The 69,884-nt window shown below is 43.5% G+C and overlaps 6 protein-coding genes across 7 annotated transcripts; 2 read left to right on the forward strand and 4 right to left on the reverse strand.

Annotated features, from left to right (window-relative positions):
* Window positions 1–7,121: 7,121 nt before the first annotated feature.
* On the reverse strand, window positions 7,122–9,984 carry LOC137878910 (small cell adhesion glycoprotein homolog). 2 transcript variants are annotated; one of them, XM_068719418.1, is made up of 4 exons: window positions 9,879–9,984; window positions 9,233–9,341; window positions 8,056–8,097; window positions 7,122–7,945 (listed from the first exon to the last, which is right to left on the reverse strand). In XM_068719418.1, exons 2-4 carry the CDS (start codon window positions 9,327–9,329, stop codon window positions 7,764–7,766), a joined length of 321 nt encoding a protein of 106 aa, XP_068575519.1. In that variant the 5' UTR covers window positions 9,330–9,341; window positions 9,879–9,984; the 3' UTR covers window positions 7,122–7,763. The 2 variants fall into 2 exon arrangements, with proteins under 2 accessions (XP_068575519.1, XP_068575518.1); XM_068719417.1 differs by having other exon boundaries at window positions 9,233–9,368; window positions 9,879–9,974.
* A 1,077-nt stretch (window positions 9,985–11,061) lies between these two features.
* Window positions 11,062–14,310, reverse strand: s100b (S100 calcium binding protein, beta (neural)). Its single transcript, XM_068719420.1, has 3 exons — window positions 14,242–14,310; window positions 13,067–13,220; window positions 11,062–12,753 (listed from the first exon to the last, which is right to left on the reverse strand). Exons 2-3 carry the CDS (start codon window positions 13,202–13,204, stop codon window positions 12,607–12,609), a joined length of 285 nt encoding a protein of 94 aa, XP_068575521.1. The 5' UTR covers window positions 13,205–13,220; window positions 14,242–14,310; the 3' UTR covers window positions 11,062–12,606.
* Window positions 14,311–26,986: 12,676 nt separating this feature from the next.
* On the forward strand, window positions 26,987–43,175 carry LOC137879201 (SH3 domain-binding protein 4-A-like). The gene is made up of 6 exons (XM_068719861.1): window positions 26,987–27,214; window positions 32,916–33,082; window positions 33,716–36,069; window positions 41,667–41,855; window positions 41,938–42,184; window positions 42,363–43,175. The coding sequence occupies exons 2-5, from the start codon at window positions 32,959–32,961 to the stop codon at window positions 42,160–42,162; spliced, it is 2,892 nt and encodes a 963-aa protein (XP_068575962.1). The 5' UTR covers window positions 26,987–27,214; window positions 32,916–32,958; the 3' UTR covers window positions 42,163–42,184; window positions 42,363–43,175.
* A 1,968-nt stretch (window positions 43,176–45,143) lies between these two features.
* Window positions 45,144–47,742, forward strand: LOC137878932 (ADP-ribosylation factor-like protein 4C). The gene has a single exon (XM_068719452.1). It carries the CDS (start codon window positions 45,456–45,458, stop codon window positions 46,038–46,040), a length of 585 nt encoding a protein of 194 aa, XP_068575553.1. The 5' UTR covers window positions 45,144–45,455; the 3' UTR covers window positions 46,041–47,742.
* A 4,009-nt stretch (window positions 47,743–51,751) lies between these two features.
* LOC137879227 (alpha-tectorin-like) lies at window positions 51,752–57,206 on the reverse strand. Its single transcript, XM_068719905.1, has 14 exons — window positions 57,189–57,206; window positions 56,488–56,565; window positions 55,221–55,228; window positions 54,803–55,043; window positions 54,334–54,478; window positions 54,137–54,227; window positions 53,977–54,039; window positions 53,606–53,808; window positions 53,225–53,356; window positions 52,830–53,017; window positions 52,536–52,690; window positions 52,167–52,412; window positions 51,926–52,085; window positions 51,752–51,844 (listed from the first exon to the last, which is right to left on the reverse strand). The coding sequence occupies exons 1-14, from the start codon at window positions 57,204–57,206 to the stop codon at window positions 51,752–51,754; spliced, it is 1,821 nt and encodes a 606-aa protein (XP_068576006.1).
* Window positions 57,207–63,250: 6,044 nt separating this feature from the next.
* kynu (kynureninase) lies at window positions 63,251–68,708 on the reverse strand. Its single transcript, XM_068719400.1, has 14 exons — window positions 68,607–68,708; window positions 67,987–68,157; window positions 67,783–67,903; window positions 67,627–67,709; window positions 66,950–67,011; window positions 66,741–66,812; window positions 66,251–66,325; window positions 65,994–66,140; window positions 65,568–65,666; window positions 65,411–65,484; window positions 64,914–64,966; window positions 64,613–64,698; window positions 64,038–64,268; window positions 63,251–63,826 (listed from the first exon to the last, which is right to left on the reverse strand). Exons 2-14 carry the CDS (start codon window positions 68,153–68,155, stop codon window positions 63,707–63,709), a joined length of 1,392 nt encoding a protein of 463 aa, XP_068575501.1. The 5' UTR covers window positions 68,156–68,157; window positions 68,607–68,708; the 3' UTR covers window positions 63,251–63,706.
* Between the last annotated feature and the right edge of the window lie 1,176 nt (window positions 68,709–69,884).

Raw genomic sequence — 69,884 nt, forward strand, 5'->3', positions numbered from 1 at the left:
TCCGTTCGTCCTCGTCTCCAAAATATGAAACGGCACCAAACACGGGACGGAGATCAGATCGAAACTTCCAGGCCTCAAATTAGCATCGGGCGACCGACGGACGCGGGGATAAAGGATGTAGATCAAGATATGATTAAAGGTTGCAGCCACTCCAAATTACAGGCCTGCTGCAGTCATGTTACGTTCCACTGCCAGGTCCTCCAGGTCTGGAAGGACTCGGACCTGCGGCTCATCCTTCAGCCCTGGTTAGTGGTGAACGCAGCCGGGGGAGACACGGCAGGCTGCAGCTCTGGTTAATAGTCGCATCCGGGACAGGCGTGTTCTGGCAAATCGGTGGCAGATGTTGGTTTGTGTCAAGTGCTTTTACTGGAATTCAGATGATTGGCTGTTTCTACATGGAACCATCTGAGACCAAAACTGACCCTTTAAATAAAGCCTCTATCAGAAAAGGACGCCAAACGTCCAACGCAAAGGCTTCTTAAATGATGCTGTGAGGACGGTTAGTTTGTGGTGGCTTCATGAGACCATTACACCTCAGTCTGGCACCACGTGTCGTCAAAGTAAAATGTTAAATAGAGGCACGGTAGCGTTGAATCCGAGAGCGTTTTTCATGGCTGATTTCTGCATCTTCAAAACGTCCAGGAAGTAAGAAAAGCCGCCTTCGTTTTGACCCGATGCTCCAGCAGAAGCTACAAAGAGCTTCATCACTTTATTTGAAACGACAAACGAAACAATCTCTGCCTGCTGTGAAAGAGAATGAGTCTTGATTCAAGGAAACCTGTGAGCGCAGGAACAAGTGAATTTATATTGCTCTCCCGACAGACTTGTTTGCTTGTTCCAGACTAAATAAAGACGAGTTGTGTGTCGGCCCTCCCACGAGGCGACGGCTCGACTGTTGTGCTGCCAGTCGTTTCCCTCTCATGAAGCCGTCTGGACCTCTGACCTAACAGCCTCCAGCCCTGTACTTTAACCCAACAGCCTCCTATTTATACCGCACACTCACACAGCTGAACATCACCGCTCGTTAAAGCCGCTCTTGTGGCGCACAACCGGCTTGTTAGCAATTTGTTTTAAGGGGAAGAGTTATCAGGCAGCGAGCTGCGCATGACATCGGATGCGACTTGATTCTTGTTTACATGTGAATCATAATCAGAGAGATATTCAAGTCATCGGGAAATATCGTTATGATATAGAAAGTCCAGCGTTGAAGGCAGTGTGATCCGTCCAGTGGCCAGGAAACGGATACGCTGAAGGTTGAACGTTTCTGCGTTCATTCGGAGCGGATAACGTAGTATATCGACAATTATTGAACGTTACATAGCTTAATAACGTGAAACCAAAAGTAAACATTGACTTTACGATTGTAATGTAACGTTACATAAGAAAGTCTGCTATGGGTGGTTGCTATTTATTTACGTTGTTCAGTTACGTTGTGACATTAAACCATAAGTTGTTACGTTACGCTTTGTTATCATGTGGGGGTGCTTTGATACATTACGTCATGTTGTTAGGGTTACGTTTTAACGTTACGTTGTTTGGTGACATTGTTTGGTTACATTGTTACGTTTGTTACGCTACCTTGTTACGCTACCTTGTTACGCTACCTTGTTACGTTATTATTTTAACATAAACCATGATCTTTTTTCTAACCATAACCAAGTAGCTGTGTGGCTGAAACGCAACCAATCGTTTCACAACATTAACCACGTGGCCTTGTGTGATATTTTAGGTTCAGAAACTGCGACATTCAAAGTATCCCGTGGTTTGCAGAAACTTACCAAAGACTGGGTTGGTTTGTGTCAAAGTGAGACGTCCCGACAATGTTACCTTTCACCATCAACTGGTGAGTTGAACACTTTCCTTTACAGAATGTCTTCTTCTTTGGTAGAAGCAGGTGTTGCATTTGTCAACTGGTGGAATGAACCTGCTGATTAGTCGTCCGTCTCTTTGTCTCGAGCCTCGGCATCGGTCTGACTTTACGCCACGAGGTCAAAGCGATTCAGAAGAGAAATGATCGGCGCTGTTTGAAGTGGGAGCGTTTTTCTGAGCGTCCTGTCGGCAGCAACGTGCAGAGAGATCACCAATCAGGAGGAACGGTGAACAAAGCGTCCTCCTCCTGCGGTCCTCAGACGATTACAGTTCATTTGTTACACTGCAGGAATCTGAAGATGAAGATGAGCGTGTGGAAGTACATGTCACTGATATTTCTTTGACTTGTGTTGGATGTGCATGTGTGAAAAAAACAGAGACGGAAAACAAAACTCAGAGGACGAACGACACTTTTCATACTTGATGCACTTCCTGAATTTATGACTCCATGCTTGAGACACTGAAAACAACAACACACCTCTTTAAGAAAAGAGCTTAAAGCATCAAACGTGCAGAGGTTTATCTCAGCTCGGCTCCGTCACACACTGACGCCTGAGAGGTTAACTTCACCTCTGAGCTTCTGTTCCTCAGCCAGCAAAAGAAAAGAAGAAGGTACATTTATGAGGAATATGATGCATCCTCTCCTCCCACTTCATTCCTGGGATATCAAACATCCCACACACTTCACTGCCCATCGATAGATCAGAGCTGAGCGTTGCGTGGGAGTGACTCCAGAGCTTTGCCTCAATGCCAGAGAGAGAAGGTCACAAACTGGGCAGGAACAAAAGGAAACAAAGGATCCGCACGCCGGACTATAAAACGTATCGCTCTCACCACTTCGCTCTTTGTTAAGCAAACAACACTCAAGAAAAACACACTCAGGTGGTTACAATCAGCGAAATCAATCAATGTGATCCACACAAGAAAGGCTGCCTTCAAGTCAGATTAAACCGATTAAAGAAATACTGTCGAGCACAAGATGGTCAGATATTACTGTTGAATTAAATTGTATTTGCCACATCAAATATGTGGAAATACATGAGAAATTAGAAGAAATTTAAATCGTTAACTGACAAATGTAGAATATGCAAATCAGAGAAGAGTGTAGTCACAATAAAAAAGATAAACAACATTTTCCTGAAATATAAATGAGTAAAAGTGAGATTACATCGATGCACCTGATGATAAAATATAAAATATGTTTAATTCCCTCACAGAAAGGTCTTGGAAGAATGTCAAACACCTGTTTAACGACTTTCTAGGTTTTTAGAAATCTCTAATTTGGAGAAAAGATGCTTCATCTGCACGATGCTTCACTGGTGAACTGAGCCTTTAGCTGAAGCAGCTCCCAGAGGATGTGCAGCGTTCTCAACGTGAATCACTGTTGAGACATCGTTGGATAAATATCGGTTGACAGCACAGATTTGTTTTCACGTATTTGTTTGGCAGAGCTTTAAAATCCATCATCCTGCTGTGTGACTAACCGAGCATTCTGGGAAATGTGTTTTTTTGATGACTCACTTGCGCCAACATGAAAAGCAACACTGGTGTTTTTTGGTACGCGATGGAATGAAAGGAACATTCTTTTAATCCAATATAAAAGTAACCAAAAGCTCCATTTGGACCTTCAGGCACGTCAGGTTTTATAGTTTGGGATGTGAGAGATGTTGATGTGGTGGCTAACAAATATGAGTAATGCTGTACTCTGACACACCCAACATGAAAAACACAGTATTCTGGTACTTATTGTCATTGGTTCTTATAATTGAGAGGTGGGAATACTTCCTGAAACAGACGGACAGTAGTCAACAAATATTCTCTTGATCCCGACTGAATTGTCCCATTTAAAAGATTTATATAATATCACACGTTTTTATATGTAAAAAGTAACTCTGAGTCATGTCATGTAGCATAAAAATGAAAATACACAAGTAAAGTACAAGTACATGAGAAAATGTACTTACTGACACCAGTAGAAGTACTTCTTTACATTGAGTAAAAGTACCATCTAAAGTACAATACTTCCCTCTGACATGGTGGAGTAGAAGTAGCATGGAATGCAAATACTCAGGTGGAGTACAAGTACCTTGAAAAAGCAGTACTTGAGTAAATGTACACGCGCACACACACACACACACACACACACACACACACACACACACACACACACGCTGAGCTTCATTCGCACGCAAAGGTGCCGCTTCGGCCATCTTTGTCCCCACAGACGGTGACTTCACCGTGTGTGTGAGTGTGTGTGTGTGTGTGTGTGAGAGTGTGTGTGTGTGTGTGTGTGTGTGTGTGTGTGTGTGTGTGTGTGTGTGTGTGAGAGTGTGTGTGTGTGTGTGTGTGTGTGTGTGTGTGTGTGAGAGTGTGTGTGTGAGAGTGTGTGTGTGTGTGTGTGTGTGTGTGTGTGTGTGTGTGTGTGTGTGAGAGTGTGTGTGTGAGAGTGTGTGTGTGTGTGTCGGCCCCGGGATTTTGGGTAACCGGCCCTAAAGTCGGACCCCGCCAGCCCCAGACTGTTATTACTGCTACACACACACACACACACACACACACACACACACACACACACACACACTCTCACACACACACACACGCAGTGATTCGACTCGTCTGGCCTCTTTGCTCATCTGGGGTTGATTAGCGTTACCACTTCCCTACACACACACACACACACACACACACACACACACACACACACACACACACACACACTCACTTGTGTGAACTCAGTCACCCCTTCAAAATAAAATCTCTTCTTTGTTTTTCAAATAATTTCCTCGACTTTCCAGGAAGAATTTTAAAAGCCAGCGATGCTGAGATTCGTCTACATTCCCTCCCTGATGTGATTAGTTTGACGTCTTTAAACATCCTTATCTTCCTCCAGTTCTGCCTTAATTGCTTCTCAGGTGTTTGCGCCGGTGGCAGGTAACGACTCCGCTCAGGTAACAATTGTGTCGGGATCTACTGAATAGAAAGCCGACGTTTACATCTTCGTGGTTGGGAAACCCAGAGGATGACGAATGAGAAGTGTAGCACGGGCCACCCGAAGAGCCCTTGTTAGGAGGCAGCAGAAATGAAGTATATACACTCTCTATTTCACGAGAACAACTGTTTCACAAAATTCGGATTCACTCCAAAATTCGGCGAGTTCTTCCTTGACCCATGTTGCATTCTTCCACCAAGTTGCATAAAGATCTGGCTTGTAGTTTTTCTGTAATCCTGCTGAAAGTAACGTTTTTCTAATGGGACTCTAATGGGAAACACTACCCCTTTCGTCCACAGGGGCCGCCAAAATCAACACTTTAAAGTTCCTCGTGGTAGCTTTAAATGAACAGCGTCAATGTCTAAGTTATAATCATGACTGTGAAACTAAAAATGTCTTTTACGCTTTAGAGAACGAGGGAACATCTGTACAAAAAATAAAAGTGATGGAAAACAAGAGGAGGCTGCAGGAAATGAGCAGACGCTACAGCCAAGCTCGACTCGTCCGTTTAGACTCAATACCAGGTTAAATAAATCACATTTAAAATGGATATATTTTCATATTCCAGTAATGATCTTGTGGGATCTGCCGGGTGGGAAACTGGACTCTGCCAAAAAGCTCCAGCTCCGGCTCTCGGGGGGAATCCGCAGTGCATTCTACATCTTTGATTTCTTCCCTCAACAGAATTTGGGCTCATTCTTTCCTTGGCCGCCGCCGCAGCGCTGGTAACTCAAATTGATTTGACAACCGAGCGAGGATGTGAGTCACAGATGAAACTTCCCACCTTGGCGGAGCTCCGGGGCCCCTCGGCTCCCCGGCGGTTTGGGCTTTAATGGACCTGTTATGGCTGACGAGGTCCGAACCTTCCCTTTGAGCTGATTCTGGTTTCATGTCCTCACCTGCTCGACTCCCAAAGAAGAAGCTGCATGAAGAGTTAACCAACCATCACACTGTCAGCTGTGAGCTTCAGGTAAGACGAACATCTGCACCTCAGCAGCTGGAACTAGTACAGTTACTCAAGTACTAATTCAAGGTACTTGGATTCCCTCTTTCGTATACTCCACTACATGTACTACATACATGTTTGGATTCCTGTTGAGTATAAAACAGCCAAAACAAATGTATTAATACACGTTTTAGTTTTTAATTTGATTGAAATTCAATTTATTTTAGTTTACAGAAAGAGATGAATTTATTCTTATTAATTCAGGGGAGTTTATGAGTTTATGATGACACATTAATCAAATGTCCATTATTTCTTATTATTTCGGTCCAACAGCACCACCCTCAGGCCGCTGCTGGTATTACAGCCACACTGTAGCGGTGTTGTAGTTTTCTTGCTCTCAGGTTTTCTGAAAGCTAAAAATGAAACTGATAAATGTTTGAATTTATGTCCTAGAGGTTCCTGTTCCACGTGTATTTCATTTATGAACGTAGGAGGCAGAGAAGCAGGAGAACAAAGGTAAAATATGAAGAAGACAACAGCAGAAACATGATGAATATGATTCAATTTAAATCATTGAAACACTTCAGTACACATTTGAGGTACTTTACTTGAGTATTTAAAGCTATTTTATAGCTTCAATTACTTTTCAATTCAATATTTTACATAAAAAACTTAAAGAAGTTTGTAAAATAAAATCCTAGTTCCAGGTTAAACAACAATAAAGTAGTTAAAATAGCTCCACCTTCAGCTCAAACAACATTAAAGTAGAACGTTTACAGTAACACATCATTGCTAATGATACAATGATGAAATACACTGACATCAGCCACTTTGTTAGATGAGTACTTTTACTTTGTAAACATTTTGTTGCTCAAACTTCTGTACTTTGAAGAAACACAACAAAAACACAAGAACCCACTGAGAGTATGAAGTACAAACACACGTTCAAAGACGTCGTTTGTGAAAGTCAAGGTTTTGAACTAAACTTCAGAAGTCCAGAATGACTCAACCCTAGAGATGAAGTCCAGACGTATTGGCAAGACCTTCGTATCCAAACCGTCACGGAGGCCCAGAGGAGCGGTCCGGGTTTCATCAGGTACAATTTAAAATGTTTAAAATGTGTCTAATTGCTGTAATTAATGGTATTATCTCACCTATAAAAATAAACACATTATTTTTAAGTGTGTTTTATGTTCTATGAATGTTGGAAATGTTTCCCCAGATGAATCCCTCAAATACATAAAACATATATCATTTTCTAATAAGTGCAGTACTTGTTCTTGACCACTTGATGGAGTTTATGATAAAATCACACCAGAATAAAGTAAAAGAAGAGATTTTAATAAACAGATTCAAAACAGTTAAATTCAATTTATAGCTGTAAAAAAACAATTAGTTATTGCAACAAAATGTTGACTTTTTGGACTTTCTGTTTTATCTTTATTTATTAGAAAACTGAAAAAATACTCTGATAGTATAAAAAAAATGCATAAAAAGCATCAAAAGGGTTGAAATCAGGTTGAAAAATGAACAAAGAAAAGCAGCAAACAGTAAATGTTTACCGGCTGTAAAAAGATTTGTCTGCTCCGTTTTTAACATTTCATTCAAGACGTGAGACAAATAATAAACCACGAGGAGGAGATCTGATACCAACACTTAAATGTATGGATGGTATTCTGGAAAAGTTACTTTATTTAAAGCTGAAAAACTGCTGCAGATTCTCAATTTCTCCAAATTAAATTCTGCTGCAGATTCAAAATGCAGTGGTGCAGCTGGTGCATTCATCACTTTATCGGATAATCTCAAACTAAAATAGCCGAGAAGTGAAGTTCGTCTGTGTGTGAAGTTGCTTCATGCAGCTTTGTAGAATTGGCTACTTTTAAAAAAACCTCCTCAGTGTGAACAGCTCTTTATAATCCTCCACATCGCATCTCAAGTCTTGTTTTAAAGGTGTTCTGGTCTTCAATCGTCCTCTTTGGTCGTCAGAGACTTCCTGCTTTGGAGCGCCGCCTCAGACTCGTCTTCGTCTTCGTCGTCGTCTTCGTCCATCTCGTTGGTGTAGTACGCGCCTTTATGTCGGTAAAAGTCCCACAGCAGCACCACGATGATGCAGATCAGCAGCAGCAGCACGGAGCCCACGATCCCTTTAGAAGAGACAGGAGATCATGAAAAGATGAAACAATGTCCTGCAGGATGAAACTCAAACCCTGATCTGATGATAAGACGCAATCAGGAGGAAACGTTCAGCTCCCACCTCCAATTAAAGCTGCAAAAGCTCCATCGTCCACGTCGATGCCTGAAAAAGACATAAATTAAACTTTAAAGAAGACTCGTTTATTGTGAAAATGTTTCATACCTCTTATGTTGTGAAGCACCTTCATTGAGGGGATGATTTTTATATTTCAGGGTGAAATCCAGCCTCTTTTCTTGCATTAAAGCTTCAGATCTGTAACTGAGATTTCCAGTACTGAGCCGTCACTCCCATTATAAAGCTCACATGGCAGCAGAATCCAACCATGCGGGGCATTCAAACACCCTCAGCCTATTTTAAAGCCTCCGTGTGTGCAGAGACGAGGCGACAGAGGCCCTTCAGGGCCAAACACAGTGAGCCCTGCACACTCACTGTCAACACAACTACTTACATCTCATAGCAAGACAACTGGCACACCTCCAAGAACGCAGCTGCAACTCAAAGAGCGTCATGAAGACGACTTCAGATGTTGCTCTTAGGTGTTTCATCAGCGATGCAGTGAAAACGTTGCGGTTTAATTACATCGTGATGCTTCCTTCTCCTACACGTATCCAGCAACAGGAGCGATCGGTATGTAGGTGTAACGTCAAGTCAATGTGGACTTGGGTTCACACGGGACATGAACGGAGGATTTCAGGGTGAAAGTCCCGTGTTTGTTCCCGCTCGTTCTCAGAAGAAGACTCACTGATTGGCTGCAGGAACTCTCTTCACCGCTAAAAGTTAAACTCTCCCAAACTGTTAGTTTGGCTGCAGAGTCAAAGACTATCTGACCGTCTAGTATTGATGCAGACGGGTCAGTTATTAGTTCTAGTGTTCGTAGTAAAGTACTGCAACTTATTGTACAAGTATCTCATGTTCAAGTTCAATATTTCCCTGTGAGATGTGGAGGTAAGTAGCATTAAATAAAGTAAACACCAGTGGGTTTTTGAAGCCAGCTGGTTGGCCCCTCAGTGGAAACAAGGGCCAGTCGGTATCATCTCTTATCTTCATGGCGACAGACACTGGAGGCGTCACACACACTCCTTCACATGCTCCTCTCCTGACATCGGCCTGATAAGACCCTCCCTGCTAACACACACACACACACACACACTGACTGACTCACAGCGTGTGTGTGTGTGTGTGTGTGTGTGTGACTGAAAGTACAAGTAAAAGTATTATCAGCACAATGTACACGTACTCGTCGTCACTGTCTCGGTCACATGATCCAGAGGAGTAGGAGAAAAAGGAGACCGGGTGTGTGGAGCTGCAGTCGCAGGGCCGGGAGTCAGGTCCATGATGATGTCAAGCTGAGCAGAAAAACATCCTTCATACTCCTCAAACATTCATGAAAGTTAAGGAGGATGCAGTCATTTCTTTTGCAGCATCGTCTTCTTAAAATGATGAATAAACACATGTAATGTGACTTTCTCATCGCTGTCAAACGTAATAAAGCGTCTGCAAGACGCTTCCTCATAGAAATGAGCTAAAAGTCAAAAAGCTGTTCTAATGTGGAATGATAGTTTATGTTCATTCAACGTCCCTGCGGAGCGTTTAAGTCACGTTTTAATCATGTAAAACTTTAAGAAGTCCGTTTTTCACAGACTGAACTATGATGTGGAGAGAATGACTCTGTTTATCTCTGAGCTGCAGAGCATGAAGCTCATTTTAATCAGATTGGATTCTCTTCTAACCAGACGTGCCTCTCTGGTCCCAACAAGCTTTCCTTTATATTTATAAGAGCAGAAGTTATTAGCTGGTAGTTTGCAGCACAAACAGTCACAAATTAAAACAACACAAGACTTCAAACTGTGATTTAAAAGGTAGAAAACAAACGACAAACTCACCAGTTCTGAGAAGAAGAAGAAGAAATACAACAGAGCATATGCTGAACAACACACACACACACACACACACACACACACACACACACAGATGGGTGTGGTGTCAGTCCCCAGGGTCCAGATCTGTTCCCCCTCCGGCCAATCACGAGGCTGACTCCGCCCCTCTGATGCTACACAGCCTGCAGATGTCTGAAACTGTACAGCTGACATGACATCATCCTGTGTTTGAATAATCTCACCTTCATGCAGAGCTTCTCTCGCGTTTGTAGCTTGTTTGTTTGCAGGAGTTTGTGGTTTCCTGCATTTCCCAGAATGCCTCAAAACAACCAGAGAAGAGTGTGATGGATGTTTTAATATGTGTCTGTTTTTCTTTTCTCCCAGCTCTCAGAAGGACGTCTCCTCCTGGAGGACTGAAGGCCAACAGGAAACTCGAGGAAGTCGAGTACACAGTCAATAACTCACAAAATAGTTTGTAAAAACAGTAAACAGTGAGCCGTGAAATACATATTTTCCTGCTCCTGTTACCTTCACAAAGATGCTGAATTGAAGGAAAGACATTTGCGAGATTGTCAGCAGAACGTTTCCCCATGCAGCTACAAGATGTTCTACATTACTGAGGAATGATATTCATGTTGTCTTGTTTAATAGAATCTGTTGGATGCATAACTGATCCTTCAGGTAGGATCTTCCAGCAGGTGACTCTGATTGAGTTGAGTAGGTCAGTGGGGAGAGAGCTCAGCTCACACCTGGAGGCTGATGAGGCTGCACACAAAAGGTTTGAAAAAGATGATTTTACTGAATATTTGAGCTGTGAGCACGGACACAAAGCTCATCACAGCTCTGCAGTGAAGATGAAGTTCATTTAAATGACTAATGCTGAATTTATTTGTCTCTGTTGTCACTAAAGACTGCAGGAAAATGCTTCAGATTCACTCTATAGACTATGACAAAACACTGAAGAGGAGGAGAGAACATGTGACACACAGGTTTGAAATGAACAAACTAAAACTTGTTTCAGGTTAAAGATGGTCAGAAAACAAACATTCAAAATGACAACAAGAGAAGCATATTTAATGCCTGATGTTGTTTAGTCTCTGAACGTTCAGTTTGTGGTCTTATGCATGAGTCTTTATGAGAAATCAGGTTATTTAAGTCACTCAAAACAATATTCAACAACTGCACAACCTTTATGAATATTTTGCATTTATTACATTTTTAAAAAAGGCATGTTTGCACATTTTAGGAGAAAGACAAACAGCGGTAAAGTTTTTGTGTCAGTTTGTTTGATTTGATTTTCTGTCCCACAAAAAAAACTCAAGAGTCACACGTTGATAATTTAATTCATCTTCATTTCAAAAACATGCATCAGAAAAACTCTGTTCCAACTCTTGATAAACGTTTCTTTGTCTTCTTTGCTTGACGAGAAGAGTGTAAAACTACAATCTGACAGTTGGCCACTAAATCTGAATATTTTATGATTATTTTAGCAGCCAGCTAAACATGTTCAATGTGTTATGACTCAGATAAGTGTTGGTTACTTTTCTACTTTAATCTCTCCAAAAAGAGCTTCTAAACACGAAACAATCATTTCAATTTACAATTCATCTCCAAATCATTGTTGGTTTTCTAGCGAGCATGACAAAGCCATTTCAACATTTTAGTAGCCGTTACAAGTTTTTAACTTGAAGACTAAGTCACTTACAGTGTTTGATAGTCAACTAGGTGTTTTTATTTTGTCTGAAAAGTGACTTCTAGATTAGATAAAACTCACGAGCCATTTTAAACTTCTACTAGCCAACGACAAGTTGTTTGATAGTCATCAAAGTTTTTTAAACGCGGGTTCCTCTCAGTAGTTGTTTGACTCCCCAACTGAAGCTGATAATGGTAATTCCTTAATTTACTGACCTCTTAAAGAGAGAAGAATGATTGGATGAATCGACTAGCCACATCTGAAATATAACGGCCACAAACTCTATTGATTATTTGGCCTTGTCTCCTAAAAATTCCGTTATGAAACGTATTTTCTCGCTGATTACGTTTACGTTTTTTGATGCATCACAAATACGTTAATAATATTCCACGTCAAGAGAAGATCGGTGTAGATGGATCAATTCTCGTGACACCTTTTGAAACTAAGTAAATTGTTGACTTATTTAAATAAAGCAACAATCACATGTATTTAAAGCCAAATCTTGATTTTTTTTTTTTTTTTTTTTTTTTTTTTTTTTCAAACAAAACCAAGTAGTTTTGTTAAAATTTTACAACGTTAACGTAATTCAGGAGAAAATACATTTTCCTCAATTATAATCGTAATTTTTCCAACTTTTCTGGCCCTTTTCAACAGAAGTACCTTAAATTATTGATTGGTTGTTTGCAGAACTTGGTAGCCAAAGTTGGTAGCCACACCCAAAATGTTTCAGTTTGATTCATAAAATGGGATTGGGAATCATGCTGAATTTTAAAAAGTACAAAAACATTTGCAGCACAAACAATGTTGTTAAAGCGATTAGAAATCAATGGCTAGTTTTGTACCAAACATAAAAAATAAATCCCAAAGCCATTTTCAAGACTTTAGTCGCTTCTAGATACTTGGACTCAGATAGAAAAGAACATTTGAACTACTACTCTGGCCTGTTTGCCAGCCACCAGCCAAAGTACTGTTTTGGCTGCTTGTGCGTTGCTAGGCTTCTTCTTCTTCTTCTTCTTTATAATTTACTGTAGCTCCCCTCCTTCACTCGTCCTCGTGCTCGAAGAACTCGTGGCAACAGACGGTAACCACAGACACGAATGTCATGAACTCCTGGAAGTCGCACTCGGCGTCGCCGTCGGCGTCCAGGCTCTCCATCAGGCTGTCGAGGGCGGCCTGGTCCTTCACATGCTGCAGGAGGACGGACGGACGAACGGATGGACGGACACATCACAGCGGGACAGTTACACCACTCAGGACAGTATTTCAAACTTTATTATAGTGGGAAAAACTTTGAACTACTACTACGTCAGTGTTTCCATTCTTTGGTGGAATGTTGAATGAGTAGAAAGTACCTCAAAGCTCTAGTGAGTACTCAAGTAAATGTGTTTTTCCTTCGTTCCTCGACACTGCAGGACTTGTACTTGCAGTGAAGTATTAATTCCATTAATATTTAGTTTTGTATATTAGATATAAAGGATTTGAATGTTTCTTTCTGTCTCACCTCCATCAGATCCGGCAGCTCGTCGTGAAGCAGATCCTTGAGCTCGCTCTTCTTCAGTTTGTGTTTGTCTCCTTCTCTCTCTGAATACTTCTGAAACACGGCGATGATGGTCGCCATCGAGGTTTCCAGGTCGGTCATCGTGTTCTTCTTTCACCTCATCAGAAACAATACATGAGAATCACAAGTGTTCTTTTTTTACACTTATACAAACTTTTCCAATGACATGATATTTTTCTGAGAGATATTAATATAAACCGGTCTCGCATGATGTACTTTCTTTAATGATAATAAGACAAAGCATTGTTACAAAGTAACATTTGCTTTCATAACATGTCAGCCTGGTGGAAAGAAAACATCCAAAATACACATTTAGGTTTTTATTTTACTACTTTGTCTTTTTGCATCCTTCCGATTATGCCTAGTTTGCATATTTAAACATAACATTTCAGAAAACTTGTAGTACAAAAAAGATTTGTCTCAATGTAAGTAATCAACTGGTGAAGTTTCATGTTGATATCTATTAGTTCTTTTTTTTACCCTATTCACCAAAATGTATGTAATTTAACAAAACGAATCTTTAAAATTACTTTTTTCTCAGACTCTGATCCATAAATCTCCACTTCAGTAGCTCTTGCATACACCAAACTTTACAGCTATATTTCTCTCTATGTTCTGAAAGTGTGCACAGAGGGGGTTGTTCACACATCATTCAGAGCCTCATTTATACTACATTTCATTCATAAAAATATGACGAATTATTTTTTTATGGCTGTTGACAGCATTTCCTGATTTATGCAGTGATACAAACAGATATAAATCTCTGTAAAAACCTTTGACTCTAATATGACAACATAATAAAACAATAATTTTGAACCTGGTTTTATCCAATGTTCAGATTTATATTCTGGAAATGTATTAAAATTAGCACATATTTGATAATATTATGCCTAATTTGCATATTTAAACATAACATTTCAGAAAACGTGTAACACAAAAAATACTTGTCTTAATATCAGTAATCAATTGGGGAAGTTTCATGGTGATCTCTATTGGTTACATTTTTTACCCTATACCGAAACAAACTGCACTTGCCTTGAGACTATTTACGTGGTTGCATTCTGGGACTGCAGGTTATTTTGAGTCTTTTCTGCATTTTAAAAGAAAGACGATCTTACCTCAGAGGGAGTTCAGGCAGAAGCTGATGGAGGAGGATGGACAGCGGACTTTATAGTGCAGCAGGGTGGAGGGAGCTGGTGTGGAGGGAGCAGAGCTGAGGTCATTCAAACCGCCGACCAATCCCGAGTGTCCACCTCCCCTCACTCCACTGCAGCTCTGCTAACAAGCACAGATCACCTGACTAATGTCAGGCCCATGAGAATGTAATGCGTACAAATATTTGGTTTGATATGTGGATTCAAATCACACAAATAATGACTCTAAATGAACATTATTGTCTTAATGCAGCTTTAATGACGTTAAATACTCATAAGAGCCATTTTGAGTGACTTTTAAGAGAAAATAGTTCTGCTGAAAAACTTTTTAATGCTTTTACAGACAAAAACCTGGACTATATTATATATATATTTTGCTTTTATGAAAGATTTATGTGTTTTTATTGTATTTGAATCCATTGCAAAACCAAATCCTGCAGCTTTCTCTCTGGGTTGGAGGAGGGTAATTAGGTCTTCATGTACATCAAATTTGTACTGCAATATTACTTTAATTTGAGAGCTTTAGTTGCTTGTTGCGTGATGAGAATAAAATATAAGTAGTTCAAATAAGCTGTATTTTACAGGAAAATATATGTAATTTAGTATAAATGACAAGGTAGTTGTGTTGGGTTTATGAAGACTCATTGATTTATAAATAAACTTCCAACATCTTGTCATAAATCAGTGCTACGGACACTTCTTCACCTTCAGATGAATTAGTTACTTTCTATGAATTGCAGGATGAACTCGAGGTTCTTCTCCAGCTGAGATGTATTTAGGAAACCTTGCCAAGCACTTGTAGGATGCAGACGGCTCCGTCTGTATCTCTGTCCGCTCACCGTACACCGCCTATCTGATCCGGATCTGCTGCTCCGCGTTATGTTGCTGCTGGGAGACAAAGGCCCGTTTCAGAGGAAGCGGCTGGCCGTGCATGTTAATGAAGACCATCCTTTCACTGCTGGAGTTGGCCAGACGTGTGCTCCTCTGCAGCCGAAAGAGAGCTCACACAAACGCACACATCTGCACCGGCCAAACGGGCAGAAGAGGAGACGTCCCGATGCCAGGTTTCTACTCCTAACATGCTGTAAACAAACTTTAGAGAACAAGTATTCCCAGAATGCACAGGGTCCTCTCATAATTCCTTACAAAATATATATAGAAACAATACAGGTGATTATAACATGAAGTCCTGCCATTACAACAGGTATATCATTAATTGATATGAAAGATCTCCACAATGTGCTGCGTTCCCCAGATGACCTCCTCACGATGAACTGCGTCTTTGTCTCGGCGATAAATAAACTTCTCACGTGGACGACCACAAACCGTCTCATTGTTCTCTTTAAACACTGAAACTCTGTGAGGAGAAAACAAGCAAAGCTCCTGGAGAACATCCATCGTTTCTCTCTCTCTTTTCTTTCATCCGTCGCTCTGACTTCTGGTTTGTCTGCTCAAGACACGGCAGGAGTGACACCATTATTTTTGTGAAAAGAAATTCAAAAATGAGTAATCTTTTTTACTTATTTTCACATATTTTTAACTTACTATCTCAAAATGATGACTATACAAATTTAACTTGAGTCAGTATTTCACTGTTGTATCTCATATCTACAAAATATTACAGAAAATCTATATTTTAACTCCTAATTTTGGCTTTTTTTTTGCATGGAGGAAAGAAAAAAATAGAAATTACTGTCTTAATTTTATTTAATTTAGTGTTTTTTTCATGTTTTATGTCATGGTTGATCTGCTTACTAGCCCAAACATATACACATCTTTATTTTCATGTCATAATTCTAACTTACTATGCAAATAATGCGATTTATACAGCATATTTTTTTGTTATTATCTGATGATTTTGACTGACATTGTGAGATTGTGCAGTTAAAGTACATTTAAAAATATATTTTGTCTTTAATCTGGCAGAATACCTGTTAAGATATGTGGAAGATGAGGGTTTGTAAATAATAAAACAATATATAAAAATACAAAATAATTAATAATTATTATTAATAATACGGATGAATAAAAAATGTAAAAATACAATTAAAATAATAATACATATATAAATAAATAAATCAATTTTTAGATTTATTTTTGTATTTATTTTACAGCTTTGAAGTGATTGATTTGACTTTAATGTCGTGACATACATTCAAAATGAAAGAAAACACGACAACATTAAAAGCAGTAGTCAGACTTTCTTTCGTCTCCTCTGTTGTGTCTCTTCCAGCTTGTTCTTTGTCTCCTGGGAGACGGCGTCCTCAAATGACCGAGGCCTCCTCACAGCCGGGGCCCCCTCACAGCCGGGGGCCCCCGGGGACCCTGAGCTGAGCCGTCGCGGTGGCAACGTGTGAAAGGTTTTGCCAGGCCGCCGAGTCATCAACTGGCAGCCGGCGTGAACACATCAGATTTAGGGCCTTTTTATTTCTCTCTCCAAGGATTTTAACTACGTTTGTTGTTGTTTTTGTGTCTCTGTTTTTACAATCACAGAAGTTGCTGCATTTACCATCAACCTACTCTGACCTTTTGATATGCAACCTGTTCTTCTAGATGCAACGAGAGGAGGCGAGGAAAAGGAATCGAGGATGAGGAAACTAGGAAAAGAGTGAGTCTCATGATCCACCACGAGAGGGCAGCAGTTCACCATGCATCCTCGTCTCAGATCTATATCCACGTTAATGTCAATAATCAATAATCTCACAGTGAAGCAAAACACTTTTTTCTCTTAGACTTAATCAAAAAGTCACATCTTTAACAATGTTTCTAATGGAGACGTAGTTTATTGCACCTCTTATTGATCATTTACAGGTTTATTAAGTCTTTAAAATGACTTCTGACTGATTCAGTTATCTTCAACGAGCAGTTAAAAATGCGTTAAATTAATGTAAGGCACCATGAGACTCAGAAAAGCAATTTCATATTAAATGCCTTTTATTAGGATAAAGAAACGTGTGTTGTTGTTGTTGCGTGTTTCTACCTCTAGGGGGCAGTCTTGGAGCAATCAGTCAAATCTGTTCAATCTTCTCATCAATTGGCTGCATTGATCCCTTTAAGACCCTCATGAAGGAAGTATTCAGATGCTTTACTTCAGTCAAAGTACTAATACCACAATGTAAAAACAGTTACAAAATGAAACCTGCTGCAGGAAATAAAAACTACAAAGATGGTGGAACAAACATCTCCCAACAGTCTGCTGCTGATGGAAAAACACCCCGCCTGTCTCTTGGCGTTTCCCTCCGCTGGATTACTTCCTGGCGTTGCGTCCGCTCGCCTGGCGGACGATCACAGCGTAATCTGGACAGATCCTCAATCTGTCCAATCCCATCTGGCTCATTTTGGTTGATCACACGGCAGCGTCGCACCATGAAACCTGGATTATACGAGGGAGGAAAGTGCTTTTCTGGAGGGCCGGGGCCCCCGTGAGCGTCGGCGCCCTGAGTTATGGCGGCAATCAAGTTGCAAGGTCGGCGGTCTGCAGAAAAACATTCGTCCTCTCAAATCTGTTTTCACCAAACCAAGAAAAACACTCATCTGAGAGGTTTCAGTATTCAGTACTCCGGCATGTTTCCACCTCGATGCACATTATCGATAACATGGATGTCGGCTGACACCAGGAGCTTAAACAACTTCATCCAAAAGAGATTTAGCTTTTGCAGGAAGTTGAACCAGAGTTAAGAGAGAAGGTGCATCCAGCCTTGTAGTCATTAACGTGAAATTCTTCCACAAATCTGCAGTCATTTTACAAGCTTATTTTTGCATAATTGCAGTTCCATTTTGCTGCATAACAAAACCCAAAAAAACTATATCATGTGTTTTGTATTGCAGCAAAATGGGACTGCAATCTGCGTTTCTGCAATTGTTATACAAATGAATGGTGAAATCACAGAGAATTGTACTTTGAAACATGGAGTGAACACTGATGACTTGAGTTAATGCTGAGTTTTGATGTTAGTGTCACAAAATAAAACTACAGAAATGGTGGAAATTACAGACAACCGCAGTACATGTAGAAGTTAAGCTTCAGTAGAAACGCATCAACTGAATGTTGTTTTTTTTGGCGCCACTGTGACGGATTTGAACCGGCGCCCTCTCCGCTGCAGAGTGGCCATCTCATGTCGCATCTAATCCCATAATCCTCTTCTGCCACCACTCTCACCCCCCCCTCTCCGTTGGATTAGAGGCTCCTGGATCAGAGCGCCGTATCCCCGCCACACGGCCTACCTGATGGCCTACTTCCTCTTTTCCAGTATTCGGGCTAATTAGACTGACGGGAAACGAGACAATAAAGGGAGCGGATTGACTGGAGGTCAGCGATGAATCTCAACATCGTGAGCTGTTAAATCTAAAGCAGAGTGTCGGCCATGACTCCACCTCCTGCCTGTCACTGTCCGTCACACGCTGGCTGGGTCGTCAGAGACATTTTTAGCTCGTTAGTCAGTTAATGAATCAGAAGAAAGATGGACTCAGGTGACCACTCGTATATCATGCGTTTTTATAAAAGGCTCAAAATAGATGCAGCAGAACCAGAGAGAACATTTTGTTCCTCGCATCGTTCCTTTTTCCTCGTCATAAGATGCTGCCTACATTACCCACAATGCACAGTGTCTCTTAGTGGTGGTTTTGTGTCTTTCTGTAGTTGTTTGGTGTCTTAGTGGTGGTTTTGTGTCTCCTTGTAGTTGTTTGGTGTCTCTTAGTGGTGGTTTTGTGTCTTTCTGTAGTTGTTTGGTGTCTCTTAGTGGTGGTTTTGTGTCTCCTTGTAGTTGTTTGGTGTCTCTTAGTGGTGGTTTTGTGTCTTTCTGTAGTTGTTTGGTGTCTCTTAGTGGTGGTTTTGTGTCTCCTTGTAGTTGTTTGGTGTCTCTTAGTGGTGGTTTTGTGTCTCCTTGTAGTTGTTTGGTGTCTCTTAGTGGTGGTTTTGTGTCTCCTTGTAGTTGTTTGGTGTCTCTTAGTGGTGGTTTTGTGTCTCCCTGTTGTTTGGTGTCTCTTAGTGGTGGTTTTGTGTCTTTCTGTAGTTGTTTGGTGTCTCTTCGTGGTGGTTTTGTGTCTCCCTGTTGTTTGGTGTCTCTTAGTGGTGGTTTTGTGTCTTTCTGTAGTTGTTTGGTGTCTCTTAGTGGTGGTTTTGTGTCTTTCTGTAGTTGTTTGGTGTCTCTTAGTGGTGGTTTTGTGTCTTTCTGTAGTTGTTTGGTGTCTCTTAGTGGTGGTTTTGTGTCTTTCTGTAGTTGTTTGGTGTCTCTTAGTGGTGGTTTTGTGTCTCCCTGTTGTCTCTCTTTGAGAATTTGTTTTGTCTGTTGTTTTGAGTCTTTGTAGTCCTTTTGTTTCTCTGAGGTCAGTTTGTATCTCTTCCTGGTGTCTCTTTGAGGGCCCTGACCCTCACGTCTTTCTAACTCCACACCCCCAAAACTGAATTTCTCTGACTTCACAAATTTCCATAATTTGTCTTGTCATCCATCGTTGGTAAAGAAGTGGAACATCAGGGGCATCTGGAGCTGATTGAGGATCACTTTCTGATTTCCTGTCTCACGTTCAACAATCCGTCTCCATGAATCTCTGTTTCCGTTTGCATCCACCTAAAGTAACGTCAGTCCGTTGACGCAGCACTGAAGGCGTCTTCTCCTCCGTGTTTCCACAGTCTGGTGGCGAGCGCCCAGCGTGACGGCGACCACACAGAGCTAATCCCCCCCCCCCCCCCCCCCCGCACACACAAAAACCACAACACCATATGGTGAACGCTAAGCTGGTCATAACAGCAAGGCTTCAAACTCAGGCAGAGGCTGCCCCGACTCCACCGGAGCCTTCAGAGGGGATTACTGGTGTCGAACTGCTCTTCATCGAGCTCAATAAAATGAGTTACAGCAGCCCAAAGACGTAATCCTGTTTCTGAAAGAATCCCGGCTCAAATCAGGACACATTGGGCCCTTTTATACTTCATCCTTCAAGTTTCCCACGACTTTAAATACGACAAACGTTGGCAAAACACCAGTAAAGTAAAGATTTAGTCTGTGACGTGCCAGAAAACGTGGTCAGTAAACAATGAAAGTGATACGGCTACTTTATTTTGATTTCTGTTACTTATTCAGTCTCTTTCAAACATCAAACCAGAGTTGGTGATTTCTGGAATAGTGGAAAGACTAACAAAGACCTATTCCCTTTACGATGATGTACAACCGAGAGAAGCGTGTCGATAAGTGACTTTAACGATTAAAAAGTGATCTGAGGATCGTCTAATCACTTTTCCAGACTCTTGATATTAATAAAACATAAAATAAATCAAAGCACTTGAGCTAGAAATGAATGAATCTGCACGCAGACCAAATGACAAAAGGTTCTCACCTGCACATGCTTTTATTCTCTCATAACTTTCCCTGGATGCTAAATTAAGTGGAGGATTGATCACAACACTGGGAATTACAAGCTACTGAGGCACCTTCACTGATTTGAGGGTGGAATTAGATTGTGGCTGACACTCTGGTCTCCAGAGGACAGGAAGTGTTTCGTCGCCTCGCTTCAAGGACGCGTGGATGAATCGCTGACCGTTCAGCGACAGGAAGTGGCCTCCGTCCTCCTCTGATGTGAGCCATCAAACGTCTGCTTGAAACAGAAAGGAGAGAGCTCATTATGAAAATAGGAATCAGCCGGGGGGGGGGGGCTTTTCAACGAGATGAAAAACAACTTGATTAACCCGTCTGTCGGTCCCGCAGAGATCCGGAGAGTGAGATGAGAATGCTCAGATAGCAGCCTCACATGTCTGCGTCTTTGTTCTTCGGACCAGCGTCGGCCTCCCTCCCGTCCAGAACAAACTTCCAGACCTTTGGTCCACTTGTTGAGTGTCCCTTCAGCTCATGAGATCCTCATCTCCACATATCATCTGTCAGCGTCCACCGAGGTGAAACATCCATTTCACTTCTTTATGGAGCTTTAATGCTCATTTGGCCTTCCAGCGGGTTTTACACGACTCAGCAGCTCGCCCAGTGAAAGGAGATTTACACGACTTCAGACCCGACGGACTCTCTCGAGTTCGATGACTTCCGGTGGTGACGCTGAAAGCGACCGGCGGATGTCTTGTCGTCGATCGCCAAAGTCGACCGGACGGGGGCGGAGCTCGAGCAAATGAAGGCCGGAAAACATTTAGCCGAGCACAGCGAGGAGGCGTGAGATTAACGCCGACGAAGGTAGGCTGAAGGAGCACCGTGAAGCTTTTTAACATCAGCCAATCATCGGCGCATCAACACCGAGACGTCAGAGCGAGACACGAGACGCTGAGCAGCAAGCTTTGCATCATGGGAAACCTGCTGCATCGCTAGCAGGTGGAGGAAGTATTCAGATCCTTTATTGCAGTACAAGTACAACGTAAAAGTGTTGTCAGCTTAGAAAACTCAGATTGTAAATTCATATTTTTTCAAACTATTTGCAAAATTAAAGATTCAATTTCTCAGATATTTTCTGAGATAAACGTGTCAAATTTAAACAAATGTTTCCTCATACACGTAAGAATCTCGTCAAGTTTAATCTCAGAGAATATCCAAGTTTTGAATCGGGAGTTTTCTCTCGTGACGTTCCCCACGTCTCTGGAATCCTTATTGTTTAGGGTCGATCCTCGTACTTGTATTTCTATATAAATCGTATGTTCGTAGCGTCTCTGTCCTGTGAGGAGCACAGGATTCATTTCGCCGCTGTGCGCTACCCAACGACAGGAGGAGAGCGCTGTCTTCACAGAGAGAGCTGAAGGTTTCAGGCTGCTGCTGTGAGAAGGTTTGCTTTAAAGCAGGAGTCTGCAGCTCCTTTGAGTCTTCATCGGTGTGACTTCATGTGAAGTGGAGCTCCTTCTTTCTGGGCTGTAGTATCTTCATGTTGCTCCTATCCTGCCGCTCAGCGCCTGCTAAACCAGACAGAGAGAAAGGCTTCAGATGAAATCAATCATGTGTTTCTTGTCTTGATGCATTTCGACGTCTTGTTGTTAAAGGCTAAACGTGTAAATGTGTCTCCCTGTGATTCACGCCTTTCAATTAGACCGGACAATAACCGCGTGTTGATGAAGACGCTCTCGACCTTTTTAAAGTCTCCCAGGCGAGCCAGCCGGACGGCTTCCGTTGCCATGGGGACCCTGTGGACAGAGGGGTTTGTGGGTAATTGGTGTTGCGGTGAAGTGGGAGACTGCGAGGGGGTTCGGAGATAATGATTTGGCCGAAGGAGACCCTGCAGAGAGGAGTGAGGATTCAGAATGCCGTATCCGTCTCCGTATCGATCCGTCGGCCGGGATGAGATTCAGCCTCCGGCGAAGTGATCCGCTCCGACCGGAGAGGAGTCAAAGACACGCTTCAAAGCTGCAGAGACTCAAACTCTTTCACCTGAAGCTGAACCAGTTAGCTGCGTTCTGTCAGTTTGAAAGCAGGTTCACAGACTAGAGTCGGAGAGTTTTCATGTCAGTCATGAACTTAAAGCTGCACATAAAACCAGAGAGTCTCTCCATGCACTGAAGCACAAACTTTCATCTATTTGCTTTTTGTCATTTTTTAAAGTGTGCTCCTACGTAAGGAGAGTTTTGATCCTTTTCTATCAGAAAATGCAGCACAAAAGAAACACTGTTATATTCTGAGACATTCAGGACTTTAGTTTGAAGGAAATATGGATTTAAAAGAGACAAACAAGGATTATGTAAAGCTTCCCTCTGCTGCAGAAACAGTGAGTTATTAATAAACGCTGCATTTCTATGAAATACATTAAAACCAGTGCATCTAAATGGTCCGTTCACAAGGTCACTGTGTCTATTTTCAGAGCAGAGTTTGAATCGAGTGAGCTATAAATGACTCCACCTCGTCAGTGACAGACGTCCCTCATTTTCATCTTACAAGATGAATTTGCATCATCTGCCAAAACAAGGAACGACACCATGACCCTCCGCTGATCGTCCTCAGCTCTGTCCTCGAGCGAGACTCTGAACACTCGCTGTCTGTGTGTGGATGAGAGCAGCAGCAGAGGATGCAGAGGATGCAGAGGATGCAGGCGGTGAAGTGGTAATCAGTCAGTAACCAGGGATGCAGAGGATTGGAAGGCCGCCCTTCAGAGGGCAGCATCACTTGGTTTCATCGTCAAAGTTTCTCCAGCTGCATGATCGTGAAAACAAAGCTTTTTCCTGAAACTGACCAAATCCCTCACAGGATTTATGATTTGCACGAATGCACATTTCATGCGTTCATCATCAGGAATGAACACCAAACCCGTAAACAGGCTGCCTCAGGACCGACGAGGCTGCAGACTTCAGGTGTGTTTGCCTGAAGATACAGACGGCTAATCCGTGGCCTTTTCCCGCTGCTGCAACGGAGAAAAGGAGGAATCAGTCATTTTCCCGGTGGACAGGTTGGGGAGCCTCGAGTGTGGAGATGAAGTGAACGGACAGATGGAGGAGGAGGAGGAATGAGCTGGGGGAGAAGAGGGAGAAGAAGTCTCCTGTTCTCTCTGCAGAAGCTCCTGCAGCTTCATCCCGAACGTTCACGCTCTTCTAGACCTTTGTCTGAAAGCCGAGTACTGACGTTATCGTGCTTCAACGAGTATTTTGTAATGTCCCTAAAACGTTTATGCATATTGTGCATATTTGTTAGAGAGAAAAGGACATGAACGTTGGTCCAGATTCCAGGTTACATTTAACAAACTAAAACGTCACACTACGAAGAGGACTGAAACTACTCTTATTGTTAAGGAGCAGTATTCTACTTTGGAGTAAATAAATTAGTCGGACAAATTGGAAACTTTAAGTTCCTTTTTTCAAATGCTGACAATACATCTCAACTCACTACGTTTCCAGGAATTCCCGTATTTGCATTCTGGCCTCGTCTGAACTGAATTCCTGGCGTCTCTTCCCAACCTGGCTGACAAGAGAACGCTCCGTCATTCTGATGCAAAGCGAGCCGGGCTGATAGCGAGGCTCCTTGATAAAGCGCTGAATAGAAGGGCTCCTTTTCAGACCCCACAGTTCCCATTCAGGCCCCATGAATAGACGCGTGGAATCCAGTCTGAGCCTCCAACAAGAGCTGGACTTCAGGGCAGCAACGGCTCCGACGGAGTCGTGTTCACCGGAGAACGTGTTCCTCTTTATACAGAAGCGGCTGCTCCTTGTGTTCTCAGGAGGCGTCTGCATTCCACACCACAACTCTTTGTCTTATCTTCTTGAATTCTGATTAATGTGCAAAATATCATTAAACAGCTTCTCACGTTGCAAATATGAAGCTTCCTGCAGGAAGATGTTGATGAAACCAGTTCATCCTGCAGCTCTTCTTCTGTGGTGGTGTGATTAAAACAACATACGACAGGCTCGCCATTCCAACTCTTATCTCAACTACTGTTGCATGGATTGCTGTGAAAGTTGGTGCTCATACTCTCGGTCCTCAGAGGATAAATCCCTCAGACTTTGGTGATCCTCTGACTCTCCCTGCAGCGCCACCGTCAGCTGGAAGATTCTCCAAAAGTTCTCAAAGAAAGAAAAGCAGCAAATCCTCACATTTAAGAAGCTCCAGAGTTTCTTTTGATGAATACTCAACTGATTGTTTCCACACAATAAAACCCATCCAGAGAATTATGTTTTCAACAGCGTTCAGAGGACGTTTTGAAGTAAATATGTAAAACAAACCTTTGAATAAAGACGTAACTGATGCATTGTGCAGATACATGGTTGAGCTTCAGTCTGTTGAGCGTCAGGCTCTTCTTCATGTGGAATAAATGGAAGCTTCAGCCGGTGTGATTTATCCGGTGGTCTCTGAAGCCGGAGACGCTTTTCTGAAAGCTCATGTCCAAGGTGACTCCAGATCAGAGCCCTGATCTCCATCCAGTCAATAAGTCGCCTCGCGGATATCCATCATATCCCCTGACGGTGCAGAATGAAAGAGGGCGGTCGGATAAATCACCACCTGCTGCTGTAGCGTTCATCATGCAGGAAGAGGAAGGTGGAGAGCAGCCTGATGGTCTCTAGGAGCCCTCAGACTTTCCCCTTTGAAAAGCAAATATTAGAATACAAGTAAAATGCAGGAGACGCGATGAAGAGAACTTGAAGAAGAGGAGTTGACGAACTGAATCGATCACGATCTGAAGAGACGAAGCTGCAGCGGCTCCAGGTTCTTACGTGATTAAGTAGGACGATGCATAATTAGCTGTAAAAGGAGTCGCTCCTCTCCAGCTGTTACCGTCGGCTAATTAGAAACTTAGGCTGCTGCCTTTAAAAGCTCCCCGAGGCGTCGCTGAGAGGAAGAACACACCGGCGGCATGTGATGCACAGGTCTGGATCTTACAACTGGCCCGAGTAGAGCGGGACGCTTTCTGCCAGCCTCCTGATGTCTCTGAGGTCATTCAGACATGAACTCCAGTCTGACTTTTCAACTTCTCACTTTCATTTTAAATCTCAAGAGAACCAAAATGCACGCAGAGCTTCCGACTTCTGCAAATATCCAGGTCAGGATTCAGAGAGGGGAACTTTTCTGTGCAGAGTTTAACACATGCAGAGTACCAGAGGTTGTGACTCTGTGACGGCAGCGAAGCTTGAGCTCGGCCCGCTCTGCTGCCGTCACACACCTGGAAATAAGCCCTGGAAGTCAAGCAGCGGAGGACAGACACTTCACTGCTGTAAACGGTCTTTTCTGTGCTCGTCTCGAGACCTTTTGTCTTCCTCCTGTCGTCTTTTTTGCCGCGTCGTCGTCGACTCCCCCGCTCTGCTCTGACGGCGGCGTTACGGGAGGACGTGTTGTCAACGAGATGAAAGAGGAAGCTCTGTTAGACTGGAGAAAGCAGTTGGAAGAAAGAAATACTCTCTTTTGAAATATTCTCACTGTCATTTAAAGCCAACACATCTCCATCAGAGACCGGAGCGGTAAACACATCTCCTCATGCATTTAGAAAGCTCTCGGGACATTTTATTGTGAAATTCACATCCCTTTTGCACCACATCTTCAAACAAATCTCCTGTTATTCTTCTTCTTAATGTCCTGCTGTCTTTTCCTCTGCAGCTCCTCTCAGCTTTATTTACAGGCCACACTGTGTTCCTCTGTGTTTATTTGCTGCTTTCATGCTCCATTTGTGAAACTCATTTCTTTATTGATTGTGGAGCAATAAGAAGCAACAAAAGGTCGGTGAGCAACTTGACTTTACAGTCCGTGTTTCCTCTAACAGAACGGAGAGTAAAGCAGTGAATGGAAGGACTCGGTGCACTTTAAAGGGACGAGACATTGACGAGCAGAAGAAGAAGAGAGGACGCTCAGGGACAGGGAGGACCTTAAAGGACGGAGAGTCAGACAATCCAACATGGAGGCAGCTGTTGTAGTTGGTGGCTTAACCTATAATAATACATGTTATTAATAATGTAAAGCTGCAGAGTAATAACACATACATGCAGTAAAAAGTTTTGCATATGAGAGTAGCCCAAAATGTGAACCCTAAGTTCAGTATTTGACTTAATGAGCTGTACTACTCCATTATTGGAAGTACACACATGGAGGAGTACAAGTACAATGTGCAGAACAGTGTGTGTGTGTGTGTGTGTGTGTGTGTGTGTGTGTGTGTGTGTGTGTGTGTGTGTGTGTGTGTGTGTGTGTGTGTGTGTGTGTGTGTGTGTGTGTGTGTGTGTGTGTGTGTGTGTGTGTGTGTGTGTGTGTGTGTGTGTGTGTGTGGCCACGCCCCCTCCCAGTGACGCCACACGTCCATCAGAGCAGCCCTCCTCCGGCAGACCGGAGCAGAGACGGAGGTGAGCCGGCGTGTCTGCGCGTCTGTCCCCGTTAAAGGACACTTGTTGTGCTGAGGACCGATCGTCTCGTTTGAACCCTTTTATTACTTATTGTTATTGTTCCGAGCTTCAAGGCAAAAGGAGGAGGAGAAAAGAAAGAGAAACATCTCCATCAGCTCCTCACCTTTTCCTCTCAGAGCACCTCCTCAGAGCGTCCGGGCTCCCAGCCAGCAGGAGGTCAGTCCACATTACGATCTATTGTACTCTTCATTTATTCGAACAGTCTGTTAAACCACCAATTCACTCAGTTTGTTCGCTAATTCAGCAGAACATTGTGCGGGAAGGAATTCGGCTGCGCCAAATGAAACATCTGAGCTGTGTGTGTGTGTGTGTGTGTGTGTGTGTGTGTGTGTGTGTGTGTGTCTCTGGTGTGATTCTACACGGTGTGTATTAGTACTATTATTAGTACATGTACTGTACATCATTACTTTGAAAGTGTTTTTTTTTTACGTGCTGGTTTTCTATTGTTATATATATAGTCTTTCTATTGATCCGTTGTATCAATAACTGGTCATGTTTACTCAAATATGTTGCATAGAAAGGAAAGGCAATTAGCGCTATATTGTCACGTGTGCGCACGCCGGCCACGCGCGTGCACGCCTCCTCAGCCCTGCCAATAAGGTCATCTGATAAGCTGAAAATCCCCCCCCCCCCCCAATCAGGCAGCCTCGGGTTTGAAACACAAACTCCTCTTCCTCCTGTCCTTGTTCCTCTTCCTCACTTTTATTTACCCCTCTTTTCTTCCTCCTCCTGCTGTTATTCCCTCCTCTTCATCCCCCTTTCTGCTGCTTCCTCTTCTCTTCTTTGCTTCCCTTACTCCTCTTCCTCGTCACCTCGCCTGCCTCCTCTTCCTTCCTTTCCTTTCCCTTCTTCCTAATCCTTCCTCCTACTCTTCATCTTCTCTCCCTCTTTGTCTCTCCTCCTCACTTTTCTGTGTCCTCCTCATGTCCCTTCCCTCCTCCTCCTCTTCATCTCCTATCTGCTACCTCCTCGATGTCTCCTCCCTTCCTTGTTCCTCCTCTTCCTCTGCTTCCAATGCTTTTGTCACCTCTTCCTCCCTGCTTCCTCGTTTTGTGTTGTTTTCTTCCTCGTCCTCACAAACGCACACAAACCTGACAACTCATTCTGTATTGTACACACACACACACACACACACACACACACACACTCTGTTGTGTTCTATACCCCCCCCCCCCCCCCCCCCCCCCCCCAGAGGCTAAGCCTGAAAACTAGCATGTCATCGTTTTTCAGCACCGCGCAAAGGTGCGCTCCATTTTGTAATTAATGGCTTCTCAGCACACACACACACACACACACACACACACACACACACACACACACACACACACACATCAGCACTCTGTCCTTCACACAGCTGACTAACGTCTTGATCATATTATTAAAGCAGCAGCCATCAGGAGCATAACGATCCATTTCAAACTGAATTACTGGTGAACATCTCTGGAACGAGGCGTGTGCTCGTTTCATTCACCTGCTCAGCAGGACAGTGTGTGGAGACGCTGAACGACAGTAGTCATGTGATCTGATTTCTGGACATCCACTTCTTTGGCGTTCCAAAGCGATCAGGGACTGTTTAGATAATCGCCCTCAAGGATGCTTTCTGGGTTTGATATTCATCAGATCGATGCGCTCACCAGACATGAAAGCATCGTCTGCTCCATCTCCACTGTCTGATGTTGGTTTTCATATTTAACACGTCGACATGAACTACAAGCAGTGGAAACGTCACTTTAACACCCTGGAAACTTCAGTTTCAGGCGTAAATATTGGACATCATCAACCCACACTATCAGCTGAAAACCCTTTTTAAGGATGTTTCATCACATCATCCGTCTGTGAATTCTTCATCATTCTTTATGGAGATCACAGCATTCGGAGCAGCTAATGAGCCTCTCGCTGTGGATTCTTCCTCTTCTCTTCGCTCGAGGAATCTGGCAGGAAGAAGCGACACTAACACGACTGTGTTCGGCTCATTTGCCTGGAGAGGAGCGACTTTCTGCGGCGATGGACGGCGGCGGCGGCGGCGGTCGGGGTCTGATGTACTCGACCACGTGCCAAGAAGAGGATTTATTTCTTTATTTCTGCAGGTCTGCAGGCCGAAAGCTAAAAGCCAAGAGCTGAACGTGTCCCAGAGCTGCGACACGCGACGCAGTTCTATGAAATGAAAGGAAACATGTCAGATTCATAGAAGACGCTCACCATTCATTTTGATCATAGTTCAACATAAATGAACAACTGCTTGATTAATACGACATTTCATAACTCGACGGCACATCGGTGAGCGAGGCCTTCCTGAAAGAAACACAAAGCACCTCCTCCTCTCTGTCGTTTCACCACCAGAACACCAGACTGAGTGCGAGTTGCTGTTGGTTGCAGCATGACGTCACGAGGTTGTTCAGCTGCAGAGCTCTACTCCAACATCCAGTCGATGCATCTCGCGGTGAAAACACTGAGATTTGTTTGACTGCGTCCTAACCCAAACTTCTGAGGACGTTCTACATCACCGTTCTAAACACGCGGCCAGATGCATGCTGGGAGCAGAGCCGCATTGCCGCTGGCCACATCAGGGTTACTGCAGGAACCCGACTCCAGTAGAACCGAATGCTTTTCTGTCCCTGAGGTCGGGACTCAATTAAGGCTGAACTCCTGTCCTGCAGAGCGGAGGACAGAGCTGACCTTTAGAGGACGTCAGAGTCAGCAGGCAGCGTCTGTAATATTCCTCCCTGTGGAGCTTTGTGGCGTCTAGATTTGTAGAATATGCTAACAAGCCTTTAAAGTTGTTTTCATTGCATTTGAGTAAACTGATAGCGGTGAATCAGACGTTGGTTTGATGATTCGAGAGACTTTTAGCCCTTCACTCTCCTCCTTTGATCTGAGCTTATGCTGCCTGCTTGAACGCTTCCACGGGGAATTCAACAAGTCTGACGATGACACACTACTGGTTACGTTTTGCAGCAGTGCACTAGCATATCCGTGCTGCCGTGTGTGCTGTAATCTGCTTCATTTAAACAGCTGCGATGGAGGAGCGATAAACTCTCCGCCAGCATATGGCAGCTGGAAACGGTTATTATAGCGACATTCATCCGGGGATTAGGACCGGCCGACTCTCGGCTAATTAAACTTTCCACTCACCGCTCCGTCAGCCCGGCTGAAATGAGTTAATAACGCAGAGTATTTCGCAGACTCGGATATTAATGCACCACATTCCTGTTTCCAATTTTGAGGACGGCTAACCCACGAGCCCTGCAGCGGTGTGCCGAGATCTCCCGAGAGCTTCTCTTCCAGCTTCCTGTCCCTCTGTAACTGAAAGTCATCTGAAGTAACGCCATTTCCCCAAACGCTGTCTTTACTTTCTGTGATTCTGTGTGTAAGAGAGGTCACCATGTTTTAACTTTCTGTAATTGTCAGTGTTTCATCTCGCCGTGGATCTGCAGCGCTCGTTTGGAGGAATCCAAAGCCTCCTGCTGAGTTCTCCCCTCTTGTATCTGTCAGGGCCGCCATCACCTCCCGCTGCATTCAGCGGGGATCTCCTCCATGTTCTCTCAGAGCCGGCGACTGTGTGTTTGTCTGCCGGGCGGCTTGTTATTGATGGTGGTGCTCATTATGGAGCGGGTGGGAGGGGTTTTATCGACGGGGCGACACGCTCCCCGAAGACAGGGACAGAAAACGAAACGCCCCCTCGGAGGAGTTTGACTGGCTTTCAAGAGACGTTGAACAAGCCCAACTTTCTCCTCACTGCATGCTCTGCATCCCAGAGTGCACCTCTTCTCTGCATCCCGGAGTGCACCCCTTCTCTGCATCCCGGAGTGCACCCCTTCTCTGCATCCCGGAGTGCACCCCTTCTCTGCATCCCGGAGTGCACCTCTTCTCTGCATCCCGGAGTGCACCTCTTCTCTGCATCCCGGAGTGCACCCCTTCTCTGCATCCCGGAGTGCACCTCTTCTCTGCATCCCGGAGTGCACCTCTTCTCTGCATCCCGGAGTGCACCTCTTCTCTGCATCCCGGAGTGCACCCCTTCTCTGCATCCCGGAGTGCACCTCTTCTCTGCATCCCGGAGTGCACCTCTTCTCTGCATCCCGGAGTGCACCCCTTCTCTGCATCCCGGAGTGCACCTCTTCTCTGCATCCCGGAGTGCACCTCTTCTCTGCATCCCGGAGTGCACCTCTTCTCTGCATCCCGGAGTGCACCCCTTCTCTGCATCCCGGAGTGCACCCCTTCTCTGCATCCCGGAGTGCACCCCTTCTCTGCATCCCGGAGTGCACCCCTTCTCTGCATCCCGGAGTGCACCCCTTCTCTGCATCCCGGAGTGCACCCCTTCTCTGCATCCCGGAGTGCACCCCTTCTCTGCATCCCGGAGTGCACCCCTTCTCTGCATCCCGGAGTGCACCCCTTCTCTGCATCCCGGAGTGCACCCCTTCTCTGCATCCCGGAGTGCACCTCTTCTCTGCATCCCGGAGTGCACCTCTTCTCTGCATCCCGGAGTGCACCTGACGTGATAGTGAGAGGAACATGCACTTTATCAAACAATGCACACTAACAGTCCCCCATCATTGCTAATGTGACGATACTCTCGAGGTGACGTGGTTCATGTAAACATCTCCTTGATTCCTGTGCAGCACCGCAAGAAGAACATCTTGAAGAGCTCAGTTTTGCCAGACGAGGGTCCATCGCTGCAGCTGGAGAATGAGGAAAATGAAAGTAGTTTAGATCGCGTAGCCGAAGGACACACGTCATGGGATTGATTGTTCATCAGAGTATGCACGGCTGCATGTAAGCTGGAATATTAGTGGAATATTATATCTGCATTGGCCATGAAGAAGTGTGAATGTAGTCTTTTTGGGAATAAAGGGCAAAAACTTGAATGTTGTGTGCATGTGACGGGCTTACGGGATCGTTAGTGTTAAAGTGTGTGGAGAGAGTTCATTTATTCTCTTTTGAAGGACGTTCTGACCAAGCTCTGCATCTCTGTTGTCTCCTTGCTAATAATAGCACATTTGCTGTGTTTTATTCAAGCAGAAAATACAATAACGTAGTGAATTGATGCGTTTATGGAAAGCAAACATCTGAATCAAAATCCTCAGCGTTTCATTCAGCGGCGAACATCACAGCTCTAACAAAGATAATCAGCGAAAGGCATTATTATGGCAGCTTCTACAGTCTGCGTTGCTTTAATCAGATTATAACGGCATCATTAGTGTGCAAACGTCGCTGCTGGAATAATACAAGTCTGCTGAGACTGAAGGGAGCAGCGTGTTTCTGCTGCTTCGTTGATCAGATTACAGTCGTCTGCTGACTGCGTTGGTTGTGATTCCACACGCAAATCTCAATTCTGACAAGGAAATTGGTGACTTGCTTGACACAATCAGAGATGTAAAATACTCAAAACACTCAGAGCGGCAGCCAGAGGAGGGAGAGAGACGGTGGCCAGTTTGAATCCCCTCTATGTTGTTATTATTAACCGAAATCAGTCTTTATTTTAAGCCTGTGTTTTTCATCAGATAATGATCAGATAAATATATTCTAATGGAAAAGGTCATCTGACGCAGGACTAAATTAAAGATAGCTGACAGTTGATAGAGACTCAAAGTTGACTAAAACGTGAGTTGACTTAAATCTCTTTTTTAAATCTTTCTCTTATGATCTTTGCATCGATCTAGAAAATCACTAACTCTGTAAGCCGGGAGTCATTTCACGCCCCTCATCCTTCATGAAAGCAGAGATGTTTGTCAACCTTACTTTCTGCTGCTGCAGCTTTGACCTGTGTGGCCTATTAACCGTGTTAATGATCTGGAAAATTAGCGTTTAGCATCAGCTAAACGGCTGGACCCTGAAACGCTTCTGCTTGTTCCCCGTCCAGATGAAAAGCTGCCAATGAGCGAACTGTATTTCAAGCACCGGCCATGGCTGCCCATCGCATCATCAGAGTGACGAACAACAATCACATCCTCCCTCGCTGCAAGTCTGAGGGGACGCTCATCGACCTCAGCGAAGGGATCACTGGGGCCAGTCTCAACGATATCAAAGGTCAGTGTTTCACTGCATTCACACACTTCATTTGATTACCTGATCAGTCAAAGTTCACTCAATATCTCTAGAATCTGTTGTTCTAATGTTGTGCTTTTCATCATTTCTAATTCAGTCACATGTAAACGGTTTTATTCTTTCTCTGGCTCTTTCGCTTCACTGGTTGCACTTCATTACAGCCATGTTTACATGCTCTATATACGCTAATGATGCGAACTAAAAATAGAAAATTATGCAGGGAATTATGCAGTTCATCTGCTCATATGTTAACTCAGTGATCTGAACATTTTGTCACTGCTTTTAGAATTATTAAAGGTTATTTTAGGGGCTATTTGGGCTGCCTTCCTTTCTTTTTTTTCCAGCATTGAGTAAATCCTGTGAAGTTCAATGCTGACCCACTTTTATCTGTAGTATTGCCTCATTATTCCAACTGACCCATTACATCTGTGTCTGATTATGAGATAAGCGCTGTTAACAGCAGTATTTTAGAGTAATCAGCCGTTGAGTGATTACCGTAAGTGCACTTATCTAAAATAGTGAACAACCAGTTACAAAACCACTTTGCAATCAGTGGCAGAGGAACACCACTAATAGCTTTAAGAGATTCTTAAAGAACATCTTTTTTCTTTTCAGTGCCTTCTCCAAGTGCCTTGAGGCTGGACACGTCAGCCTCCTATGGAGCCGCGCAGGAAGTGGTTGCCATAAAGGATTATTGTCCCAGCAGCTTCACCACGCTTAAGTTCGCCAAAGGCGATCGGCTTTATGTGTTGGACACGTCGGGAGGAGAGTGGTGGTACGCCCACAACAACACGGAAATGGGCTACATCCCAGCCGCCTACGTCCAGCCGGTCAACTTCAGGAACTCCTCGCTTAGCGACAGTGGGATGATTGACAGTCTTGGGGAAGGATACGAGGATGGGTCGAAGGAGTTTGGAGGTTTGGGGGAGTGGACAGGGATGACCCTGAAGCCTTCATCAATTTACAACAACAGCCCGTTCTCTGCGAACCCCTTTATCCGTCCATTAGATCAAAACTGCAAAGATTTAAGTGTGAAGAACTCAACAGACCTTATTCTGTTTGATGCACTGGCATCTCCGTCGTCTTGCTCAAACTTTAACACCAGTACAATCATGACCAATGGGTTCAGCAGCTGCCACATTAACAATACCACCCCCACCAGCCCAAACCAAGAGGTTGCACCCAACTTCCACAGGGATAACCCGTTTTTCAGGAGTAAACGTTCCCACAGTCTGTCAGAACTGTCAGTACTGCAGGCGCAATCAAATCCAACGTTACCTTCTTCGGGGTTCTTCACAGGCCTTAAGGCTCCTTCACCGGAGCAGTTTCAGAGCAGGGAGGACTTCAGGACTGCGTGGTTGAACCACAGAAAGCTAGCCAGGTCTTGCCATGATCTTGACTCCCTGGGCCAGAGTCCTGGCTGGGGCCAAACGCAGCCGGTGGAGACCAACATCGTGTGCAGGTTGGACAGTAACGGAGGAGTCGTTCAGCTCCCGGACACCCAAATCAGCATCCACATCCCCGAGGGCCACGTCAGCCAAGGAGACCACCAGCAGATCTCCATGAAAGCCTTACTAGACCCTCCTCTGGAGCTCAACAGTGACCACTGCTCCACTGTCAGCCCTGTGGTGGAGATCAAGCTGAGCAACATGGAGATCAAGTCCTTCATCACGTTGGAGATGAAGGTAATGGTCGCTGTCAAGAAGGACAGTTGTCACCCTGCAGAGGTGCTTTGTGTTCGAAGTGACTGCAAAGAAGGGCCTTACACGCCCATCCCTAATGCTTACCTTTACAATGATACGGTCCAGGTGCAGCTGGATAGTCTAGAGCCTTGCATGTATGTTGCTGTTGTGGTTCAGTCTCAGTACATCAGCCCCAATACCACCGTTTGGGACCATGTGCATAGGAAAGTAACTCTGGGCGTTTACGGACCCAAGCACATTCACCCTTCCTTCAAGACAGTCGTGGCCATGTTTGGGCATGACTGCGCCCCAAATACCTTGTTGGTTAACGAGGTGGGCCGACAGGCTAGCTCCAGCCCGCCTGTGGCGCTGCAGCTGTGGGGGAAGCACCAGTTTGCGCTGGGGTACCCTCAGGACCTCCAGGTGGGTTTGTACTCCAACATGTCCAACTACCAGGTGAGGGCGAACGAGGGTGCGGGGTTGATTCGGGGGTTTCAGGTCAAACTGGGGAAAGTCAGCAGGCTCCTGTACATGATCACATCAAACAACCCCGACAGCATTTCAGACTTCACTCTCAGGGTGCAAGTCAAGGACGCCCTTGACTGCATCCTCACCCAGTTCTGCGTCCAAACGCCGCCACCGCCACCAACGACCCGAGCGAGGATAACAGGCCAGAGGAGGTTTCTGAAAAAGAAAGAGGTGGACAAGATCGTCCTCTCACCGCTGGCCGTCACTTCCAAATACCCAAAGTTTCAGGACCGGTGCATCACCAACCTTAAATTCGGCAAGTTGATCAAAACAGTGATCAGGCAGCACAAGAGCACTTATCTGTTGGAGTACAAAAAGGGGGATGTTATCGCTTTGCTCAGCGAGGAGAAAATCAAGCTGCGAGGGCAGCTGCGGACCAAAGAGTGGTACATTGGATACTATCAGGGGAAGGTGGGCCTCGTCCACGCCAAGAACGTTTTGGTTCTGGGTAAGGTCAAGCCCATTTATTGGTGTGGGCCGGACCTAACGACCACAATGCTGCTGGAGCAGATCCTGAAGCCTTGCAAATTTCTCACGTACATCTACGCGACAGTGAGGACGGTTTTAATGGAGAACGTGGGCAACTGGAGGGCATTCGCAGACGCCCTGGGGAACGGGAATTTGCCACTGAATTACTTTTGCCGGACCGAGCTGGACAACGAGCCGGAGAAGGTGGCGTCGGTTCTGGAGAAACTCAAAGAGGAGTGTACGAACATGGAGAACAAGGAGAGGAAGTCCTTCCAGAGGGAACTGATGATGGTGAGACCGATCATGTTTTTATTTCTCATTGATTTCTGTTTATAATTTTGAATTTGACTTGATTCTCTCCGCCATCCCTCCATTGTTTCTGGAGAAACAAACCAGTCCTGTTGGATTGTTATTAGTGGGAGGAAAATCTGTCACTGCCCCGAACACAAAGAACATGATGCTGCCCAAATGGGGTCTGAATTGCTTAATTGTATTTGATTGTGTTTGACAGCTCATTGGTAGTGCTCAGTATTTTCTCTTTGTATTCTAGGAAAGGGTAGGGCAAATTCACTGATCACTGGTTTGCCTTGAACAGAGGAATAAAAGGCCATTTGTTACACAGTCGAGCATTCCCGTAACACACAGGTGTCTTTGTTTGATTTCTTTCCACTTCAGCCTGAGTGTGAACTGGAAGCGTTTGAGTCCTTATGCTCAGCCACATGAATGGTAAACAACTTGTCCTACAGCCTGAGGCGGCTCACAGCATGAACAGCCACCACATGAAAAATGAAGGGGGGGCTTGGAGGAGAAAATCCTGTCAAAAGAAGCATGGAAATAAAACTTTAACATCTGCAGTTTGATTGTAAACAACTCTGTCAAGCAAACACGCGTCGGCCTCGATGTGTTTTTCACCCTGGGGGGAGCAAAAGTAGTCCCGAGACATTTCCCTCGCCAGACGCCATTATTCAAAAAGTACTTTAGCAAAGTACTTTTTCCAACTGCTGTTTATCCAGGCGGAGTTGATGAAGCGTGCATGTGACATGCTCATTGCGGCCTCCGGAGCAGCTGGTGGTAAAGTGCCTTGCTAAATGGGACTTTGACAGTAACTGTTAAGGTAAAGGAGTGTGCATGCCTTTCTTAACCTTTCACGGTTATCCAGAGAAACATACCTGCAAAAACCTCCCCTGTTTGGCTGTACATCATGTGACGCTGCCCATAATCTCTCAAGGTCCAAAGCAAAGGAGGCATGCTTTTGTGTTTTTATTAAAGGCTTTTATTCTGGCGGGTATACCTTCAACTCCTGCTGAGGCTTTTAAACTTACTGTGTGCACAAAGAGCACCTTGGCTTTCTTATCTCTGAACCAGGCTCCATCCTTTTCTGATGTCCTTTCTTTTTATATTTACTGGAAGAATGAAACCAGCACACACTCGGATGTCCTTCACTGAAGTCCTGCAATTTTCCTCTGAAGTCGGAGACACTTTCATCCTCAAGGACCATATAGAAATGTGTTCCATTGACCCTGATGGAAAGGTTTGTCCACAAGTGTTAGACCGATGCATGGTTTGCCGTTTACCTCTGATACGATGTTTCCTAGCTGGACGCAAAACGGCCAAAAACGATTTCATTGCTCCGTGTTTTAGCCGGACGTTCAGTGTCCCGCGTTGCTCGGACCGAATCAAATTTAAAGTTATTGTTTTCTGAAAGTGAACCGTGTTGAGACTTTCTGCAACGGAGCAAAAGCTCAGTTTAATTGAATCTATTTGAGGCTAAAATGCAATCGATGAGTTCATGAAACACATTTGATGAAGCGTCAATGAATAAGTCAATGTTTTTGGAAACGTTCAATAGTTCCTGCTTCTCTGCTCTGTGGATTTGCTGCTTTTCTTCGATTTATTTAAGTGACAGTGAATTTATATCTTTATGTTCTGGACTGTTGATCAGACAAAGAAAGCGCTTCAACTTGAGTTATTGGAAATTGCGATGAACATTTTATCACTTTTTCTGACATTTGCAGCGCTGCTTCAGTTCAACAGCTTAACTGATGAGGTGCTTAGTTGTTTTTTATGTAGCCGTTTGCATTGTGCGTCGCTGTTAGTGAGTCACACAAGCTTGAATTACTAAATCTTCTCCTTTCTTATATAACTGTTACTCAATAAAACATTCCTACCTTGAGAACCTCTGGCTACAAAATCCTCAATTAGCAAACAAGGCATTCATTCTCTTAATAATGAGGCTTTTATTCAGCCAAGATCTGCTCCTTTTCAGCACAAAAATACACACAAATCTGTGAAATCTCCTAAATAAAAGTGTCTTATTCAAGTAACATTGTGCACAACATGTTGGTCTAGTAAGACCACACCACTGACGTACGCGGATTAGCTGATTGGAAAGACGTGTTAGGAAAGGACAGGATGAAATATTGATCGGGAATCCATGAGGAGTGTAAACTGAAAGTCGTTATGGTGAGAAACCCAGAGGAGTGAGACTCAAAGTGGGGGCAATGTCTCGATGAGGGAGCTTCATTCCCCCCCTGTGGTTTGTGTAATGAGAGAGGAGGCAGAGTGTAGACACACTATGTACTGTAGTATGAACACGGAGAGGGCTTTGTTGCCCTGCCTCACTACACTTTACTCTTTTGTTTGGCTCCAGAATAACAGTTCAGTTCGAAGGCTGAACACTGAGGGGCTTGGCTTAGCTTAGCATAAAGAGCTAGCTTGACTAGTTATAGTGCACTACTGTTTCTTTGTTTTGTTTTTCATGTTTTTTCTCATTTCGCAAAATGGGCTAAAACGGCATTTCTTTTTGCATCGCTGTGTCTTCCCTCCTGCTTCCTGTTTTCATGCTAAGCTACGCTAACCAAGTCCTGTCTTCAATTCAGCATCTCACCATTATCGGCTGACGTTCTAAATAAAGTGAACACACTTCCTGTTCCTGACTTTCTAAAGGGCAGCGTGCGCCTGCAGTGTGTCCAAACAACTGTGCTCATTGTTTTCTGTGTTTTTCAGAGTTGAAACGACTTGGGGGAGATGTTTATTACGTTCCTACGTAACCTTTTCAGAGTAGAGATCACTATAGGCCAGAGTTATAACCGGGAGGGAAGAGACTTAATCTTTTTGATTAAGTCTCTTCAATCTTGGGCAATTTAGCACTTTATCCATAAAGCTCACTTCCTAAAGGAGGTTTTTCATTGATCCAGTTGTAGTCCAAGGTTTCCCGAACAAAAGACATCCACTTTTATTTCATTTGTCTCCTGGATCGGTACATGTCTGTCACACCTGGACTTTCTGTCTGTGTGTTGTGTTATTGCAGCTTGATGGTGGACACAAACTGCAGTAATAGTAAGAGGCAGCTCACTGTGTCTTTCTCCCTTTGCAGTAATTAAAGCCATATCTTTTTGTTGTAGCACAAACAAAGCTCCGCTGATCTCGCCGTCTTCAGTCTGCAGCACAGCCGCACATGAGCTGAGCATTTTTCCAGATAAAAGCCTAAATTCTTGCTTCTGCAAAAGTGGAAGCTGTAACCCTGCCGGCTTTAATTGCAGCTCAGTGTGAAACACTAAACAGTGCGTTGCAGCAGTGAACAAGCGCTCGCGGTTCAGTCTCCCGCTCTCTCTCGTCCACACTGGCCGACAGGTGTTCTCGTGAAATGTGAGCAGGCATCGATCAGGACGGATCTGGAGGACTCGGGGGCATCCGACACCGCCCCGGCAGATCTTTTAACGCCGAGGCTCGAGTTACGGAGGCAGAGGACAAACGAGAGCCGGACTGTCGGTGTCTGAAAGGCCGGGAGAGTGTTGTTGAATTATAGATCTGTGCAGTGAGGAGCGGCCAAGCACTCCTCCAGGGGACCAATTCAATCCCCTGCTTGTAGACTCCCGTCTAAAACCAAGGTCTTTACTCGTCAGCAGGCTCAGGACATTAAACTTCTTTACAAACGTGCAGCCAGTAGAACGTCTGAGCTCCTGAGCGGCTGATCTTTTGATGAAATAGTTGCAGAGAGTCTAGACTGGAACCAGGAACGTCTGCTTCCTTTACAGGAAGTGATTGATCTGAAACCAAAAGTGTTTCCTCAACTTCTTCCCGCCAAACTCCCTATGATGGGACATGTAAACCAGCTAGGACCCGAACTCTTGAACAAATCAGAAGCTGAATGTTTCAGGAGAACACTGGTCAGATTCACACCTTTTAGACTGCATTGGTCTTTAATGTCTGAAGAGATGCGTAATCTTTCTCTCTTGCTTCTGCCGTTTTGTTTTATTTTGTCTATTGTCGGTATAATCGTCCGCTCCGCTCCACCTCTCCTCCCTCCTTCCTTTTGGAAGTGAAGCTCATTTAGCTGACAGCCGCCCGGTCAGCTGTCAGCTCCGTCTGTCCGTCTGCTTCGGGGCTTCCTGCAGGTCGCCGCCATCCCTTACTTTTCAGACGCTTTGGTCTCTCACGGAGCACAGTGTTTTCTATTTTTAGAGCAGAGTCATGTTGGTGGGTATTAATGTGGAAACTACCGACCAAAGCCGAGCTGGAAACAGAAACGACGTGTCGTGGTGCGATCAAGTCTATTTCATGAAGATGAAAGTATTCACGACAAAAATACTGTTAAGAAAATATATATTAACATGCAAATGAGTCTCCACCGGTGTGTGAAGGCCTCAAGTCCCAGCGCTGACCATTGACCTGGTGCAGTTTGATGTGGTTTTTCTGACAGGATTAAAGACCTTTATTTTGAAGCGCAAACTCCTTCCTGGCGCCCTTTAATCCTGTCCGGCTTCTCTCCTGCACGAAGAGCTCCACGTCTGCAGACAGCAGCGCTGAACCCTGACGTTATATTTAGCCTGAGCCCCGTGTGAAGCCTGAGTCACGTCACAGAAGAAGGTCAAGAAGAAAGAGGAAGAGGAGGGAGGTGAATGGTGTCTGTTTCAAAAAACAAGTAGTCCATTACCTCGAGAAACCTGCACGCTGTTGGTAATCCAGGTCATCTATTACGGAGATAAAAGAAGTCTATAGATTATTCTAATAAATGGAAGTTTACATGAGTTTGGGATTATAAGGTTCTTCCAAAATACAATAGTGTAATCCTCCTGCTTTATGGTCTATTTGACTCTAAATGTTCCATAATGTACTAAATGAACATCATGCTGTATTGAAGAAGACTGTAAACTAGAGATTGAGACCATAAACTCATGTTTACAATGTTTACTGAGGGAATAAATCAAGAGAGAAGTAGAGTCATTTTAGACTAGACTTCTATACAACCAGAGGAGTCGCCCCCTGGTGGACACTAGAGAGAATGCAGCTGTAACACGTGAAGCTCTGACTGGACGCTTTATCGCGCTGCAGCTGACTGACAGCGAGGCTGAATCAGCAAAAGCTAATTGAGCTCCATTAGATTAAGTCGAGGCTCCACAGTTTGAGGGCAGAACCTGAAATACATTTTCCATATTATCCTGGATGTGAATCACATCGTGTGGCGTTCAGGGTGCTGCTGTTCTGTCTGTCTGAAGAGTTTCACGCACCTCTGATCTGATCTGCTCAGTATTTTCTAACCCTCATTTCACCGTGTTAGCTGAGTAAGAGCGTCTTTACAGCCGGAGGGTCATGACTACTTACAGGAGGGGCTTAGGATCATCTCTCTGGAACAGTGGTTTACAAACGGATACATCATGTGATGTCCATAGTGGATGTTTCTCCCTCATAAAGTTTATTTATTCATTATAGATGTTGAACCGGTGAAGAATGGTAGTACATTGATGCTTTGTTGGTTCGGCTGGATCTAGATTTGGGGATAAAGATCCTCAATGGTCCACATCTTTCTGCTCGTGAATTGTAAAATAGATCGTACAAACTTCCTTGATAATGAAACCCCATTGCACCGCTCCTCCGTCCCTCATCAGGCGCTGCTGAGGATGGACTGCCAGGGTCTGGTTGCCAGGCTGGTGCTGGACTTCGTCTTGCTGACCACGGCGGTGGAGGTGGCGTTCCGGTGGAGGGAACTGGCTGAGAAACTCGCTCGAGTGTCCAGACAGCAGATGGAGGCTTACGAGGCTCCGCACCGCGACAAGAACGGACTGCTGGACCATGAGGTGAGAGACCTGGTGTCTTTACGTCCACTGGACTACAAGAACCACCATTAAATGTTTTCCTTTGTCTCTTTGGCCCCTTCAGTCCATGTGGAAGCCGGCCTACGACTTCCTCCTGACGTGGGCCGCCCACGTCGGGGACAGCTACCGAGACGTGATCCAGGAGCTCCACCTCGGCCTGGACAAGATGAGGAACCCCATCACCAGAAGGTGGAAGCACCTGACCGGCGCACTGATCCTCGTCAACTGCCTGGACACGCTCCGCGGCGCCGCCTTCTGCCCCACCGGATACGGAGACTTTGCCGTGTGAACTTCTTCTTGTTTGAAAACAGGTGACGTCTTCTGGTTTTGGTGGAAGTTACTGGAGGAGCGTCTTGGACAGTTTGGGATCTGCACGTCCTGTCTCTGTGTCTTTTGTACAGTCTTTGTCTCTTTAAAGACGTATATGTCTTTCACTTCCTGTTTAATTTTGCTCTAATTGATGACAGTGATTTTGTTCATCTCCCTCAGGACAACATCAGAGACCTCAACCACCGCAGTACATGACCACACATGCTGTGAACTCCAACTTTAAAAAGACCATTTGACTCCCCGTCCAAACCGAGCTGAAAAACACGACTCTTCCCTCCTCTTCTGACTCAGCTTTATTCTTTCAGACGATGAGATGAACATTAAGTCAGTTAGCCCAACGCTGACTTCACATGTGAGTCAGTGGAGTTCATGCAGTGAAAGCACAGCATGTCTGGTTATGAAGATGTATTTTGTATACTTGCAGAACAATGTTTTATCTTGGCTTGGTTTTGTGAGGAACTCATTTCCATCATATTTCAGTCAAACATCCAACGTTTTCTTTTCAAGCATCTATTATAAGTGCATCCAGTATTGTCTAAATTTGATTCAAAGGTTGTATCAAAGATGATGAGATGAAGATGATCATGTGCTGTTAGGTCACATGTTGTATGTAGTTTCTGTGTCTTTTTGTTCAAAGTGCAGCATAAATATATTTATGTTTCTTGTGGTACATTTTACTGGAAGGTTAGTATTAAATTAAATATCAAAATAAACCTGAACCAGTACTGCTTCAATAAGTGACTTGAAACTGTGAAATTTATATTCAAAGAATCTTTGTGTCTTTAGATTTGTGATCACATGGATTCCTTTCTTTCATTCTGCGTTCCTTCCTGTTTTGTTTCGACATGTTTTGCGACTGCTGTTTGGAATATGAACACGCTCTGAACGGAACATGTGCGAGGAGTTTCTATATTTATATCCACGTTCTGTTTCTGTTCAGATGGTTTCAATAAAACCCAAAATTTAAAACAACTTGTGTGTGTGTGTGCAGAAAATGTGATTTTCATTTAAGTGTGTTTAGACATTAAAACACTTCTGGAATATCAAACCCAGAGTCAAATCTGAACCAAGTAGGGTTGTTGGATAATAAAATGATTGATTTATGACTTTCACTTGAATTATATCCCAAAGATATGATTATATTGTCTTATTCTTGATTAAAAAAACAAGCAAAATGAGTTGTTGAAGTGTTAATATGGTTTGTGGCTTTAATTAATTCTGCATACGTTTTGAGCAACAGTTACTCTATTGTAGCCGAGCTCAGTTCAAAGTTAAAATGCATGTCCAAAATCTCCAAAACGTGAAGCCACAACGTCTCGTGATCGGTCGCTGCTCATGGAGCTCAGCTGGTAGTTACCCTCTGCTTCCTGTCCTTGTGCTAAGCTAGGCTAATCACACACACACACACACACACACACACACTTATTCACCCTCAGAGGACAGACCACCTTGCCACGATGACTCACCCTCCACGTCTCCAAACTCCGTAGTGATCTCTACAACATATCACTGAGGGAATGAGACAAGCTGCTCCTGTAAAGCATCTCACACTGTGCGCTTCCCTTTGCATTGTATTCACATCATCTCCAAACTCTACAGGACGTCTAAACTGCTCTTTGCTTTTCTTATCAGCTGACACAAGTTTCTGCATGAAACGCTGAATTTGAGTATCACCAAATCCAGCCGATAACCACGGGGGACATTCATCAAGAAGCTGTCTGTCCATTAACCCAGAGAGAGAGACGTGAGAGGAAAACAGACTTTTCCTTTGAAAAATGCCAAACAGGCGGTGAGATGGAAAGCTTTGGGACGAGTCGGCCTGTTTCATCACGCTGGTGTCTTCCGGAGCTTTTGGAGCGCAAGTGAGCGGAAACAGGCCGGCGTGGTTTCACCTCGTGGGTCTGGAGGACGTGGAGGGAAATGAAAAAGGTGCTTTATCTTCCAATCAGCAGTCCAATCAGCCACAGAAGGAAACACCTGTGTGTGTGGGTGTGTGCGCGCGTGTGTTAAGACACTACAAGTCAAGTAAATGTCGTTTCACCAGCCTCAGAGAGGTTTATCATCTGTACAGAGCAGGCTGCAGAGACCTGGATGAGACCTGGAAGAGACCTGGATGAGACCTGGAAGAGACCTGGATGAGACCTGGATGAGACCTGGAAGAGACCTGGATGAGACCTGGAAGAGACCTGGATGAGACCTGGAAGAGACCTGGATGAGACCTGGAAGAGACCTGGATGAGACCTGGAAGAGACCACTTCAGAGCAGTAGGTGAACTCACGTGCACGCTGATGAATTGTGTTTTGAATCTAAACTTTAAGGTTGAGTTTGTTGTCATGCAACATTGTGCTGCCATCTAGTGGCGGTTGTTTTAAAGGCTGATGATGATGGATGTTTATGCAAACATGCCTTGTAGTTTTGAAATGATATTTGCAAAACAATTAACGACAAATAAAACCCCTGAAAGTAACTAAACACGAACAGCTGCTGATCAGATGAAGCTGGAGAGCATCGTTAAAAGTAAATATAATAAATATATATCATATATGTTAAGTCTGCTCAGATGTGCTTTGTGACGGACGCATCTGTTCTTATGATTTGTTGTTATCTCTGCATCCTGCTGTTGTGTTAAGACCTCGCGAGGTGTCAGTTTCAGCAGCTCGTGCAGCTCGGTGCGCAGAGGAAACACAAAAACCAAAACACGAATGAAAACTCTTCAAAATAAAACCATCGCGCGGTTTTACTGGATAGAAGTCCGATCAGAACAGGAGAGGCTTTTATTTTGTAGGCTTAAACGGAAGTTTTATTTTGTATTTCTCTGCCTAAACTTGACGGCTCGTCTCATGGCATCATATAGAGGTTGATCCACGCGTCACACACACACCACCACTCGTGTGTTACTACACGCAGACAGCTGCTACGCACTTGGTGGGGGGGGCGATGGAGAGACATGATATGACATTTGGCCACGCGTAATTTGCGCATTTGGAAAAAAGCGGCGCGCGCGAGGAATGCGCCGCTGCGTGATGAATTGACTGTTTGCGGACGACTGCTGCTGTTGGAGTAAGTCCAGGGATGCTGCGGCTTGTCTGGCTGCCGGAGTGCCGTCGCGCAATGCGGGGCTGCGCCCTCCACACTTGCTGAGTGGGAGCGGCGCGGATCAGGCGTCTCTTGACTCGGTCCATGGATCGCTCCTGGGACATTTTAGCATCTCGCCTGTGGGAGTGCGTCTACAGCTCCTCCTCAGGCTGAAACATGGGGAACAGTTTGACCAATGTGGGTGCCTTCCAGTCCTTGCACATAGTCATGCTGGGCTTGGACTCTGCGGGCAAAACCACCGTGCTGTACCGGCTGAAATTCAACGAGTTCGTCAACACGGTGCCCACCATCGGCTTCAACACGGAGAGGATCCGGCTGGGCGGAGCGGGGGCCTCCAGGGGCATCAGTTGCCACTTCTGGGACGTCGGGGGCCAGGAGAAGCTGCGGCCCCTGTGGAAGCCCTACAGCCGCTGCACGGACGCCATCGTGTACGTGGTGGACTCCGTGGACGCGGAGAGGCTGGAGGAGGCCCGCACCGAGCTGCACAAGATCACCCGCTTCTCGGAGAACCAGGGGACCCCGCTGCTGGTCATCGCCAACAAGCAGGACCTGCCCCGCGCGCTGGACGTCGGGGACATAGAGCGGCAGCTGGCTCTGTCCGAGCTGAGCCCCTCCACCCCGTACCACGTCCAGCCGGCCTGCGCCATCATAGGAGAGGGGCTGGATGAGGGCATGGACAAGCTGTATGAGATGATCGTGAAGAGGAGGAAGTCACTGAAGCAGAAGAAGAAGAGGCAGTGATGGCACATATTCCTTAGAAATACAGAACTAGCAGTTAAAGGCATACATAGCATTATTGATCTCCATGTATGACAGATTTATAGTGATGCTAGCTGAATGTTATGAAGACAGAGAACCAGATACTCATATAGTATACAGGAGTCTCATAAAACAATTATAATAATCTCCAAACAACACACATACACACACACACACACACACACACACACACACGAGACTGTTAGGGCTGCACTGATTCTGTGAGATGGTGTCACACCAAAGATGAAGACAAAGCTCTCCTCTGTTGTTTGGTTACTTACTACCATCCCTGGAAGTGAATGAGTTGAGATGAGTATAAGAACATAAGGAAAAAAGCTGCTCCTCTTCCTTCTTCTTCTTCTTCTTCTGTTTGTTGGCGGATCACAAGCCAACTTTTAAGAGTGTGCGGTTGCTGCGCTTGCTAAGTCAATGAAAGCAATTTATTGGCTATAATTTAATTATTGAAATGATATTATAAAGCATGGGCCCGATGTCTATTGTGCATCCTTTTAAAACAATGTTGCATTTGATGCAGTAATGTGTGGCAACCACATTCTTCACGGAAACAAGCAATTTTAGAACTTGCATTGGAAGGGATGGAGTCTATGCTCATTTTGCACTTTGAGACATGTTCTGAGTGTCTCTTCCAGAGACACCTCCTTTGATTAGCTCTCCTAGTGGAGGTCTTGAGCTCGGCTCGCTTCGTGTCCTACAGAACTCAGTAGATCTGATTTTGACTGCTCACCTCGGACCTATGAACACGTAGCACTCTTGGTTTTAGCCTTGGTGCGGCGTCACCACGTTTCTTCCATGAAAACTAACAACTAGTTGCTGAATAAGTTGCCGGTGGACACCGTGTGTTAGTTCATCGCTGCGTAAAGCTGCATTTACTACAGCCAACCAGAGCTTCCAAATGTCCGGCTGCTGGAATTTGCTGGCAAATACTTGTGGAGAGAGCATGAACAATTTTTCCAGTGGCTAGAAAAAAAATAAGCTAGATTTGTTTCCTCTGTTCTATTGAAATGTAGACGTTTATTTTATTTGTGCACCAAATCTCCATTTGATGGAGCAACACATGTGTAAATCAAAGTGCCATGTTGTAGTTCCTTCCTTCCATCATTGGCTGCCAAACAAGTGAACGGCAAACTATCATTGTGCTTTGGACATGACTAGGGCCAAATTCAGATTCTCCTTTTCTTTTAAATCCCAACATCATGTGTGTATCTGAGTTGTTGAGAACGCGTTATGAGGGCGTCTTCCTGTTTCAACGATGGTGTGAAACAAACCAACGGGCTGGAACCTGTTGTGCTGCTCCAAACAGTGACTTTTCCTCTCATTGAGTGCTATTGAATCCTAAATATGTCCTCCAGTTGACTGATAAACCAAAACGTTTTTTTAATTATTTAATCTAATTGAATCAGTTCCCAACCGTGACGATATTAACGGGATGTTCCACCCACATGATTGACAGCTTGCAGACTAGCTGCTTTTCGTCTTGACTGACAGGACGGTTGGATGTCTCGCATGGACCGCGGTCACGTCAAATCAGAATAACAAGCTGGGTGGAATCTGGTTGCAAGTTGATTGTGTTTTGGGGTTGGTCATCATTTAATAAGCACAAGGGGGGCAGCTTCATTTTGAGTGAAGGTGGCGTCCTTCTCCTGCAGTAATCAGTCGAGCCGTGTTCAACGCTGCATGACAGCCACGACTTCACACAGTGTCAGTCAGACAGTCTACTTCACACAGTGTCAGATAGACAGTCTACTTCACACAGTGTCAGATAGACAGTCTACTTCACACAGTGTCAGTCAGACAGTCTACTTCACACAGTGTCAGATAGACAGTCTACTTCACACAGTGTCAGTCAGACAGTCTACTTCACACAGTGTCAGATAGACAGTCTACTTCACACAGTGTCAGTCAGACAGTCTACTTCACACAGTGTCAGATAGACAGTCTACTTCACACAGTGTCAGATAGACAGTCTACTTCACACAGTGTCAGATAGACAGTCTACTTCACACAGTGTCAGACAGTCTACTTCACACAGTGTCAGATAGACAGTCTACTTCACACAGTGTCAGTCAGACAGTCTACTTCACACAGTGTCAGATAGACAGTCTACTTCACACAGTGTCAGATAGACAGTCTACTTCACACAGTGTCAGATAGACAGTCTACTTCACACAGTGTCAGACAGTCTACTTCACACAGTGTCAGATAGACAGTCTACTTCACACAGTGTCAGACAGTCTACTTCACACAGTGTCAGACAGTCTACTTCACACAGTGTCAGATAGACAGTCTACTTCACACAGTGTCAGACAGTCTACTTCACACAGTGTCAGATAGACAGTCTACTTCACACAGTGTCAGTCAGTCTACTTCACACAGTGTCAGATAGACAGTCTACTTCACACAGTGTCAGATAGACAGTCTACTTCACACAGTGTCAGATAGACAGTCTACTTCACACAGTGTCAGATAGACAGTCTACTTCACACAGTGTCAGACAGTCTACTTCACACAGTGTCAGATAGACAGTCTACTTCACACAGTGTCAGACAGTCTACTTCACACAGTGTCAGACAGTCTACTTCACACAGTGTCAGACAGTCTACTTCACACAGTGTCAGATAGACAGTCTACTTCACACAGTGTCAGACAGTCTACTTCACACAGTGTCAGACAGTCTACTTCACACAGTGTCAGATAGACAGTCTACTTCACACAGTGTCAGACAGTCTACTTCACACAGTGTCAGATAGACAGTCTACTTCACACAGTGTCAGTCAGACAGTCTACTTCACACAGTGTCAGACAGTCTACTTCACACAGTGTCAGTCAGACAGTCTACTTCACACAGTGTCAGATAGACAGTCTACTTCACACAGTGTCAGTCAGACAGTCTACTTCACACAGTGTCAGTCAGACAGTCTACTTCACACAGTGTCAGATAGACAGTCTACTTCACACAGTGTCAGATAGACAGTCTACTTCACACAGTGTCAGACAGTCTACTTCACACAGTGTCAGATAGACAGTCTACTTCACACAGTGTCAGTCAGACAGTCTACTTCACACAGTGTCAGTCAGACAGTCTACTTCACACAGTGTCAGTCAGACAGTCTACTTCACACAGTGTCAGATAGACAGTCTACTTCACACAGTGTCAGTCAGACAGTCTACTTCACACAGTGTCAGATAGACAGTCTACTTCACACAGTGTCAGACAGTCTACTTCACACAGTGTCAGATAGACAGTCTACTTCACACAGTGTCAGACAGTCTACTTCACACAGTGTCAGATAGACAGTCTACTTCACACAGTGTCAGTCAGACAGTCTACTTCACACAGTGTCAGTCAGACAGTCTACTTCACACAGTGTCAGATAGACAGTCTACTTCACACAGTGTCAGTCAGACAGTCTACTTCACACAGTGTCAGATAGACAGTCTACTTCACACAGTGTCAGATAGACAGTCTACTTCACACAGTGTCAGACAGTCTACTTCACACAGTGTCAGACAGTCTACTTCACACAGTGTCAGATAGACAGTCTACTTCACACAGTGTCAGACAGTCTACTTCACACAGTGTCAGATAGACAGTCTACTTCACACAGTGTCAGTCAGACAGTCTACTTCACACAGTGTCAGACAGTCTACTTCACACAGTGTCAGTCAGACAGTCTACTTCACACAGTGTCAGATAGACAGTCTACTTCACACAGTGTCAGATAGACAGTCTACTTCACACAGTGTCAGTCAGACAGTCTACTTCACACAGTGTCAGACAGTCTACTTCACACAGTGTCAGTCAGACAGTCTACTTCACACAGTGTCAGATAGACAGTCTACTTCACACAGTGTCAGATAGACAGTCTACTTCACACAGTGTCAGATAGACAGTCTACTTCACACAGTGTCAGACAGTCTACTTCACACAGTGTCAGATAGACAGTCTACTTCACACAGTGTCAGTCAGACAGTCTAGTGTCGCAGCAAGACCAAACCATGTGTTACGTGCCAAAATGGAACAAAGTATTTTTGGGATTAAACTCTTTGTAATTGAAGGTGTGTGTTGTCTGGCTCTCTCTAAAGCTTTAATCAGCTAAGTGTCAGCTATACATTGTTAAGTAATAATTTTAAATATTCTGCTTCATGACTATATAAAGGCAGTTCTTTGTGTTAAATACTGAACCAACCTGCTGAAACGTACTGCAACTTTTGGCATGTCGGCTGTCATCAAAAAATGGTCAAATTTCACTCAAGGCAGCTTCTCTGCCTCTAAACACAGCATCTGTGTATTTATATTTTACAAACTATCAATTCTATATTTAACAAACAATATCATTCATATATTTAACGAAACAGAAAATAAGTGATAAAATGAATGGAATGAATAAAGAACATGATGGAGTGTACGATGAAAAGGATTGCATGTGACAAGGTAGAATCAGTACTTCTTTCATGGAAACATTTATTCTATTTACGTGTTTATTAATACGCTTCTTTTTCTTGGTTACTGGTTGTACACACGCTGGTAACTTTTGCAACTCTGGCGCATTTGCTGACGAGAACATATACCTTCCAACGCAGTACGCCCAGCACTCTTCTCTTTACGTATCCTTCACACGTGTTAATGGACTTCAAGATTCACTGCACCTCATAGAGATGGAACTTGCAAGCAAAAATGTTTTGATGGCAAGGGTTTGCCCCTCAGGTTTAAAAGAAAAGAAGAATGAATGAAACTCAAGTTTGTTTTACCCACTCCCTTTATTCATTTTTTGGTCTTTTTGATGCTCATAGTAATAACAACATAATAATTGCACACCAGCGTAATTACAGCCACAGTTTGAACTGACAATCTTAACTTCACTCTGATAATCACCTTTTGAATCTTCTCATCCACTTCAGTATTTTCCTTCGTTTGGAAACCAACTTCTTGCTGCAAAGCTTCCTACAGCTGAGCTGAGCCTGACAAAACGCCACTAAAACACCCATATTCTTTTCCTGCATCAACTAGTGTCATTTAGGCTGTGTGCATTTAAAGTCAACATTCAGTTCAAGAACACATGATCTGTGTTTTAAAAGAACCCACAGTACCAGGAAGTAGTGCATGAATAAAACCCTCTAAAGCCTGTTTTTATTTTTGTCCTTCACTGCACACTTCATTTCTATTATTTCACCAAAGATTATATTCTACTTTAAACCTCATAATAATCTGCACGACTCATTGGATTACTGCAGAAACAACATATGCCATCATCACCAGGTGGATCAGATGAAGACGGCAGCATTGTTTCACAGCAACGATGAGGTCAAACAATCTTTCACAAGCAGTGAGAGTTCAGCCTCCTTATTGTGACGAAGCTTAAATCAGGAAGACGAGCAGATAAAAACTGACGACTCGTGATTTATACTTTGTCTCTGATGGAGGTTCAAATATCGAATAGATTTCCATGAACTCTCCTGATCGCATTCCTGCTACTGAGAGGAAGATTTGATGTCAATAACCATTCCTCTAGCGCAACCCTCAGGTTAAACTCTACATGTTTAGCTCCAAGAATAACCAAATCCTCCGTATAATCAAATCACCTCTGAGTTAAAAGACTTAAGTAAATCATTAATTAGAAACAAGTTAAATTCATTCATTCCATGCCATTGATCAAAAGGGGGGCGGTCTTCATCTAATAGCTCCAGGCCATAGAGATGAGTGCTGGGTTTCCATCTGCAGCTTTAGACCTGGAAGATCTGCGCTTCCTTTTAGTGCCGCCGCAGGTCTGTAACACAGAGAGGGCGGTTAGATGTTAGACTTTACTTAAATGATATAGTGCAGCAGTATTTCCCCCACTCCTGCTTACCGGAGCACATTTGCTCTGTTTGAGGCACAGCTCCAGTTTGCAGTGCAGGTAGACTTCAGGTTTTTCCCCTGAGAACTCAAACATGTTGAAAGAGAAGAAGTTGGAGGTTCCCAGTCCGTTTCCCTCCACCTTCACCGTCTGGTCAGCTTTGTTCGGGCATCTGCTCAGAAACAGGGAAACGGACACGATGAGTTCATCAGCAGCTGATTCTTACAGCCGCAGACGAAGAGTTCTTTCTCACCCGTTAATGACGAGGTCGTATCGCAGACCGCCATCGGGGGACTGCTGGTTGGTTGCCCAGCAGGAGTCGGTCACTATGGCGACCATGTTGCCGTCCAGCCCCTCCGTCTTCAGCTCCAGCCAGACCTTCTGGTTCAGCTGGATGTCGGTGCTCGACCCGACGAGGTTCATGCGGCCGGCGTCGGTGTAGGCGCTCATCATCAGAGTGTAGTTCCAAACTCCAGATACAATCTGCTGCACCACAGAGCTGCAGAACACACACACACACACACACACACACACACACACACACACACACAGAGTTCAGCTGTGTCAAACTACAACAAGCTGCACATCAACAAGCAGGTGCAGCTCAGCCTCCTCCACACACCTGTCTCTGATCCTGAAGGACAGACTCTTGATGTCTGGCTTCGTGTAGAGGCAGGAGAAGTCGATATGTACTTGGTCATTGCGGGTGATGACGTCGTTCTTTGAGCTGTTCCTCGTCACGATGGTGTTATTGTAGAGGATTTGGTTGTTGTTCATCTAGATTGAGACAGAAACACAAGGCATTGTCTCTCCTCTTACATCAATCAGAGAGAAAGCTTGTTCAGCTGTTTGTGTGTGAGCCGAAGCATGTTTTTTTACTCTTGTTGAGCGCAACAAACTAGAGGAGAGAACCCACCGAAACCTCGGCGCCGCAGGCGTTGCTTCTGTTGAAGCTGAACTTCACCAGGTGGGTCTGGTCGTCCATGTGGCCTTTGCAGTTGGGGTCATTGAGGTGAAGGACGGAGTAGTCGATGCCTTGGTCCTGCAGCAGACATCCAGCCAGAGTAACAGTGGCAGAGTTCTGCGTGCAGACTGTCGACTCACCTGGACACCCAACAGCGCAATCACGTCAAATATCACCGCTTAAGGATCAGTTAGCATGTTTCAGATGTATCAGCAGGTGTTTTTTGATGTTACTTAAAATGTGCGATATAAGCAACACATTTCAGTTGCAATAATTCAAAATGCAGACAAATTAATGCACAAATAAAAAATTCTCCACTTGCTGCAGTCTGTAAAATTGCACTGTACCTAAAGCGTTCGTTGGTTTGTACTTGGAGGCAAACAAGGCCCGACACAAGCAGCTTCTTTTACCGAGCTTCTCGCCGCAGAACTCATGATCGCTGCAGTACTGGTCCAGACAGGAGGCCTTAGGGACAGCAGCTACAGACAGACATACAGACACATGAGCTTCATTTTCAGGTCAACCAAGAACATCATGAAAATAACATCGTTCATGTCAACAAAGTCAGTGATGCAGTCTTCACGAATACTCCACAGGTCTTGGAGCAGTGCAACATTTTCCGGTAACTTCATCTGGGTGTTTAATTGATCTGCTTCTTTATACTCGACTCGCTTCAATCTAAACGTCCACTAAGCAGCAGAATGAGAGAAAGCGAACGAGGATCTTACAGCAGCCGACCGTTGACCTCCAGTCAGCCAGTGTGACGTCGTCTTTCAGGCTGCAGGACTTGGCGTAGGCCTCCATAAACTGGCAGTTGAGACCGTCCACCGTCGGGTATTTGCACAGAGTGTCTTTGCAGGCGGCTACGTAGGGCTCTGGGTCAGTGTGGTTGTGACAAGCAGTGAAGGGTGGCTGTCTCAGGAGATCACAGCTGATCGAACCGTGCAGAGAGGAAGAATGAGTGTTACGAGTGTTTACCTTCCACAACCATCCCTGGTCACAGGACGGTGTGGTGGCACATATAAATGTATATGCAGATGACTCGGTGCTGTTTGAAGGGTGAAGGGAGTGTTTAGTGTTTAGATGGGTCACTTCTTACTGTTCAGCGGAGCGGTTGCAGTTGATGGTACCGTCGACGGTGTCGTTGTGCTGAACGAAGCAGCTAGGGGGCGACAAACGGCACATTACATTAGACGATAGGACATGAATAGAAAATGTATTAATATCAGTCAGTGCATCAAGTTAAGACTAAGTCGTACCCAGACTCCTTGTTCTTCTCCTTATCCAGGCTGGTGGTCTGGCTCGGATTAGTGGGGTTTCCACACAAACCCTCTAGAGCTTGCATTGGTCCTGTTTGATGTCAGGAGACAATTAGAGACAAATCAATGAAGTCTGACCCTAATAAGCACAGCTTTCATTCTGAAACTCAGTCCAGATAGGATCTAGGGTTCTGTACCTGACACATGGGCGGTGTTGCCATCAAAAAAGACTGTCATGTTGGAGGAAGGTATCTTGGCAGTAACTCCAGTCTGGTCCTTGGAGAGCTCCACACCGTGAAGCAGCTGAGCCGTGGTGTTGAGGTTCAGTGTTTGGTCTCCGACCTACATCACAGCAGATAGGAAACACTGGTCTTAATCCTGGTTCCATATCAGTAAATATGATCACAAACAGATCCTGAGAGGAAACACGGATTACTTTGTATGCCACCTTATATTGGAGGAAAGTAACAACTGTACACAAATACTGAATTGATTCTACAAAGCTTTACTGGAGTATTTCTATTTGATGCTGCTTCATACTCCCACCACATCTACAGAAAGTGTCTCTGAATACATCAACACAAAGTAACTCCTGGCTTGTAATGATCATCAGATTGATCAAAGGACCCCATGAACACTGTTTTTAGATGGATTGTGGCAGCTCACCCGAACTCTTCCGCCTTGTTCCAGATGCATTCTTACACCCGACTGCATTATTATCAAGTGGTCCAAAAACGACACGTCTTTACGACGTCGCTCACGGAAACCTGCTTCGAGTTTAAAACCAGAGCTTCCTAGAGGCTTCATCAGAGTGTAGTCACAGCGATCCTGGACAGAGTGGACTCCGCTGTTGAAATCGATGACGGTGGAGCCAGTCACAGTGCACACAGCGGTGGGTGTCTCACACCTGATGGAGATGGAAAGAGACAAACTTAACTGTCTATTCATTTCTAAAGGCAGAATCCAAAGACACGACGATGTTTTATCCTTTGAACATGAAGTTTCTTATACATTTGAGGAATATAAATCCTGAAAGAGTACTCCACCAATAACACATACAGATCAGTTTATTAAAGGGGAGTACCACTCCACCTGAGAAAACACCGAGAACAACTCTGAGATAATGAATAAGTCTAAAATAATAAACATCTATGTGTATGTAGTCATGTTTACAGGGTTGCATTGTGGGAATTGTAGGCTCCAGGGACTTTGAAGTGTGAGTGTACTCGGGGAGAGCCAGGATATCTCTGCTGCTTTGATCTTGATCTCATCCTCAAAGTATTCAGAGGCTTCAAGTCTCGTTCAGTCTCTTTGGTACACTTCATTTAAATCAGTCACTCAAACATTTATTCAGACTTTATCACAAATATAAAGCGAACATATTTACGTGTTGTTGCCGAGGCAAACCTCCCAGAGTCCACATGTACTGACAGAAGTGAGGACTGAAGACTGACTACAGGTTTTACTGGAGCAGGTGTCTGGGACTTGAATACTTGAACCGGCTGCTAAAATGACATCTGGGAGGTGAAAGGAGGTTTATGAAATTAGTTTGATATCAACTTTAAGAGATGGAAATAACAGCAATTTTAAGATATCACATTTTTTAGAGGATCCCTGAAGAGTCCCACTCCCTTTTCTTTGTGAACTGCATGATTTGCCTACCTGAGACTCTGCATGAACTTATGTCCTTGTAAACTCCTGTTACTGTTTGACTCTTAGTGAATGACCATGAATCCACAGTTGAGTTACCGACCGTTATAGTCAGTTTCTAGAAAAAGGTTAGACACAAATCAAGGTATAATTATTAAAGATCATTATTTCTAATCAGCCATGCTCATGATGCTCCAGTTTGCTCCTCCTATAAATTACAATTACATTCAAGAAGCAAGAATCATTTTACATAAATTACCCAGCAGCATTTCAACTTTTTCCAGAATCCACTGAACAAAAAATACTCTTTAACCATTTCATGAGTAGCCAGAAGAGAGTCATGAGCTTTGAGTTAAACACAACCAAACACGTCACACATCCACACAGAAACTTCAGTGTACTTCAATAAAACATAACATTTATGAGTTTGTACAAACTGAACAGAGGGATGTGTGATTTGTGACGGCCATCTTTGTTTCTGATGAGGAAAAAGAAGCAGATGTTTTCTTTGTCTGTCTGCAGATAAAATGTTTGACCTCTAGATGTTCAGAAGAGTCTTTGAGGATTCTTCAGACTCAACTGGAACAGACCGGCTCTACTCTTCTGGCTGAAGGTCAGCGTCAGCTTCACTCGCTATGAAGCACATTAGTTTGAGTTCATATGTTGCCATAGTAACGCAGTTACAGCTCACAAATACTTACAGCATCAGGTGTGAAAATGTTGTTAGACTTCATTTTTAAAGCTGCTTGTTGGTCAAAGTTGTAGAAATAGTAATCCATCTGAAAGCACAAACAGACGAGAGACAGAATATTAAGAAATGCCTCCAAAATATTTCAGAAATAAACTTTGATTTGACGTTCCCTTCACCACACGATGTCTTTGAAATGTTCACGTTTTACAAAAGACCGTCAATGTGAAGACATGGAACTGATGAGGACTTACCAGATAAGATGAACCTTTTTTTAAGTCAATGTATAGAAAGCAAGTTGATTTGGTTTTTATGTTTGTTAGAGATGATGGAGCTGAATATGCGGATGATGATATGACTTTGACATCCACAGTGTCTGATCCATCTCCGTTCTCTAACGTTAGACAGTCTTGTGACGCTTCATTTGGGACATTTTTTAAACAAACTGCAAAAGATGAATCGGCGTTGAACTTCACCTGCAACAAGAGAAACAACAATATTCATCTTTTGAAGACTTTGACTCATAATCAGCAGCGTCTCATTAAATGTTAGTAACATATATTGAACCATTTTTACTGTTAGTGGTGTTTGTTGTTTCTCAAACCAAAAGTAACATCAAAACATTTTTTCTCATTTTGATGAAAAACGCTCCGTCCTCGTTTGTTTTTGAACCTGATGAGCTGTTCAGCGTGGAGAGAAGAACGTGAAGCTCACAGTGAACTGGTGGCTCATTTTGAGATTTGTGGGTAATATTTGGTGAGAGAACAAATGAGAAAGGTCAGGAGATGATGACCAGTGGAGCGATCGTTAATATGCTCTGCAGCATCAGTTATGTTTATTGTTTCTATCATGGAGGTCTTTATTGTCTATAATTATTGAACACTTAATAATCTGTTATTTCTTTATAATGTCTAGAGAGAACTATGACATTTGAGTTGTTTTAGTACAAATAAAACATCTGATCCTTTGATAAATCACAGACGTCTTCATCAGTGTTTGAAGAGTGATGAATACAGGTGTTCAAATTTAAAACTCCACGGGTCACATGACCTGTGTCACATGACCTGTGAGCACTGCCCCTCAAACACCTCTAAGACATGACGGTGAGAAAAATAAATGCAAACATGTACTGAAACAACTAAAACACAAGAAAAGATGTGAAATCACAAATTAAGCTCAATAAGAACTAAAGTAAGTCAGCTGTAATACTCAGAAACATAAAGGCCCAACCGAGTAATGTGAAATTAATGAATACACTGAGGACAGAAACTATAGTGTGAAAATACTCAGAAGGGAAGCCAATGATCACATTTAGAGGACATGATGATGATGATGATGATGATGATGATGATGATGAACAGAGTCAACATGAGCAGACAGCATACCACAGCCTCATGGGCCCTACAATGAGGTCATCATCATGTAGGACCAACAGGACCAATGTTTGTTGACTCTTCTTCTTCTTCTTCTTCTTCTTCTTCACACGCTTGTTTCAGTTACTCAGTTTGTTGAGTTGACTTTCATAACACAGGGAGTTCTCCATTGAAACACAAGCACCCAATATGTATTCACCCGTCTCTCATTCTTTGAGACGTTATTCTTCATTTATGAAATGACTCATTTTATTATGTTCAGCTGACTGAAACTATTTTAGTGATGCAGCTTCTGTAATGAATCAGTCGTATGTGAGCCGACTGTGAGAGGCAGGTTCGTCCTGTTCTCAACTACAACTTTGAGGTACTTGTATTTGAGTATTTTCAGCTACTTTATAGTAATACTCCACTACAGGCAAATGTTGTACTTTTGCTATTTGTATTTCATTTGTCAGATGAATAACCAGAATATAATCACAAACTAAATGCCGGTGTAATGCTTGAGGTAAAGACAACAGACGACAGTGATGTGAGAGCTCTCATTGAAGTGTCTGTTAGATAATAACAGTAACATGGTTTAAGTTTACTCACTTCTACTCTTGAGAATGAGCGTCCATAAAAGCTGATGGGACAGGAGCTGATGTTCACCTCTCTACCAGGACTGTTAAGTGTTATCAATTCAGACAGGTAGAGATCAACCTGGCTGGCAGCAACTACAGCGTGAATGTGAAGGAAAAGAATATCATATATTAATTAATACAATTCTTTTATAACTCACACTACCGACTTAAAATGAATTCTGGGTGTAACAGATGAAATCAATATTTTTGTGTTACTACGGGAATCTGAATCCATGATTTAATTCATGAATGTAAGTAGATTAAGGTTAAGTCCTTTATAAACAACTGAATCTATCAAACTAAATTGTCCCAACTTATCTTACTTGTGTTAAATAAAAGCATCTTATTCATTTATATTGATTTCATGTTTATAAAGAATCATTAAAGTAAAAATCTGGGTTGAAGGCAGAATTTAAAAAGCTGCCGTCATCACAAACAGTGACACAGTATCCAAAGAGGATTTTACTTTGAAATTGATTTCATCAAAAGTCTTTCAAAATAAGCTAAATATTCTAAAGCACTGACAGCTTTTCAATGGCTGCTTACCTGCCAGCAGGAGGAGCAGAGCACCTGGCTTCATGATGGAGAAGCAGCAGTAAACTGTCGGAGAGCTGGGAGAGAAAGCGTTCATATCGTGACATGAAAAACACCTTCTTTAATGCCTCCCATGCGTACAGGATAAAGAACAGTGTTCAGGGTCCTGCATGCAGCGGAGGGTTATCAGAAGGTTCCTTACTGTCTCTGAAATCCACTACATGGACCCTCACTGGTTTCCTTAAGATGAAGCTTATTCACCAAGTTAGTACGAGTGCAAAAAACTCCAACACGAACATTTCCAAATCATTTCAATAAGCAGTGCAGTTTGTCTTTGTTCTCCCTGAAGTCACTGCACACTCACCATTCATTGTATTGTCTATATACAGAGTTACCATGATGCATCTTGATAGAGGGGTTTAAAGACCTCCAGCCCCCGTTACTGCAGCAGTAAGATCGACATGAGTTCAGGCAGAGAGGGAGAGCGTGCGGCTGGTCTTACCGTCTGGAGGTCGGGTGGAGCAGCAGGGAGATGGAGCTTTGAAGATGGAGGTCAGTGATGAACCGCTGGATGTTTCTCCTCTCGGGGAGATGTGCCTGCTGTGTGTCTCTCTCCGTCTCTTTTTATGCTGGTCCTTCTCATCACGCCCCTAAAGACTCATGCAAGTTGTACATTCTCCAAAACTCCCCAAACTGGCTTTTTGTGTCCTTGAGGTCTGTTGAGGAACTTGTTTTTCTCACAGCAATGCAGCGAGTGACTTTTCATGTATTCTTGTTTTTTAAAAGTTGCCTCAAGATAAAGCAGTCATTATTGTTATTTACATGAATCTTTCCAATAGCAACACATGTGAGCTCCCTGTGAGGCTGTTATTGGATATGATGCTTTAGTGAACTATTCACACAGATTAGAGACATGGTGTGATCTAGTACCTGAACAGGTCCCTCAGCATTCTGTGCTGGTGGCCTTGGACCTGAGAGCCTCAGGTGCTTTAAAACAGGTTTGTGACAAACGACCCGTCAGTACCTTCTAGAAAGATGTTTGTTCTGAGAACATTATGTAATTCTAAAGGAGAAAAGTATTGAGGTTAAATAAATGAATGTTTGTTAAATCATCTATTAAATCATCTATTTCAGTGAAATTCTAACTTCCATCTCGTCTTCCATGACATCAACTCATGTGTGTCTGTGTGATCGCTCTCCTTTGGCGTCTAAAGTCTGTCCTCCTCGTTAATCTGATAAATATGTCATTAATAAAGAACTGGATCATTTGATTTGTGTGTGTATGTAAAACAATAGGTCCTTGTACATCATGACAAGAACTCTGCATCAAGCTTTCATTGATTAATATCACAGTTTTCCAGAATTGGGTTGCTTCCTGAATTGAATGTTATGTTAAAGTCTGTTAGTTAAACTAATGGTGTCTCATGGTATAAGCTGATTACTATTATTCTTTTATACAGATTTATGGGTTTATGAATCATGATTGAGTCATTAATAATTGTTTCACATTTTACAAATCATTTTATATTTAAATGGATTAATGCTACAGTGCTACAAATAAAATAATAACTGCTACGCAGTTATTATTTTAAACAACGTGAACAAGAATCATCCTTATAGCTGTTGTAGGAGGAGGTTCGGTATGAGCGAGATAGAGTTGGGCTCACCTCCTCACGTAGCACTGGTTCTGGGACCAAACTCCTGGAGAGGGACTCTGTCCTTTCACAGAGCTGCCAGGTTGAGAGGCGCTGGACGAGTGTGGGGATCCTCACGACGCTCGGCTGAGAGTCGCTGTGTTGGAGTTCTCCCTGGGGAACGAGGGGGTCGCTTCTATGTGACAGAGAGTCGCTGGGAGGAAGTTTGTGATTGTTGTGCTCATGCACCAAACAGCAGCTCGGAGTACCCGGCCTTCTTGGAGTCTCTGGGTGGCGTTCTGGAAAGGACGCCGACTGGGGACTCCGTAGTTCTGCCGAGAGACTTCAACACTCGTGTTGGAAGGAGAAACCCAGAGGTGGGTGATCGGGAGTAAAGGCCTGCCTGATCTGAACCCAAGTGGGTCTTTGTTGTTGGACTCTACTAGTCATGGATTGGCCATGTTGCGTGTGGCCGTGACGTTACCGTCTGTGCTGCCGTGTGTCGTCGTAAAACTATCCTACGGCTGTGGCGGCGCTCGATTAAATGTGCCCTGCACAAAAGCCGGAAATATGAAACTGAACGGCCGGTCACAGGTCATGTGATGTTTGCCGGAAATAATCAAAGAAGTCTCTTCACTCAGATCACGGCTTGAATGGTGGAGACGGCCTCTGACTCTCAGAAGGCCCTGTGCATCACTGAAGGGATCTAGATTTGAGAGGACGACTTTAAGTAATCTTGCTTTTGATTTCTTGACCATAAACTGAAGCTTCACTGGATTTCTCAAGCTAAAGCTGGTATCTTAGTATACGGTCTGAAAATGTAAAAACTGTCGAAGAAGACCCGTCTTCTTAAAAGCAAAGCAGACGTTTGTTCTGAGAACATTGTGTCCTCACGTTCACGTGTATCAATCCTCCTCGACTACATTCTTTCACACTGAGCTGCTCTTTGTCCTGAGGGGGTTTCAGGTTCAGGTAAACGATGTGTTCAAAATGCCAAAGATTCCTTCCACACTGTATATGCAAAGCAGAGTGTTGCGTTCATAACACTTTATAATTATTTTTAATTCATTTTAAAACTTGATCAATCATTATCCTGTATCATGTATACATTATTTATTCCATTCATTTAGTTTATCTGATTGTTTATTTATTAATTCTCTGTTTAGTAGTTTAGTTATTGAGTTAATCTGATAAATATTTCATTAATAAAAAACTTGATCATTTGATTTGTGTGTATATGAAATGATAGGTCCCTGTGCACCATGATGAGAACTCCGTAGCAAGATTTCATTGATTAATATCAACTTTTGAAGATTTCCTTATTTTTTCCAAAATTGGGTTGCTTCCTAAATTGAATCTTATGTTAAAGTCTGTTAGTTAAACTAATGGTGTCTCGTGGCATAAGCTGATTACTATTATTCTTTTATACCGATTTATGGGTTTATAAATCATGATCGAGTTAAAATAATTGTTTCATATTTATTAATTAATTATTATTTATTCATGCTTCAAGTAATAACAGTTATGTTTCAAAATAACATGAACAACAATCATTTGAGCGTGTGTAGCAGGAGGAAATGCAGGAAATGTTTGATTCTCTGTGCAGAAGTTGTAAGAGTTTAAGTGGAAGAAGAGGACGGAGAGTAGCTGATAAATATAGTTTGAATTGTCACCTGATGTTTTCCTTTCCATAAACACTGACTTTCCACCATAATTTGATGAAGAGACATTCACCAGAATGCAGGAAATCATGTGTTTGATGCTCAAAATGACCCCCCCCCCCTTTTAATATGTGTCTCTACCAATGTTGAAACCAAACTACACCCTTGAATCAAACGACCCTCTTTTTACATTTTAATATACATTTTTTAAATATAACTTGATCTATCATCATCCTACACATGTGCATGCTGTATCAAGATAAAGATAAAGCAGTTGTTATTATTATTATTTACATGAATCTTTCCAATAGCAACACATGTGAGCTCTCTATGAGGCCGTTATTGGATATGATGCTTTAGTGAACAATTACTTTAGTGAACTATAACTACTATGAAACTATTTACATAAACTCACGTGTGTCTGTGAGATTGTCTTCTTTGGCGTCTTACGTCTGTCCTCCACGTCTGTCACATGTCGATCAAGGGCTTCAGAAATCCTCCTTGACGAGATTCTTTCATAGTTAGCTGCTTAATAACCTGAGGGTTTCAGGTGCAGTTATGTGTGTAATTATGGTGCCAAAGATTCCTCCCTCATATGCAAATGTTTCTACCTCAAAGGATTAGAGAAAAGCGACAATTACAAATGATACTAACAACAATACAAATATCATGCAGCCTGACCAGAAGTCTTCTCTCACTCCATCAAACAGGTACCCTCCTTTTTAATTTAACTTAAAACTTGATCTATTATTATCCTACACATGTGCATGCTCTATCTTTTCTTCGTGGACCAGACTTCTAGTGAACAGGTCCCTCAGCATTCTGTCCTGGTGGCCTTGGACCTGAGAGCCTCAGGTGCTTTAAAACAGGTTTGTCATCACCTTCCAGAAAGCAGAGGTTTGTTCTGAGAACATTATGTACTTCTAAAGGAGAAAAGCATTCAGGTCAAATAAATGTTTGTCAAATCATCTATTATTGATACATTTTTAGTGAAATTCAAACGTCCATGTTGTTGCTTATTACATAAACTCTAAACTGCAACTACAGGTTAAAATGTTGGAGCAGAAAACTAACAAACTGATCAGCTGTTACTGAAAGAGTTTGTAGAAATTCACGTCATTAAATTGAACATGTTTGCCTGATTGTGATCGCTCCTCTCTTTTATCATTCCTCCACCTTCAAGTAAAGGTCCTGCATTAACAATCCTCGTAAAGTACAAATACATAATTACTATCAATACTTTTATACTTTTTAACTTCATTTTAATTGGTGGAGTAAACTATTTAATTTCCACAGATGCATGTTAACGAAGACACGTAAAAACAGGACAGACCGTTATTCCACAGTGCTGGCTAACATTACATTGTTTTTCAAGTAAAAGATCAAATGCATCCACTGTGTGCTCCTCGGTCATCGGCTGCTGGCACTGAGAGCTGATCCCAGTGTTTCTATGAAGCGATGGACGTCGCTGAAGGAGTTGTAGAGCGGCACCGGAGCGATTCTCAGCACGCTGGGCTCCCTCATGTCACACTGAACGACACCAAAAACAAAAACAGAATTCATAAACACTCAAATCTACAATGTTTTGATGTGCTGTGGCTCACTTTCACCAGAGTACTGTCCCGATGTACCTAAAGTTGTGTTTTCTCCATTTTTGTTTTGTACTGCACTGCTGCTAGTCTCAGATTCAGACTGATGTGATGTTGGGTTTCTCTTCTACTAAAAGCTACTGGGTACTCACAGCCACGCCCCTCTTCTCCAGCTCCTGGTGGATCTTTGTGATGGGGATGGAGAAGCAGAGTGAGAGCTGACAGCCTCTCTGCTGCGGGTCAGAGGGCGTGATGATGCGGACGTGAGCTTTGTGAGGCTGAGTTGGGTCCTCGGTGTAGTAGTGCTGGATCAGGTACTCCAGGTAGCCCGTCAGCAGGAGGGACTTCCTGCGCAGCGCCTGCATACTGGTCATCTTAAAGACCTGGAGAGATATTGTACATCACGTCTCAAGAAGACTCTACTTCATCTGATGTTCATGTCGTTGACATGCAGTGAAAAATGTGGGGGTCTTTAACAAAAAATGGAAGTTTTTCTTAGCGGGTTGAATGAAAAATAGTTAGATTTTGAATGTCAATAAACCATATCAACCCTATTTAATTATCTGCAAGATATGCCTTCTGCTCTTCTCCTTGAAAAGTTTACATTTTCACAGAATTTTAGAAGTAACAAGTGAAAAATGGGATCATATTTCTAAACCATTTTTTGGGATGTCTTTCATTGCTATGAACTCATTCAATGTGGATTTAAATGAACGCACTGCAGTACCTCCAAACTGGCCTGCAGGGGGCAGACTAGCAGGATGGGCTGGTTGGACAGTCTGAAGCCATTCACTCCAAGCTGCAGCTCCAACACTGAGATCACACAAAATGAACACTTAAGAACAGACACACGAGTGGAAATATGTGTCATCGATATTCAGAGTACAGTGGCAAGTATGAATGACTTAAATCACATCAGTGGCTGCAGAAAGGTGACGCTTATTACATATTAGAGACAAACGAGCGTCTTGTTGCACCGCAGGGTGCAGCTGCGTGTCATAAACAAACATGACACATATTTCCTTTACCGTTGTCCATCAGGAACCGAGTTTTAAGATCATGACCCCACCATCCCAACAGCCTGCAGGAGACAGAAGATGTGAATGATGCAAAATGATGTAAAAATCATATTTCTATATGTAGAGACATTATACTGCTCGCTTCTCAGTCCAAGATAAGATTGAGTAAAAAGAGAAGAAAATAAAAGAATACATTTGTTAAATAAACAAATAATTATAGGCATTTTAATTCATTCATTAAAATATATATTTGTTTATTTTTTGCATGTAAGTTACTCTCTAAAATGTATTTTACTTTTTTCAATTTCATATATATTTCCTTCTTTGCTCGATTCAGTTCATTCTATTCTTCATTTCTTTATCGTATCGTTCTGTTGCACTCCTGTGGTTCCACATGCATCACTTGGTCTACGGTGATGCTATAGCCGGTTCCTGAATATCATTGTGTTTTTCTACGATGACGTCACGCTGACTGAGACTGATGTAAACGGTGTGTGAGGACTCACGCAGGTTTGATGGTGTATCGGTGCTTCTCGTGGACAAACGCCCCGGCTAGTCCTCCAGCGCCTGAGTTTACATACTGTAAAAAGAAGAGCCGTCACTTCTACATGCACTGTGCAGTCCACAGGGTTACTCATAATAACAAAGGTCCTGTCTGCTGACCTTGTAGGAGCACCAGCAGGCGAAGTCCACTCCCCAGTCGTGCAGCTTCAGCTCTACGTTTCCCACAGCGTGGGCGCAATCAAAGCCCACGAAACAGCCCTGACGGACACAAAGAGACGGTGCAGTTGGTGCATTTGTAAAACCATTGCATTTACAACAATTCATTGCAAAGTCCTGCATTCAAACACAAAATGATAAGCATTCAAGTATCATTAATGTGTGTACTGCATCCATCTGTACATCACTTGTATGTGGCAGCTTGAAGCTTAATATATAATGATGTCATGTTTATTCATATTTTCTAAAACTAAGTAAATCTTCCCTCTGAGATGTAGTGCAGTATAAAGAAGAATGAATGTACATTCCACCTGTATGTTTGAGCAGTTGATTGATACGATATGAAAAATAGATTTGTCTGTATGTTACCTTCCTCTGGCCGGCCTCGGTGATGGCGGCCATGTCGAACAGCTGGCCGGTGTAGTACTGGACCCCGCTGAACATCACCACAGCGATGGAGTCGCCCTCCTTCTCGATCACCTCCAGGATGTCCTCGGTTCTCAGAGTCTCTTCTCCCTGAGCAGAAGCATCATTTCATTCCTCCTCCTCAGTGATCACATGCAAACAGGAAGGTGAGAGCACTTTGTTTTCCCTCAGAACGTGGGACGTTATGACGGTAGCAGTACCGGTCTGGGGGACAGCGGCAGCATGCTCTTCTCAGGGTCGAACCCTCGCAGTCGGATCTGAGACTGGACAGCATACTGAGGGTTCAGAGGCGTTAAGAGAAACGATCACGTTCGGTGCAGTTCTTTGCCCTTGATATGAGCATCAGAATAAACCCTTTCTCTTATTCTTTTGTTCTTCTGGTGTGCAGAAAATGCATTCCCGAGTAAATCATGACGTAGTGGATATAATCACTACTTTTGTCAACTTCCATCCTTGTTCCTGCAGTTCTCTGTTCTAGATATTTGCATATATTCTGACGTGACGTTTGCAGCAGCTTTTAAACAATCCAATGAATGCTTTACTTTGAGCCGCTGGAGTCAGAAGTGCGGCACTAGTACAACCACGTAGTAAAAAGGATTGTATCTACATTCCAGCAGCAGCGGAAGGATTTTGAATAAAACTGGTGTTCTAGTGTTGGCGTGTGGGACCTTGACCTGCAGGTCTACTCACGTGGTCTGAAGGGAAGGCCTTGTCCTCGAGAAGGATTCTGTGCCGAGCTGCTGTGGGTTTGTAGAAGGAAAGCTGCAGAACAATGACGTGAAAGGACAGTTCGTCTTGAACTTGATTAAATGTCCACAGTGGATTCACTTTAATCGATATGACACAGGTGCACGGCACGGCTTCAACCTGTTCTCCCTTTATATGTAGTACAACGTTACCAGGAGAAGATGTAAATTCACTGTCAGGCCGTTCATCAGCGCCACCTCCTCAGTTTTAGCCCCTGTAAGAAACGGTTCCTGTTTTATTGCTTGTGATGTCATCATTTGATTCAGATCCTGTCTGTTTGGTGTCTCACGTCCATGTTGGCTACTATACTATAAACTGTGTGTGCATGACACAATACCGAATATGAATCACTCGTTTGCCTTGTACACATTTAACATTTTTATTTCCTTGTTTTGGATTATGGAATTCTAGGAGTGCCATAAAAAGAGTATAAATCCGAAAAATAAATGTGGAAATATAAAGATAAATCATTCAAAGAATCAGCCAATGAAGGAAATGCTTAAAATAAAATCAAAATAAATAAATACGCCTCAAAAGAATGTACAGGAACAAATGTAGTAATAGTAATAGTAAATCTATTTTTTAAGAGTACATAAATACATGCTGAAATAACTGAAAAATACATTTGAAAATAAAAGAAAATGCTTAAAATAATAATAATAATAATAAAGAACTGTTTCTGCAGATTTGCTTAAAGGCCTTCATGTGTACTTTGAACAGAAAGTGCAGTGACCTCAACAAGCTGCTTCACAGAAGAAAGAAAAGTTCAAAACAGTTGTATAAGCAACACATGTACCTCGACCCTGTGGACTAATGGGAAGTCTCTTACCAACAACATCAGCCATGAGTTCCTCGAGGTTCTCCTCAGCCCACGCCCAAGGCCGAGAGCCTCCTGTGTGACCATGCACACCCCTATGGAGACATGCAGGGTCACTCGACATTCCTCTTTGTTGGTAAAATGTCACAAATAAAGAGCGTGACATACGTTTTGGCCCACTTCTCCAGCTCCTCCTCCAGGTACTTCCGGGCCATTTTGGGCTGAAGCCCCAATGAGTTGCCCACAAGGTAGATGCATTCCTTGGCGCCATCGACCAGCGAGAGATCGGCTGAATCGTCAGACGAAGTTATCCAAACTGATCTCAGATACTGAACGTTCACGTCTTTTAATGTTTGTTTGTTTTTTACTCACAATGAGGCAAATCTGCAATTCTGGGCACCAGGAATTCCTCCCGGAGACGCCTCAGGCTGTCTGCTCCGTCCAGGTACGCCGCCACGTCTGCAGAGGCTGGACTGCAGCCCAGCGAAGCTGAAATTCGCTCCAGAGTTTCTCTCGGAGTCGAGCCAACAAACGGGTCCATTACTGTGTGATGTGGAGGAAGCACACCAATAACCGATCTGATCTAAATGTATACTTTTGTCAATTTTTCCTTGAAAGGACTGCATTTGTCCTCTAAACCTATGTCATGTTCTTTATCTACAGAGACATGTGTACAAAGAGCAAACAGAAGGATCATGTCCAAGGGTCCACAATACATTCTGCAGAATGAAGAAACGTCTCTGTGTGTGCGTTAGGAGAGGAACCCAAGAAGCATATTGTACATCGCATTCTGTATCAAACAACAACATAACCTCTCTTATTGTACTTTAAACTTTAGCTTCATGTGCATGAAGCATCTATTCAAACAGCCTGTGCTCCCTCTGCTGTAATCTGTCACTCGACTTAAAAGCAGACAATAATACTGTTTAATAAAACACTGCTGACAGTAGTCTACAGTCTTTGGTTCATAAAGCAACATGGAGTGGACTCACTGTGTGCAGATGAGCTTCTTCCTCAGAGTGGAGCGAGTCCTCGGCTCTGGAGACGCCCTTTGACCGCTCTGTTCTCAGCCTCCAGTTAATGATTGCTCTTTAGATAAAACCAACGAATCAGCAGAACACGTGCAGTAACTCTGCCATCGGACCGACAAAGGGTGTCAACATGCAGACGAGAGCTACTTCCCCATTTGTGTTGTTTCCCCTTTTAAGCAAATCATATCTGTTCAAACATAGATCTGTTATACTGTGACGACGTGTCTGTGTGTCAATCACTGCAGCTTCATGCTCTCACCAGAACAAGGACACACTTCACTCAGAATCAGAATATAATACGACTAATAACAATAACTTTATTTATATAGCACACTCAAAACAAAGTTTAAATTAAATTAAATAAATTATAAAAAATCACAATTTAGCATGACAAAATAATTTATTCAAACAAAAAGTAATTTTGTAAAACAAAATAATAATATTAATAATAATAATAATAATAATAATAATGTAAATGATCAAATAAAGCGGTGAAGCGATGACGTCACATAAAAGCCAGTCTGCCAGCCAGATGTGGAAAGTTCCACCAGATGGCAGCAACGTGTTGTCGTCTGAAAGATGAGGAACAAAACGAGAACAACTCTTATTAATCCACGATCAAGAGCAGATGTATCGTGTGTTTATGAACATGTGGAAAAGGAAACGATGAATGCACATTTACAGAGGGGCTGTCTGTGCGTCATCAAAGAATTGCACCATATGTGCTTTTTGCGTAACATTTGTGTTTAGCGCATTGTTGTTGCCGTTTTGCTTCTAAGGGTTTGATTTCAGTGGATAGTTCTGCTCATGATAAATTGAACGAAACCATATATTTAGTGAATGGTGTTATTGTTATGTTAAATATTGTATTGACATATAAAACGCAACAGAGCGGAGTGCATGGCAGTGAATAATATGGACATTCTTCAGTTCTGATTTTGCCCTCTTGGAACTTGAACCTTTAAAGTGCACGTGTTTGTTTTATTCACAGGGTCGTTTGAGTTGAGAGGTGGGCGGTTCCTAATTGAGGAATCAAGTCACAGAAATTCACTGATGTTGCATCTAAAATAAAAGCATGTGTTGTGGAAGATATCTTCAAATATTCTCATCCTTAAATACCACACACACACACACACACATATATATATATATATATATATATATATATATATATATATATATATATATATATATGTTAGCTTTCTTTTTAAATCAAATGTTATACTATTTTTGTTACTA

The sequence above is a fragment of the Cebidichthys violaceus genome, unplaced genomic scaffold, assembly GCF_023349555.1.
Source record: "Cebidichthys violaceus isolate CVI_PGR_0920_01 unplaced genomic scaffold, fCebVio1.0.p SCAF_24, whole genome shotgun sequence".
Classification (NCBI taxonomy): domain Eukaryota; kingdom Metazoa; phylum Chordata; class Actinopteri; order Perciformes; family Stichaeidae; genus Cebidichthys; species Cebidichthys violaceus.

What these genes read in the sequence shown, in the direction of transcription:
- LOC137878932 (XM_068719452.1), top strand. Translation starts at nt 45,456, where the DNA reads ATGGGGAACAGTTTGACCAATGTGGGTGCCTTCCAGTCCTTGCACATA.
- LOC137878910 (XM_068719418.1), bottom strand. Translation starts at nt 9,329, where the DNA reads ATGGACCTGACTCCCGGCCCTGCGACTGCAGCTCCACACACCCGGTCT. An exon ending in GACCGAGACAGTGACGACGA is followed by an intron (nt 8,098 to 9,232) that starts GTACGTGTACAT and finishes TGTCTTTTTCAG; the next exon opens with GCATCGACGTGGACGATGGA. An exon ending in TTTTGCAGCTTTAATTGGAG is followed by an intron (nt 7,946 to 8,055) that starts GTGGGAGCTGAA and finishes TCTCTTCTAAAG; the next exon opens with GGATCGTGGGCTCCGTGCTG.
- s100b (XM_068719420.1), bottom strand. Translation starts at nt 13,204, where the DNA reads ATGACCGACCTGGAAACCTCGATGGCGACCATCATCGCCGTGTTTCAG. An exon ending in AGCTGCCGGATCTGATGGAG is followed by an intron (nt 12,754 to 13,066) that starts GTGAGACAGAAA and finishes GTCCTCCTGCAG; the next exon opens with CATGTGAAGGACCAGGCCGC.
- kynu (XM_068719400.1), bottom strand. Translation starts at nt 68,155, where the DNA reads ATGGACCCGTTTGTTGGCTCGACTCCGAGAGAAACTCTGGAGCGAATT. An exon ending in CCGAGGCCGGCCAGAGGAAG is followed by an intron (nt 65,667 to 65,993) that starts GTAACATACAGA and finishes TGTGTCCGTCAG; the next exon opens with GGCTGTTTCGTGGGCTTTGA. An exon ending in CGATACACCATCAAACCTGC is followed by an intron (nt 64,967 to 65,410) that starts GTGAGTCCTCAC and finishes TGTCTCCTGCAG; the next exon opens with GCTGTTGGGATGGTGGGGTC.
- LOC137879227 (XM_068719905.1), bottom strand. An exon ending in CCTGCGGCGCCGAGGTTTCG is followed by an intron (nt 52,691 to 52,829) that starts GTGGGTTCTCTC and finishes GTCTCAATCTAG; the next exon opens with ATGAACAACAACCAAATCCT. An exon ending in TCCTTCAGGATCAGAGACAG is followed by an intron (nt 52,413 to 52,535) that starts GTGTGTGGAGGA and finishes TGTGTTCTGCAG; the next exon opens with CTCTGTGGTGCAGCAGATTG.
- LOC137879201 (XM_068719861.1), top strand. Translation starts at nt 32,959, where the DNA reads ATGGCTGCCCATCGCATCATCAGAGTGACGAACAACAATCACATCCTC. An exon ending in CAGTCTCAACGATATCAAAG is followed by an intron (nt 33,083 to 33,715) that starts GTCAGTGTTTCA and finishes TTTTCTTTTCAG; the next exon opens with TGCCTTCTCCAAGTGCCTTG. An exon ending in TCCAGAGGGAACTGATGATG is followed by an intron (nt 36,070 to 41,666) that starts GTGAGACCGATC and finishes GTCCCTCATCAG; the next exon opens with GCGCTGCTGAGGATGGACTG.